The 72,089-nt window shown below is 38.0% G+C and overlaps 1 protein-coding gene across 1 annotated transcript; it reads right to left on the bottom strand.

The window, feature by feature from the left end:
* Positions 1–33,627: 33,627 nt before the first annotated feature.
* fgf13a (fibroblast growth factor 13a) lies at positions 33,628–71,834 on the bottom strand. The gene is made up of 5 exons (XM_056238722.1): positions 71,229–71,834; positions 69,480–69,590; positions 59,425–59,528; positions 40,881–41,079; positions 33,628–33,971 (listed from the first exon to the last, which is right to left on the bottom strand). The coding sequence occupies exons 1-5, from the start codon at positions 71,416–71,418 to the stop codon at positions 33,835–33,837; spliced, it is 741 nt and encodes a 246-aa protein (XP_056094697.1). The 5' UTR covers positions 71,419–71,834; the 3' UTR covers positions 33,628–33,834.
* Positions 71,835–72,089: the final 255 nt, after the last annotated feature.

Raw genomic sequence — 72,089 nt, 5'->3', positions numbered from 1 at the left:
TCATCCTTCCAGTCAGTCATCGTATTGATCTGTGTGTAAATCACCATCTGCACTGGCCTGTTTCCTGACTACTTGTTCCTTTATAATAACAACCACATTATTAATTGTTGACTCTTCAGGTTTGACACAAGGCCAGCAGTCTACTTTACATCATCGTGTCGAGCAGACTTCATTTGACCAAGAGGTGGCAGTGTAGCTCTCAGGATCCCACATGGCAAAACCTTGTGTCACTGTAAGAGATCTAAAAATCTATAACATGTCAGATCAGTTATAATTGAATTCATCTGTCTTACTGATATATTTATACATTCAGGAGCTTCTCCTTTGTGTCTCGGAGAGATTAAGCAGTTCCATTGGTAGAATGATTCGATAAGAGAAGGCTCTTAGGAGTTCAAGTAGGGTTATTTTAATCTTTGTAATGCCATATCTGGACGCGACTGTCAACATTAGCCTGCGCTTTAAATAAAGAGTGAAAAAATAGCTTTCACATCAAAGCTGGCTATTTTCAGTTATTGTGAGCTTACTGTATATACAAGTTGACTTCAATTAAATATTCATTACATAACCAAGATGTAGAGGACTATCAACTGAGTTTCTTATTCCACCTGACACATAAAAGACAGATATTGATGGCAGAGGGAGTTGATATTACAAAATAATGATAGTTTTGCTAAATATATTTCTTTTTAAGGTCTTTTCTAGATTTTATTTGAGAAGGATATATTTCAAGCTATCCTAAAATACTGTGAAGTTTTCTAATAGCTACAGAATGTTTTAGCGGTACCAGGACACTTTCATCTCTATCTAGTGTGTGGTACAGTGTTGAGCCCTCCGTGTATAATGCATCTGCCTATCAGCCCTCAGTCTGCTGGGAATGTGCCATGCGATGGCCGGTGGCAGGGCTTTCTTCTCTGCTGATGGAGTTTGTGAGCAGTTTCACATTAGCCAGTTTGCTATTGTGCACATTGTTTGGCTGTCCATGTCTTATTTTTAAAAAGCAATTATTAATCTAGGCTAATGTTGATTTATAAATATGTTATTGTTCATTGTTAATTCATGTTTGTTCATTATCTAATGTATTATTGATGTATAACTTGAACTGATGTTATAGACATAGACTATTGTTTAAATGATTTTTTTATGTTTATGAAAGTCTGTTTCAGACTATAAATATATATCTTGACAAAAATATAGTAAAACAAACATAAAAAAAATTCTTACAATTTAAAGTATATATTTTTTCTTTCTATTTTAATATATTTTAAAATGTAATTTATTCCTGTGATGGCAAAGCTGAATTTTCCACATCATTACTCCAGGCTTCAGTGTCACATGATCATTCAGAAATCATTCTAATATGATGATTTGCTGCTCAAAAAGAAACATTTCTTATTAATGTGCAAAACAGTTGTGCTGCTTTTTGTTGAAACCGTACTTTTTTCAGAATTCTTTGATGAATAGAAAGTTCAAAATAACAGCATTTATATAAAATAAAAATCTTTTGTAACATTATTGATGTCTTTACTGTCACTTTTTATCAATTTAAAGGGATAGTTCACTTTGAAATTAATTTTTGGTATGTTTTAGCTTACCTCAAGGGCATCCAAGATGTAGATGTCTTTGTTTCCGCAGTAGTTTCAATTTTGATATTTTTAGGTCAAACCGTTCTTGTCTGTCAGTCATATAACGCAGGTCTATGGTAACTTCCTCAAAGAGCATGCTCAGAGAAGTCCAAATTAAACATGATTTAATGACTCGTAAATGTAAGTAGCCTAGGCTACACATTGATGTCCTAAGACACGAAACGAGTGGTTTGTGTGAGAAAACTAACAGTATTCATATCGTTTTTACCTCTTGTAACCACACAGCCATGTCAGTGATCTGATGGCGTGGGCACTTCGGTCTGCGCAATGTAAATCTTTTACATACCAAAGATTAATTTCAAAGTGAACTATCCCTTTAATCTGTCCTTGCTGAATAACCTAGTAGCTTAGTCTTAAAAAAGTCATACTGACCACCGGTAGGCTATATAGTGTATAGTATATTAACATTAACCAACACTAATAAATGTTGTAAAACTACTGTGTTTTAAGAACTATATGTTGTTTAGATTAACTAAATTAACATAAAAAGAAAGTTAGCTTTGACTAACATGCAGTTTATAGTTGCCATCAGCTGACATATAGAGCATAAAAATGACAGTTTAATGACTCCTCTCTTTCTCTCGTGAGCCCTCACTTCTGTACTTTCCTGTTCTGCACATCACCATATAAATAAATAAAGCCAGCAGGTGATTTAGCGTGTCTGCTTATTTTCAGGAGAGCCTTTGAAGATGAAACAACTGCATTCCAAGTCCCAGTCTTCCTCCCGGGAGACATGCTTTCCAAAAGGCTACAGCCACAGAACAGAGCCAGCCTTGACATTTGCATAAATCCATCAGCGTCACCACGACAGCGCTGACTCCTAGGTCACCAGCCGCTGTTAAATTTAGAAGAAAAAAATCAAAAACTAGGCAGGACCAGGGAAAAATAACAGCAAATGTTATAAAGCTTTTGCATTGCTGTGCTGCAGATGATTACATTGACAGGTCTCAGATGAGTGTTTTTCAGGCACAAGCTGTACAAAAAACAGCTGTGGCTTTTGTTATTACCTGGAGTTTTACAACATGACATGTAAGTGTGTGTGTGTTTGTTTATGTCTGTGAGAGTGTACTGTTTGGCGGAGGAGGCAGCGCATAATATGAGTCAGTTCATCCAAGATTCACGAGTAAATGCTGTGGACAAGGCCACTGGCCTCACCTGCCAGTCGATTGTCTTAATTTCTCCGGTGTCACTTTCAATTTAGCTGGCAGTTGAGATGAGAGATAACTCTGCAGGCTGCACACACACACACACACACCACTCCAGCACCTGCTGTCTGCAGTGACTTACAACTGTACCAGATGTAGGCTAGCAGCGCTACCATGGCATGATCAAGCTGGAGTTATAAAACAAGGTCAATACAATTAGTGTCTTTTCCTTTGTGGTGCTGTGGAATTATGATTACAATGTGTTTAAGAAATACATCAGTTGTTATTTATGTCTTTGGCATTTCTTCTGTTTACTTAACCAAATACTAGCTAATTTAGCTAGCAACACCCAAGTTAACTTAGCAGCTGCCAAGTGAGCAATCGTGAGTTGCCACACCACTAAAGCTGTTCTTAGAAGCCGTGCTTGGAAATCAAAAGGAAAGATTTGTAATTGTACTGTGCTGAATCATGTTCGAACTGAAATGCTGCTGTTTTTGTTATTCAGTTCTCAAAAGGATTCAGCACTTTATGATGACTCCTGTCTGAAGTGATTGATAGATAAATAGATACAGTTCTGCTCATACGTTTATACAAACCTTATAAAATAAAAATAATTCTAATTCTAAAAGTAAATAATATTCTAAACGGGACAAGTTGTGCAAATTACAATTGAAAAAAATGTGTTGCTGTGGAGTTAAGTATTGGTTATGCAGCATTAACAGAACTGAATAAAAAAAAAATCAGTGTCTTATTTTTCACTTTGTGATGGAAATGCAAATGTATGATTCAAACTGTAGCCATATTTTTAATTTAAGAGCAGGCTTGGCCAATCTGCAAGGCTATCACCTCATTATTTTAGCTGTACAACAATAGTCCGTTATGCTGCTTGATATTTAAAAAAAAAATGTATTATTATTATTCTTATTATCATAACCATAAATACTTTTACCTTACTGCACTGTTATTCTTCTAGTTTTTAACTTTTTAAGTCTAGTTTTCTTTTTTAACTATAGCAGCAAATTAATTGGAAGTCTCACACATTCACAAGAAATAACTTGCGTTGAAAAATTGCTAGCTTGTATATATTTTCTTGAATACAAACCTTGAAAATGTATCAAATTTCTGTTTAATGGTGTTCAAGTGACTCGGTATTGCAGAGAAAATGAGCTCTGTCTGAGAAGGGATCTCCACTGATAACACTGGAACTAGCCGTTAAAGCCAGATCTCGATATGACTGAAAGCTTACTAGTGGTCCTTCTGATGATGGAGCGCAGTATCTGCAGTCTGGAACATCACGCCTCTCCTAGTTCTCATAAAAAGCAGACTCCAGTTATGTAATCTCTCCCTCTCCTCCCCCTCTCTCACTCCACTCTCTCTCAGACACTAGACAGAGCCCTGTAATGCAACTGTCAAGACCATCTATCATAAATGTGCAGCACAAATTTGATATATTAAAAATAATGGGATTCATAGATAGCCCCCCCCCACCCCACCCCACCCCACCCCACACCACACACACACACACACTAGAGTGTATTCTGTTATGGACCACATGGGAGAGATGTGGAGATGGGTTAAAGGAAGGTTTAAGGACAGGGTAAAGGGAAATCCATGGATTAAATTGCAATAATTCAGTGGAATATTTCAAAGCCATGCAGAATGAGGAGTCATTGAGACATTTATATCATATCAGGCTGGTTGGGGAAAGGAGGAGTTTTGGCCTCATACAACACACCCATGAACCGCCCACAGACCTTTTCCTGACCGTCGGATGGCAAAAGCACAAAAGCACTGAAATCACTTGTTTGAATTTGATTGGCTGGCTTAGTTTTTTTAAAGTATCAACATTCCACTATTTTACTACATTTTCTGTACAACCGTTCATGGGCCTTCTGCTCCATTATTCTTTTTTTCCATTATAAACTATTTCAGATAAATCCACCCCTAGACAGCATGTGGAAACTACAAGTGAATAAACTGTGTTTGGACAATTTACATGTTGGCCAAATGTTCTTTTACTATGTTCATTTACTGTGTTTCCTGAATATTTGTTATTAAAGATAGTTCTTGTTGAATTATCCTGCGCTGTGCAAAAACAGTTGTGCTGCTTAATATTTTTGTGGAAACCATGATACATTTTTCCAGGATTCTTTGATGAAAAGAAGAGCATTCATTTGAGAAAATCTTACTAACCCCAAACTTTAAACAGTAGTGTAATTCCACTCAGTGATTTAAATATTTCTAACGTCAAATTGATCACATGTATCTAATTATACAATATAACAATTATTAAAATATAATATTTAATACTATAATGAATTATTAAATTGTCAATTGAGAATGACAAAGGAGAATATTAACTTACTATTGCTATTTTCCCACTAACTCTCAAGAAGTGTCATGACTACTAAACAGAGCTCCGACAATTGGCCAAAGTTTTGTTCACCTGGCAGCCGTTCCAATTAGAAACCCAAAGGTCAGTCGTGTCCCTTCAGCCTGCCAATCAGAGACCACGCTGAAGAGTGTATGCCTCACTCATCCTCAGAGAAGTGTGGAAGCCAAACATGAGCAGTTAAGAGGAACAGTGTGTTCTTCCCCCCATTCTAAGCTGCCAGTTTTATAATAGTCATTTATTGTTATAAAGTTATCAGACAAACATGACAGAGGGTGAAATAAATCAGACAAAAGAAAAATAAATATTTAAAATTAGCATGGGTACAGTGTCCACATTTGATCAACTTCAGTACAAAAGAGCATTTGTGTGTGTGAGAGAACTCTCAGACTAAAGGGGCACATTAAAGTATTTATTCTTCCAAGTCAACCACATCATGTTTAAAACGAATTATATATATAAAAAAACTATAACAAAACAAATAAAGCTTTCACACAAATGGAGCTAAAATCCCATAGGAAACAGGGAGCTTTCGAGTCAGCATAATGTCATGTCAGTACTACTGTATTTCCTGCATGAATTACATGTCTGGACTTACTGATGTCACTGAAAACATTATCATTTCTTCATTCCTACTCTGTGCAACTTTGCGGGATGCTGCTGTGCTGTCTTCTCTTCAGTGTGGGGTTCTTGCAGCATCCTGTTGATGTGATCCAGCAGTGAATAAATAAATGATAAGGACCTGTGATTCACAGCCATTAAAGCTGTGACCTTATATAAGCATATGGCCTCTCTTTTTCTTTCTGTCTCACCTAATGGATCAGCATGTGGTCAACCACTTCTCAAAATGCATTTTGTGTTTTACAAAAACATGTATTTTTATTTCTAAAATGAAAGTTTACATATATATTAAAAAAAAAGTTATACTGTAACAATGTTAGGTACTGTTTTTAACCTACAAAAGTGCTTCATGTAACCTCTGATACAACATTTAAAACAAAAACAAAAATTCTTTAACATGTTTCAATCAATCTGACAACATTTTGGGTGAAATTTAAGGTAGCAACTAGACAAATTCACATTTTTTAGGACTGCTGGTAAGACTCTGGAAATGATGAAAGCTAAATGGCAACTTACATGTCCCAGGTGAGAAGGAGGGCAAATGGTAATCATAATTCAGCTTCCAGAAATCAGTGATGACACAGATGTCTTCCCCATTATGAATATTCTGGTCATTAGTGATGAGCAAAAGGCAGCTGTTAGAGGGTTGTGGCACCAAGCCTCACTCACAGAGACAGCAGTCTGTCTGGAGCCCCACAGAAATGTGGAAATTATAAGTCATCAACGTGTGCATCACACAGCTCAAGTATGCGATACTCTAAATCTCTTAAAGGGGTCATATAATGGTACATGCACTTTTACAAGTTGATTGTACTGAAATGTGTGTTGGCAGTGTCTGTACAAAACCATCATATAATGATAAAAATCCATCCAGTGGTTTTGTTTTAATCTCCTTATATGTTTTCCCCTGTCTTAAATTGAGCCGTTCGTTTTTGTGACGTAAATAAAACGGACGCCCCTCCCACGATTGTTGATTGACAGCCGCGACAGCCGCGTTTCAACACAGACCCGCCCTCGCTAGCTGTCAATCATAGTCAGCGCGGACCGGCGCGGTCATTGTTGATATGCTGGAGCACTGTCTATGAGCAGAATGGCGTCTAACGGTCTAAGCGATTGTGGTGTTCTGTTCTTGGGTGTAATAACGAACACAGCAGTCATTTTAATGTTCCTAAATCCGAACCGCTGAAGACGCAGTGGCTGAGTTTGTTTTCGAAGGGAATATTCCCCACGAGCAACATCCCAGATAGCACAAGTCTATTTGATGTTATATTTACATCTGGAAGACGTATTTTTAAGAGTGTTTGCTCATCTGCAAGACGTCTATAGGACGTTTCCTGTCAGATGTCAAATAGACGTTTAGAAGATGTCTTTAAGATGTAATGATTTAGAATGCATGTTAAACTGACATCTTCTAAACGTCTATTTGACATCTGACAGGAAACGTCCTATAGACGTCTTGCAGATGAGCAAACACTCTTAAAAATACGTCTTCCAGATGTAAATATAACATCAAAAAGACTTGTGCTATCTGGGGTCAATGCTCATGTTTGCGCGAATCATTTCTCACCAGACTGCTTTATAAACGAGGATCAGTATAAAGCTGGTTTTGCTAAGAAGCAGTTCCTGAAGAAAGGATCGGTAGCAGATATTCGTGTTCCTGCTGAACCTCCAAAAGAACTGAAGTGAGTGTAACGTTTTATTAAACTTTATATTACTATTTATATTAATCCTTGTAAATCGCTAGCTGCACGCTTCACAATGAATGCGTCTAAGGTTTACACTCAGGGTACATTACGGCATGTTTTCTATGTATGACGTTCTCAATATAATGCATAATCCCACGTTTATACCGAACAACGCGTTATGGTTATTGTGTTATTGTGTTACAAACGGTGTACGCCAGAGCCGGCTCTGGTGACGCATAGAACAGAGAGGCGGAGTCAGCAAAGCTCATGATCATTTAAAGTCATATGCACTGAAACGGCGTGCTGAAAACAGAGCTGTTTTTGACCAGGTAAAATAAGTGTTTTCTTGCAATACTAATGAGAATTTTTTATTAAAGTATATTACAAACTTTTAATTTAGACCCTAAAGAATCATATTAGCTTGTACAAAAGTGGCATTATATGACCCCTTTAAGATGTTATGCAAGGAATGTTTTAGTCGAAGTGTTACGGTAACATTTACAGTCACCAGTGCATTTGAAATAGTGGAGGAACAAGCATGAACTTATCCAAAGGTTTTCACCGGGGTCCAGTGGGGCGTAAGTGTACTCTGCGAGTTAAAATGCTAAACCTGCACTTGCACCATTTAATAATAGTGTTGTTTACAATCAGATATATTATATAATATTACTATTCATTCTTCTAATGACTAGACAAAAAAAAAGGGAAATTTGGGATTATTTTAATTTATTGACTTGATATATACAGTAGTCAACATTTTAAGTAGATCTAAACCTTTCATCAAAGTTATACATGAATTTTTGAACAACACCCATTCTTGTCTTATAGGGCATGCGGCAACTTTGATGAACTTTTTTGATCCACTTCAAATGTTTAAGTTGAAGGTAGACACACACCCACATATAAATACACACATACACATACATATTGTACATAACTATCAAAAAAAAAAAAAAAAAAATTAACAGAAAAGTAAACTACAAAATAGTCACCAGTATATAAAGAACTACTGGTGACTATTTTGTAGTTTGCTTTTCTGTTAATTGTTATTTCCCTGATAGTTATTTATATGTACGTGCATATGTTTGAGACGCCAAAGACACTCCAAGGATCATAGATGGAGAATTGCAGAGATTAGTTGAGTCTTGGGGTAAGCCTAAAATCATCAAACAACCCCTGCATCACCACATGTTGTTTGAAAGGGTTTCCAGAAAAATCCTCTGCTCTCATCCAAAAACAAACTCCAGCATATTCAGTTGTCAGACACGACTGGAACTTCAAAAGGTACCGGATTCTATGGTCAGATAAAACTAAAAAAGAGCTTTTTGGCAGCAAACCCAACAGATGGGATTGGTGCAAACAGGGATAAAAAGTACCCAATTCCCCAATTTAAATATACTGCTGGATCTGCTCTGGGCCTATTATTTTGCTGGAGGTCCTGGACATTTTGTTCAGATGGTATCATGGATTCTCGCAAATACCAAGAGATAAAAAATCAAAACCTGACTGCCTCTGCTAGAAATCTTATAATGGGGTGTGGTTGGATCTTCCCTCAGGACAAAAATCCGCAACAAACATCAAAATCAACACAAAAATGTGTGACTGAGCACAAAATGAAGCTTCTGCCATGACCATCCCAGTCCCCTGACCTGAACCCTAGAACATGAGTGTGCTGAACTGAAGAGAAGAAGCGCCAACATGGATCTAGGAATCTGATTTATCTGAGCATTTATTTCAATTTTTGAATGCAAGATCAAAAGGATTTATGCAGATTTATTTTTTACAGCCGCCTTTGATCATATTTACCAGGGGTGCCAATAATTCTGACCACAATTGTATGTATATTAGGGCTGGGCCGTTATCGGCGTTAACGTGCTGCGTTAACGTGAGACTCTTATCGGGCGATAAAAAAATATCGCCGTTAATCAAAGTTGGGTTGGGATCATAAATAGCTTTTTCGAATATCGTTATATTTTCGCGCAATTCTAATGTGTAGTATGACGCCGCGCCTACTGTCACAGATCGCGCAGTAGGGTATTTTCCTGTCAGGGACACAAGGTGTACTTTTACTTTGTTACGTTGGGCGACGTTCCTCTCGTTACTTTATTTTAATGCAATACGTTGTTAAATGAGTTTATTCCAAGCGCGCTGTGTCCTTTGTATGGGCATGAGCGATGCTCATTTACAAATGAATCACTCTTTTGAGTCGATTCTGTTCAAAGACTTGATCAAACAAGTTGTCAGATGATCTGTCTAAATCGGTTCGCGAATCAGTTGATCTGTTCAGTTCCTCGCGCACTGAATCGTCTGAAGCGCTTTCAATTCACACTCGGAGTCGAAACAGGAAGATTTAAGAGCATCAAGAGCGTTGGATGAAGTGGCCGATCTACAGTCTAGTCTAGTGAATGCAAATCTGCAAATGCATCATATTTTTGCCAGCGATGAAGATCTTTATTTGTTGAACATCTTCGTAAGCTGTCTGTGAATGAATGATTCCACAGGACGATACATTCGATTTCATTTCATTCGGGTAATACATTGTGTGTGCGCGTGTATTGCGCAGTGGCATAATCACACGAATAGTTTACATTGATTGAAACTAATTTGTTTAAAAATGAGGCTATTGCAGTAACAAGGCAGGTTCACATACAATTCTTATGCCATGATGACATTATTTTTTGATCTAACGAGCATTGGCGATGCAAAAACGGACTGTCGTGCGTATTGTTTTTTTTCTTCTTCCAATTAGCCTACTATGTTAAAAAAGGACGAAAAAATGCTACTTGTTCAATTAATAAACAGTTTGTTTGATGACAAATCGCTAAAGATGAAATTGGCCTCCCTTTCTGTCATTGCGTTTTTTTTTTTTTTTTTTTTTTTTTTTTTTAACGATATTCGACTTTTGCTCCTCGATTGTCGAATGGCATTTTTGGCAGAAATGCACATCCCTACGCGAGGCAAACTATTCTCAAAGACTTACTTTTAGTCATTATTTGGGTAGCACACATATTCTGAATGCCTTCGGGAGAATTCAAATGAGCCATTTTAATCTAGATTAATCTAGATTAATTTCAATATTAATCTAGATTAATCTAGATTAAAAAAATTAATCTATGCCCACCTAATGTATATGTATATATTTTTCCCCCTTCTTTTTCTCTCTCTAGTTTATTGGATAATTGGGGACTTAGTTGATTAATTATAGGTCAGGTGTGATAGATCATGCCGATATAAATTGTACCTTGATGTGTAATTGACGTTTTCCTGACGGAGACCTTCACGTTGAAACGTTGTATATTTTAATAAATTGATTTTTGGGAGCAGCAGTGGTGTGTGCCGATTTTTGTTTATTCTTTAGTGAAGTGCTTTATCTGATCGTGCACCTGCCTAAAATTTCTGGATGTGCGCATATTGTTATTTTGAAATCTCTAAACTGACCCATAGAACTCTGTGTACTAGTGCTCCACATTTACATGGTCCACATTCTCATACTTTTGTAAATGTAAAAGACTAATTCCATTTCTTGAGCAGGCAATGATAAACCCATTACTATTGAATTAGCATTTCAATTACCAGACAAAGTCTGTACAGAGTGGGACTAAATGTACAAATGAACAGCTTGCAGATTTATGGCAAATTTATGGCTGGCTTTGTTACAGCACCATATCCTAAGAACACCACCCAGACACAGCCCTGCTAGCCCAACAGGTCCTGTGCCTGTAGCCTCAATAAATTACAGTATGGTACATAATTTTGTCAGTAATGAACCAAAATGCCAAAACAAAAACCGTTTTGCGTTTGTCAGTCTGCGGACTGTCCTTCATGAGTGTCACCTCTCTTTCCTCATCTCCACTCCACTGAGAAGTTGACTGAACGGGACAGTTGCACTTTTGATTAAGTTGCACTTAAACACTTGGTGTTTATAAGTCATATCAATCTCTTTAAATGGTCTCTTGACTTGGCAATATGCACTGCAGGACTGTATTTGTTCTCGTGCTCATGTAATTAGATATGAGAGAATGATAGGAAGAGGCAGGTGTGCTCTGGTGTGTCAGTAAGCAAATTTAGAAGACACAGGAAGGAGGTGAACATAGAAATAAGATTGTAGTTTTACTTTTGAACTTGCAAGTGTTTTAGACCAGCTTGAAAAATGCAGTGTGTGTGTGTAAAAGAGAGATATGAGCTTAAGAAGCACAATGCATGATTCTTTTGCTTTCACATTTTGTTTTCATTTAAAGTTAATCAATCTTTCTCCATTCCTGCATTGTATGACTTGTCTTAAAGGGACTTTGGTGATATTCAACAGCTCTCATTAAACACATTTCAGTCACAATCGTCTATTTAAGACACATGGATTCTAAAGCATCTCGACTGCAAGTAAGATGGATGGGTTGTGATTCTGATTAAATGACTATATCAAAGAAAACATGCACAAGGACCAGCCCCTGATTCAGGCCTTTTCGGCTTCTCATTCAGAATATGATAAACTATGGCCCACTGGACCTTTAAAAACTCTTGTAGAAAACACTTATTTTTGGACTCTTACTATAGTTTAAAAATTATAGGATGTCTAACAGTAGAATTTTTGTAGAATTTTCTTTCAGTCACAAAAATTATCACCATATAATTTACACTATATGCATTGTCTTTAATATGATTCTGTGATGCAAATTACGGCCATAGAAATGGCAATGTAAAACATTTTTTTGTTTTTTCAGATTGCTTTGTTTTGGTAAGGCTAATTTTACAGATAACATGTTATCACAAGTAAATATATTTTCATTATTTCTGCATAATGTGACAAAAAATTTAGCTTGATTGCACACAGCACAATTAAATATCATTGTCATAATGATATTTACCTTGGCTTTTCTATATTTTCTTCAAACATCAAATGTTTCATTACAAGCATGCTCTTCACCAACACTGTTGTCTACTTAAACAAGTACACTAACTTTTGACTGTGTTTTAGGGACACGACTATTAAGCATGGTGGAATGATGCCTTAACTGTGGCTCATAATTTTTTTGAATGAAAAAAAAAAGAAGAAAAAAAAGTATGGACATATATTTGTATTTCCAGACTGTTGCCCGGCCCTATTCAGTTTTCTAAAATATAAAATTAAGAATTTCTGAAAATGTATAAAAATGTATCATGCAAGCAGAATTTTTATGACAAAAGTTTAGTGATCATTTTGTGATTGTCAAACATAAATGAATGAATTCAAGGCACACATTTTCATTACGCAAAAATACAGGTCATGCAAGTTTTAGGGTTCTTCTGATCATGTAAGCATGCAGAGGTGGACAGTAACAAAGTAGATTTACTTGAGTACTGTACTTAAGTACTCTTTTTGAGTATCTGTACTTTACATGAGTATTATTTTTTTCTGGAAACTTTTTACTTTAACTTCACTACTCTTTACTCCACTACAATTCTGTCGAGGTCCTTGAAAGTAGTAACGTCAGTCAGGGGATGATTTTGGTTGCAGGGGTTCAATTTTAGTTGGAAATGAAAGTTGGATTGAATTCAGAACCCAACGTCAGATTCACGTCAGCATCCAACGTCGGACAGATGTTGGATTTTGGTTGGAAATGAAAGTCGGGTTGACGTCAGAACCTGACTGATGTTGGTTTCTGACGTCAACCCGATTTTCATTTTCAACCACAATACAACGTCTGTCCAACATTGGAAATTAACGTCAATAAGATGTTGGATTCTGACATCAACCTGATTTTCATTTTCAATGTTGGGTTTGGTCTTCTAAATGCGAATTTTGTCATTGTTTTGGAGCACACTACCTTATAGATAACAGTAAGCCTAACATATTCATACTAAAAGCCAAAAAACTTTAAATAGGGCACTATTTGAGGGAACAGCCGTTTGGGTGTCCAAAACTATTGTGGACGTTATTGAGTGCACTTATTCAATCTCACATTCAGTCCAGTAAATGTGATATTAATATGAAGGTAGGCAGGCATAGATTCAGAGCCATAAGGTACTGTAAGTATTACATGCAACAATGCAACAATAATAAAACAATGCATTGACATTTACTTTTTACTTTTGATAGTTAAGTACTTTTAAAAACAAGTACTTCTGTACTTTTACTAAGTAAAAATTAGTAAACTTCGGTCTTTACTGTAAACGGTCTTTACAACGTTTTCCTTGTATCGGAGTAATATTTGACCAGTAGTATCTGTACTTTCACTCACGTAACGAAGTTGTGTACTTTGTCCACCTCTGTAAGCATGTTATCACTTCGAGAAAACCATATAAAAAAAACCTGAGAAAATAATATATTAATATATAATATAATAATATTTACAGATGACTGTACTATATGCCAAATATAATGCTAAAAAATAATGTTGTATGAACCATTTATGTTAAATTTGTTCTGAAAAATCTTCAGAGAGGGTTTGGAAATTTTAGTCTGGAAAGATGTGTAGGAACACGGTGTGATGGATTTTCATATTTTAAGACTGAAAGTCTTTGTTGAATGTAAAACAAATAAACTTACAAAAGACATAAAAGGCATTTGGAAAATAGCAAATAAATAAATAAATCCATTTTCAAAATGTTAATGGTTTAATTTTAATCAAAATCAAGTAGGCCTACCCAACGTAGGGGGGAAAAAACACGTAATGTTTAACCTACAAAAATTGAAAGTTTAAGTTTGCAATTTACATATGAATGCGCTGGAGATGACAGAAAAACATACAGAGAGCATCAGCTTGCATTTCTGCTCTGATATCCACAAGACCACACCGAACGCTGTGATTGCTTGTTAGAAATCAGGAATGGTGAGAGGACATTGTGCTTGGTATGTTTTTGTCTTCAAACCAAACTTGACTACGCTACGAAAGCAATCCAGTCTAATGTGTTTTCGACTACCTCTGGAAGTGGTCGAAAGTGGACCACCTCAAAACTTTTAGACCCCGTTTACACCTGTATTTACCATCGTCTACTTGTGATCCACTAACCCATCTTAACACCAGGTGTAAACAGGACCTAAGAGGAAAAGAATTGCACAGGGGTTTTCTCTGATAGTGCTGCTGCTCTGCTTTTGGAAAGACAAACTGCATTGTCGAACCAATGACTCAATTTCGGTCTCTCTCACTCTCGTCCTCTTGTAATGTTTCGAAAGAGAAATTCAAACAGGTACATAACAATAAAACTCACTGGAGAGAGCCGCTAGTAGCACACTGTAAGCATTGTTAAAGAGGTCGGCTTGTTTTTCAGAAGCTGTGCAGAATTTAGGTTCACCTCATTTGAATGCATTTGTTCAACAGCTTGAGCACAATGACTCATTCACACATCTCTCTCTGCCCATACTCCTTTCCCTTTCACACTTGTACATCCTGTATTCCTCCAATGCATTCCCTAGTGTGATCATTAAAGCAAAATCAAGAAGTGAACTGTGTGCGAGTAAGGTTACCATGGTAACTGATTGGTTGGCCATGATTTGGGCTCTATTCATATACTAGGCATTAGGAGGATTTTGCAGCCCGTTGCCTGGTTTCATTAGAGGCTAATATGGGTCGTGATGCGTCTTCTGCTGGCCAGAGAAGACTGTTGCTAGGCGGACAAGCGTGCTGTGTAGGAGTGCTATGCTGCCTTGAAACCACCAATATACAATCTCTTATCTCAGATGAATCCTTTTTTTCCCTAAAATTGAGCTCTTCTTCTGTTCTGTATGTGGTTTTACTCTGCAGCTAAAGCAGACAATGAGTTATAAGCACTGGGACCTGCCCACACTGAAGGAACACAGATTTATCTAAAGTGATCCAAACATGTAAAGAAGCTTAGAGAACAGAATGATTAATCACAATTTTGTTGATTGGATCCCGCAGCTCTCATGTGTCTGTCTTCTTAACAATCACTCCTCTGAACATCCACATCCTCCTTCGACGTCTTGAGGGCCTCATCTGTTTCTGCTGACAGAGGGAGGACGGGAAGGGTTCCGACAGTGGAATTATTCCATTAGAGGATCTCATTTACTATGGAAGGGGCAAATCAGAACGAATGATGGATATTAATATTAAGGATTCGGTAGTGCTAAAAAAAGCATCTGTTTGACAGAGACAGAAGCACCAGCTGTTAATCACATATGGAGCTCGTATCGCCTCTAGACTCTTCAAAAGGGTCACTGCTAACCTTCTACCTGCTACTGTATACAGTACATGCATGCAGTTATTCTCTCTTCAAAACATTGGCAGTTCACAGGCCATAGATGTCATATGAATGTCATGTAAATTCAAAAAGGAACAGTTTGAATAATATCTTTAGAAAGAGGTAAGCAAAAAGCACTATGCCTCTAACCATAGTGACACATTTCAAGATTTTGTGTCTTAATTGTTATTCCAAGCTATTCTAAGAAGCTCCCACTGCTTTCATCTTTTCAGTTATGTAGTTCCGTCTAGTTCATATTTTATGACTTTGCACAAATACCCCTGCTGAAAAATCTAGTATAAACCAGCATGAATTTTATGCTGGTTTATGATGGTTAGTCATGCTGTTCTCAAGCAAAACAGACCTGGTCAAGCTGTATAATAACAGGGGTTTGTTCAATAACCGGGGTTATGAGAAGAGCTCTTTCAATGGTACAGTTAATAACTTGATAATGAAAGTTCATAACTGAAAGTTGCTGTTTTGTGCTCATTTGGGAACTCACATGTGTCAAAATCTAGCTATCAGTCTCTGATTCCAAAAAGTTCTCATAGTAAAAAGTATGTCATTAGCATGAAATATTGTAGACAATAGGGATGCACTTTCAACAATTGCTGAAAGAGAATAATTTAACCAAAGTCAAGGGCCAAGTGCCCAACTAAAGGGAACACTGTATTCAAAAATACTTCAACAACCTTTGTACCCTGTACCATATGAAATAAATAAAGCCAATAATAAATGAACATGCTGTTTTTGGAGCTGCAAGCATCCTCTGGTGAGATATCAATGATTTTATTTGCACAGTTGATTTCATCTAAGTGTGTGTAGCTGTGAGTCAGTTGTAGTGGTTGTGTGTCTTCTCTTTTCTCTGCTCTTGTTGTTCCTCTTATCTTCAGTGATTCTGCATGTTAACTGCAGGTATCACTAAAGCTCAATCATCACTTGTAGAGTGAATCTACTTTATTTCACTATAACCGCATCACGGCTTAATTGTTACTTTACTCTCTGTAAATTGAGACCATAAGAAAACTGAGCAGTGTCTGTTTAACACTGAAGACTGCTTGGTACCAGTAGACATACATAACCTGCAACATGCATTTTTTTTATTATATAAATTATAAAAATGAATTGGAAATTTGTCTTGGTCTTTATTTAACAGTGAACACACACTAAGATGTAACACATATGCAAGTTTTGTTGTGGTTTTGCTGGGATCATACCAGCACCCAAAATACAACATTATGCTGGTCCAGCAACACACCAGCACCCAAGCTGGTCCCAGCATGCAAAGTGTAGGCTACCTTAAGCTGGTGACCAGCAATGCTGGATTTGTTTCATTCTACTATATTGTAACATTTTGTATAACCGAAGAGAGATTGACAGCCCTAACATTAGTGATTGACAGCAAAAAAATGTGTCTTAAAAAGCATGTGTCTTATGACATACTGTATGTATGTCATATGTATGTTCTTTTTCAGCAGCACATATCAACCACACTCACTCTAAAAATTCAGTTGAAAGTCCCAGAATCTAAGGCAGCAGTCCGTTTGGGGGCATGAGGTTGTCTGTCTCTTTTAGCAAACTGTGCATGAACAGAGCCAAATTTAACAATACAAGCAGGCCTGATAACTGTTTTGCTACTGTGTGAACAGCCATAGATGTTCTAAGTCTTTCCTTTAGACACAATTCGTTCATTTATTATTGATGGCTTCTTTCTCTCTATCTGTCATTAGATATTTCAGACTTTATCTTTATTGCATGCTACTCCTGGGGGTTTATGGTCTGGCAGAAGCATTGTGGTTTGAGAGTCATCTGATTTTGAGTCTGTGTTGTATGGGTTGAATTATTGAAGAAGTTTATGGAGGACTGGTACCCAATCAGGTGAAGAGTTCTTTAATAATATTAAAGATAAAGCAAAATGTGAATAAGTTTTGTTTCCAAATGTATGCCCCACATACACTAATATTCATAGGTTTGGGGTCAGCAAGAAATTAAAACTTTTTTTCCCCGGCAAGGACACTTTAAAATGATTATAAGTGACAGTAAAGACTTTTATAATGTTACAAAAAATAATATTTCAAGTAAACGCTGTTCTTTTGAACTTTCTAGTCGTCAAAGAATCCTGTAAAAATGTATCATGTTTCCACAAAAATATTAAATAATATTTAAATGAATTAAATATTAGAATGATATCTGAAAGATCATGTGACACTGAAGACTGGAGTAATGATGCTGAAAATTCAGCTTTACTGTGCGTTTTGTGCTTTGATAAAATAACTGCAGCCTTGGAGAGAGAACAGACCTCACGGCCCCAAACTTTTGAATGATAAGCGTACATATGAGCGTGCACGAGATTAGATTGTGAGAATGAAAGCACATGGGTGTTTAAGTGCTTGTGAGTACCCGGCTCTTAGAGTAATGAATGGTGTTGTAGGTCTCCTTTAGGAATGTAGCCGTTGTGTATGTAAGTGAGTGTTTAGGGTATGCATTAGTGTTTAAGTGCTTTAGATAAGTGCCTGCTCTCACTGTAAAAGAACAGTGATTGGTGAAGCAGCAGCGAGCCCCCTGCTGGCTCTCGATGGGGGGGATTGTAAAGGTGAGATTCTCGGGTGCGGCGGTACAATGCGGGACCCCTGGTGCGGGTAATCACCATGAGGCCAAGAGCACGCCACAATGCAACAAAGACCCCCTGTAACACACACATGTGCCCTCCTTTGTGCAGTTAACTGCACACTCGGCCCTCTCCGGGGGTCCTAAGAGCCTCGGCAGGGGGCCGATTAAGGAATTAGGCACAGGGGAAAACTAGTGGTGTTGACTAACACTAAGTGGAGGCCCATCTCCAGTCAGAAAGCAATGACTGAGGACGAGAGGCGGAGGGATACAGATAGAGTGCCGTGTGTATGTGCATGTGTTTGTGACCTCTAGGGAAACAGGCTCTCTCTCTCTTTCTCTCTCGTGCTGTGAGGAGTTCACTGCCCTCCTCCAGGGAGTCTGCGTGTACTCCTACACCTCCAGCACAGAGGCAACATGATGTCAAGACCCAATAAATAAATAATCTCACCGCTGAGCCATGCGCACACAGGGGCATTAATGCAAAACAACATGGAGCAAATAAACAGCCATTACTGTCAAAAAAATGCAAGTCCAATAAGCAAAAAAGTGATGATTATGCAGAGTGAAACTGAAGTTCGTATGATGTCAGGAACTAACTAAAGTATGGTCTGATTACAAAAAAGATTCAGAGTTAAAGACTTAAAAGATCCATTGCATATTATCAATTACTTTAGCAGAGATGTATGAAACACAGCTCACACAGAAGTCACTTTCAAACCAAGCAATTTTCTGTTGGTCAATGCGGTGAATTTGAACTTGAATACAAGAGAAATGTGTGTGGGGAAGCATGTGGATTCCTATCGAAATGACTGGATTTTGCAGTGAAGTTTTTACAGAGCAACAATAAATGGCCGTGCTTTGATGCTCAAAAAAAGCAGATTGTCTGCAAAAGCAACTTCGCAAGTGTTATGTGTGAAAGCTGTTGCGTAAGAAAACTGCTAATAAAACACAAATAGCTTGTTATGAAAGTGTTAATGCATTTATGTAAATAAAACAAGAGAATATTGCTTGTGCAGCATCTATGACAAAAGCCTAGCAAGACTTTGTTAAACTTCACCAAGAATAAAGCCAAGAAGTTTTCATGCTTTAAAACTCATATGGGTTCCCTTCAGTGCATCTTTCATAAGAGCTCATTCAGTAATAGCAGAGTGGGTAGTAGCTCCTTTACGCCGTAACCCTGAAATCCCTCACACTTACGAGATGCTCTAATGATGTTCAAACATAAGCAGGGGGAACGTTGTGCTTATCCACCTTTACACAAATCCTCCCTCTAATGAACGCTCTCTGTGTCTCCACGGCTAATGGCAGAGGAGCTGTTGTGGCAGCATATGCTGATAAATAGAGCCAGTGCTTCCTGAGGGAGTGAGGAAACACTGAAAGAGAGGTCTTACTGCTGAGGTCGTACAACACATCATCACGTAAAGGAGTGCGGCCGTCACCTTACACGCCCTGTCCTGAGGAGAGAGGTCTGCATTTACCACTGCCTTATAGTCAGAGCACATGTGTGAGAGGAAAACAGAGACACCACATGAATACAAATACACAAACATTGTTTCCGTGCACTACACAAAGCATGCTGACAGTGACAATACACTTTGAAATACAGAGGGAGGCCAGGCATTCGATTTGAAGTTGACTGTCACAGCACATTTGATTAAATACCCTCATTTCTGTGCAGTACGGAATGCAGCTATTAGCATATTAATGACTCCTGTGCATTGTATGAAGGAGAAAAAGAGAGAAAATTAGATTCTTGCTCCTGGGTTTCTTATGCTCAGTATTAGTGGTGCTCTTATCTTTGCCTTAGTTTAAAATATTTTATTCTTAATGTTTTAGCTTTCTTTTTCAATTATCCTATTTTGTCTTTTAATAGGCTAATCTATGTGCATTGTTTTGCACTGTTTTTGTTTTTGCTTTATTTCCTTTGAATGCAGCTAAGCTGCTGATGCTTTGGAAATAATGATCTGTTATGCCAATAAATCACATTAAAACTGAGAGAAATATCTTTACAGGTATAAATTGCTTTGTAAAATATCAAAGGGTTAGTTCACCCACAAATGAACAATTCTGTCATTAATTACTCACCCTCATGTCGTTCCAAACCCGTAAGACTTTGGTTCTAGCCTGGCAAGCCAGTCCTACATCAAGATGTGGAGCTCCCAATTGGCATACCTCAATCCGAGGGGCGGGATAAACGGTTGTCTTTCAAATTCCCTCTGCATGCAATAGGACAGCGCTACAACAAACCAGAGCAACGAACGGTTGTGGCTGAGTGAGTCCTGTGCGTTTTTCCACCAGCATAGCTAACTTAGTTGATATATTAAACTTTTGCCGTATGCGGTCGTCAAAACTCCGAACACATCTTCCTTTTTTAAGAATGACTTAAGTGACGTTCTCTTAACTCCAAATCATCCAGAGTCGCGGCCAAAGCCGATTCGAAAGACCGCTGTTCGCCAGCAGCATCTTCTTTGTTTTCAAGTAGCAGGGAATTCAAATCACCTATGGAAATCACGCGGGGGAACCGTCACAACTGCCGTCATTATGTTAAGCCCGCCCACCAACTCTATACACGATGTGATTGGCCTGACCAGAGTTTGGTTTTTCCAGCTCGAATGCCTACGGAGAGTTTCTAGAGACCACACTTTGCTGCAAAATACTTTTTTCTGCCGCTAAGGTGAGTCTAGATTTCTAGGCTACTTTGGTTCAGCTTCGGAACACAAATTAAGATCTTTTTTTTTTTATGAAATCTGAGATCTTTCTGTCCCTGAAAGTCTACGCAACTACCACTTTCAAGCCCCAGAAAGGTAGTAAAGACATCATTAAAGTAATCTGTGTGAGTGGTTTAAACTCAATTTTTTTAAAGCGACGAGAGTGCTTTGGTTGCACAATTTTTTTTTACCACTTTATTTACAAAATATTAATCTCCAACGTGCGTTGGAGATTAATATTTTGCAAATAAAGTTTTTAAATAAAATGTGTTTGTTTGTTGTTTTTTTAGCTGCCTATAGGCTGTCAATGGAGGGAAAGAAAGCTATCAGATTTCATCAAAAAGATCTTTGTGTTCCGAAGATGAACGAAAGTCTTACGGGTTTGGAACGACATGAGAATGTAATTAATGACATAATTTGTGGGTGAACTAACCCTTTACCATACCACTTGAACTTCTGGGGTGCATGTCCTATTACTTGGGAATCACTGAAAGAAAGCATCTTAAACTCACCATAGCTGATTGAATTTTTTATTTGGTCAAATATCAGGTCTGACTAATTCATATGATTGTAAGTTCCAGAAACCATGAGATGAATTCGTTTTAAGGAAAAAAAACATACATAATGTTAATCTCAGATATTCTTTCAACTTAATAAAAAGGAATTCTTTTCAATATTTTTTTTAATTACAATGACCATCTATTGTCTTTATGATATTACACTTTCTATCACACAGTAAGTGTTTTTTTGTACATGGCAACATATAACATAGCTGTCTTTATATTTTTGAAAGACAAGGACATCATCATATTTGAGGGTCCTTGGCATCAGCAATTTTGAAAACCGCTGTATTAGAGACTGAAAACACAAAATGTTGTAAATTCTCTAACTCAAACTTGGATAATTACATGGTGCACTGCAGCCCTGAAGGATGTACAGAGGTTAGATCTGTCTCTAACAGATGGTGAACCCCTCCTGTTTAGAATACTAATGTCGACACATCTTGCAAAATCATACAGCAGCAATCACCATGTGTTTCTGAGCTGGTCTTGCTTTACAGAGACCAATATTAGGGCTTCAGATTCCTACAGAGCCCTGACGGCTTTATCTTTTGTTGTTAATTAACAGTGTCGTGAGTCGACTCAAGTCTCCTGAGACTTTTTAATTGGGTAAAGCAGTGATGTTTGAATGTACTTTTCCAAGAAAATGACCAGGTCACAAAAACAAATGAGGCTATTCTTCAATGCTTTGAGGGCCCTTTTGCTGCCCACCTACATTTTCTTCTTGCTTAGATTGTTCTTTGCATGTAGTACAATTAGGATATTTAACCATTAAGTCTTTGCTTTTGTGAACATACTGTTTGTACCATGCACGCCATGATTTTGCAGTGTTAGACACGTTCCAAGGTCAACATATTTTGTTGATCCTGGAACAACATTTCTGTCTGAAAATGTAATCACTCCTAAACCTAACCCTACCTGTAAATGATCCCTAAAATCAGAGGGAAATGAATAACATAGAAGCACCTAACCCTGGTTGTAAGCCTAAAGTTGACATAAACTGTAAACTTCCCCCAAATCTGATTGGTTGATTGGAATGTTGTTCCAGGATCAACAAAGATGTTGATTTAACATTGTACTTGGCGAAATCAGGTTCTGCAACATATTTTTTCACACCACATGTGGCTTTTTCAATATCAGAAGTAAGTAAATAAATACAGGTTAATGCTAATACTCTCTCTGTTATTTAATTGGCAGATGTAATTCATATCCTCCAGATGGGAAGGTGCGTGTACATCAGAGTTGTTGTCAGATCCATTTCCTGGAAATCTTGAAATCTCCATCTGGCTTGGGAAGATTCAGTGTGCTGTTTCTCTCATGGCAACGAGAGCTTCACCCCCTGCATGACCCTCATCCTCCCTCTCTCGTTCTCCTGCACGCCCAGTTTGTGTTCAGCTCTAGAGGTTACTAACACAGGCATAGTTAATGAGATGAATTGATTTGTGCTTGGAACATTCAGATATCAACAAGCAGCTCTCTGAAACAGCTTAGTGTATATGTCCTTATGCACAGAAACCCAGAGCAATAGAGGCTTTATACAGTTGTAGTGGATTCAGTACTGAAACCGGAAAAAGAAAGGCTCAACCAGTGGCGTGAGTTTAGGGCGGGGGTATCTGTTGACTGACCAATGGCAGAGTAGTGTTTGGGAAACCAGTTTGAAAATTACACACTTCACCAGAGTCAGTGTTTGAAAGTTTGTTTAGTTGTTTTTAGTCTAAAGTTACAATAATGCACAGGCTACACCACCAGTGCTACTCTTACAGCCGCTTCTTTTTCACGTATTGTACAGTTGCTCATTAAAAATTAAAAATCTTCTCGCACCCTCACATCCTATCGGAGATTGTCTGTCTGCTACAGGAGAAGCTGAAGTGCATTTCTATCTCTCTTTTTAGCTCTCACAATGCTTCCATCATTTAACCTGCATCACTTTGGCGTCATATAGGTGACGCCATATGACATTTCGTCGAAATCTTACGCACATGGCATCCTTTAGCGTCAATATAACACGCACTGTTATGGGTAGGTTTAGGTCTGGGGTAGGGTACGGTTATGACGCCTTGGGATCTGCGTCTCATATTCACGCTAAACGATGCCATGTGCGTTGGATTTAGACGAGCGTCACCTGTATGACGCCTTGGGTTCTGCGTCTCATATTGATGCTAAAGGATGCCATGTGCGTAAGATTTCGACGAAATGTACAAAGCGTCACATGTATGACGCCAAAGGATGAGAACGGGCTGGACTAAACAGATCCAAATCAAGTTTTACCCACATTGCATACCGTCTGTAGAGAGAACTCAGAAATGTATTTGAAGTCTATGAGCATGATTTGTCTTTGTACAGTTAAATGAACTGAGTTTAAATGCGTGAAGATCTTTCTTACTGTACATTTCTTAATGTCTTTTTAAAGCACATGAACCCTTCAGACTGTCTAATATCCTGCATGCTCCGCCTACTAGCAAAGTACTGTAGAATTTAACTTATTTATTTACTTTGATTGCATTGTCTTCAAAACTATCCCAGACTCCCTTTAGGTCAGTTACTAAGAGTCTGTATTGATCAAAAGCATCATTTTAGTTTTTTATTACCCGTCTGTCTTCATTTCTTCAGTACGTGAGACCTTCACTCCAGGCTGTGTTGATCTCATGTCATTCACTGAGATAAAATCTCCTCATAGCATAGCATAGCAGAGTTTTCTCCTGTAGTAAATCCCATTTGTAAATGTCACAATAATGTGAATCACGGTGATTTAGATTGATTTCTGCAATGCCACGACATCCTGTAAGACATTGTGAAATGCGTTTAAAGTAATTATTGTATTGACTGCAAATTAGACAAGATTGAAAAAACCTCAAGTGTCATTAGTGAACTGATCCTTGCGGTGATAGATTGAGTTCACTAATGAATGAACAAATGCATTTATTGAATTGGCTGACCCTATAATTTAGCATTTTAGCTAACCAAATAAAGTGATCATTATTTACCAATTAAATAACTATTACATGTCTTTCCAAAGTGACACCCATTACAATCAGTTTATACAAAAGCCAATAATACACATAGTACTGCAACCTTTTAAAGAGATTCAAGATTCAAAATCTTTAGTCTATCAGCTAGTGATAGAAATGTGTCTTGTAGGCAAAAGGCTCGAAAGACACAAATAGTCCTAAAACATAGACACCTTTAAGAATAAATAAGTAAATAAATTAGAACTAATATTCAAATTTAAAACCTGGTGACTAACTATTTGGCCTTATTTAAATTAGATGGATGAAAGAATTCCCATAAGCCCTCTTTTTGTCCAAAGGAGCTCTGAACCGGCGACATGATGGAAGTAACTGAAAAGAGTGATAAAGAGGGTGAGAGGGGTCAGTGATAATGGAAGCTCCCTTCTTTTTTACTGCACAATTGTAAAGATCGGAAAGGTGAATCTGCAAGGTACCAGTAATTTTAGTTGCCTGCTTAATTTTTGCATTTTTGCCTCTCCATGCATTTACAGAGATCGAGGTAATTCTTCATATCTTTGGCATTATGCTTTTTAGAAATGGAAATGATTGTTGTCTCCTTCCAAAGAGACTATAGACCTTATGTGCTAGAGAAACAAGCGTGCAGCCATCTTTAGAATTTTGTGTTCGAACTTACAGCTCTCTATATTTCTATGGCATCGCTGTCGAAGAGTAATTAACTGATGAAGTGTATTTACATAATGTAGAGTTAACGAAAGTTATCATGAGCATTGTAATGTTTGAAGCAGATGTCATAACAAGCGTCAGGAAATCGGGAAGATTTTAAAACAAGTGGTTCCTTCATAAATCCATAATATCTTACAGTACCTTCATGCTGTGGAAATACAAACCAGAAAACAACATAACAAGAGAAGCGCTGAAAAGGGACGGGGCTACATAAGATTTATAGAGAAGAGAAAGTAAAAGAGGGTCTATTCATCCCATTGGTGAGTTCCTTGATTATCTGTGAAGTTTTTCTATGTCTATATGGGTGAATCTATCAATGGGTCCATTAGTAAAAGCTTAAAATTCATTAGTAAACTTTTCACACTGGACAATATTGATGAAGATAAATCCATGACCACTGAGATGCTACAGAACATGATAATGAGTTTATCAGAGAAGCACTTTGAAAAGCTGACAGTAAAGCCAGAGGGATCACTGGACTAGGGTTATTGATCTGCTTACAGTGAATGTTACGTCAGGAAACTCACTCATTGACAAATTCACCGATCCCCCTCATGACCTCATTACCTAATCAATAAAACTCTATCTATTAGCTAACTAACTGATAAACTTGATGGACACATCTGTGTTCATGTTAAAACAGCTCAAGCATGCACTCCGAAAAATAAAAGTTCCAAAAAGTTTTTTTATTTTTTATTTACAGTAATGCCATTAAAGAGATATTTTGGGGTCTCCAAAGAACCTATCATGCATAGTTCGGAATTATATTTTTTTTTATAACATTTTAATAATCTGCTGAACATTTTTCCATTGTGTGCAATGGATAGCTTCCATGGATGTTTAATGTTCTAAATGCAGGTGGCTTTTTAAAGGTCCCGTTCTTCGCGATTCCATTTTTCAAACTTTAATTAGTGTGTAATGTTGCTGTTAGAGCATAAATAATACCTGTAAAATTATAAAGCTCAAAGTTCAATGCCTAGCGAGATATTTTATTTAAAGGGGCTATATGCAACTTTTTCCCCAAAATAAACGTAACAATAGGCTTTTTATTTTACCATTTATGACTTAAACATCTCCTGATGCAACGCATTCTCATCCTTTGGCGTCATATAGGTGACGCCATAATATGACATTTCGTCGAAATCTTACGCACATGGCATCCTTTAGCGTCAATATAACACGCACTGTTATGGGTAGGTTTAGGTCTGGGGTAGGGTACGGTTATGACGCCTTGGGATCTGCGTCTCATATTCACGCTAAACGATGCCATGTGCGTCGGATTTAGACGAGCGTCACCTGTATGACGCCTTGGGTTCTGCGTCTCTTATTGATGCTAAAGGATGCCATGTGCGTAAGATTTCGACGAAATGTACAAAGCGTCACATGTATGACGCCAAAGGATGAGAACGGGCTGCCTGATGAGCATACTGACACCTTGTCCGCTCACATTGGGTGCACCTATAAGCCTGTATCCTATTTTTCCATATTCTCTGTCGGGTCGGATTTTTCCCGCGCTGTCTGCGGATGTGACGTCAAGCGCGTTCATGTTAAACGTTTCAGATCACTCTGCCACCACCGCTAGTCAGCAAGTAGCCTACACTCGCAAGCAGTGCAATGGATTTTGCGAATACACAGAAGAGACCCAGGACAACTCGGACACCAACAGTAACTCCACAGAAGACTAAAAAAGTTAAACCCCTGACAAGTGGCCGAAAAAGATCGAAGATTGAGAGCGACCGGCGCCGAGCAAGGACTAGAGTGAACATCGGCTTCGCATTTGAGCCTTGGAGGGAGCTCAGATCTTTGTTGGGAATACGAAGTGACCCAGAAATGGCTTTTTTTCTTCTGAAAAGGTAATGCGTGATAAAACTGTTCATTGAAATAGCACTGTGTTGTTTTCAGTTCACTTGTAAATGCTGTTAGTGAAGTGTCCACGTACGAGCGCGCACTGCGAGAGTGAGCAGAAAGGAAGAGCAGTTCTGTTTTTTGGCCACAGGTGTCAGTCGCGAGTTTAAATTTCAGAAAAACGCATATAGCCTCTTTAACAGAAGTCCCATTTCAAAGCATACAGCGAACGGCCGGTTTGAACTACATCCCTCTACTTCCTTTTTTAATGACGTAACTAGAACAGCTTTTTGACTAATCTCCGCCCACAGGAATACACAAAAAAGGGGGCGTGGTCTTGTTGCGATCCCACGGAGAAGAAGCACTTCAGCTGCGCATGGTAAGAGGCGTGACCTTTCCGGGCAACGTGCGATAAGCTGCTGTCGAATCACAACACAGGAACCGCTGGCACAATCAGAACTCGTTACGTATTTCTGAAGGAGGGACTTCATAGAACAAGGAAGTCATCGGGCCGTTTTTTGGACCGTGAAAACAGCGGTATACAGATAAGTAAATTGTGTGAAAAATACTGTTTTTTTACACGCGAAACATGAACATGTTATATTGCACACTGTAAACACAATCAAAGCTTAAAAAAAACATGAAGAACGGGACCTTTAAGAGTGTGGGTTAAAGCAGCTGAAGAATGAGGGGAAAAGTGGGGAGCGCGAGACAAGGTGTGTAAATTCTTCACGGTCAGTGCTGCTGGAGAGGCTGTTTTCCCGGCAGTGCATGGAAGTGTCAGGAATAGGAATGCAGTTTTGATGCAGAGAGCCTCATGAATAGTGCATGACCGGCAGAGAGCGGAGAGGCCTGTCTGCTCCTCTTATGTAATCCCATCGCTCCCACTGCAGCAGCACAAGCAGTCCGGGATTCCCTCCTGCACCTGCTCACACACAGCAGCCTGGGACTGGGAGAGGTGTATAATCATGAGGGTGGAAAGAAATAAGGTCAAGGAAATTATCATTCAGATCTACAGATAAAACATATGGATACTATATAAGTTATGTAACTGCAAATTCACATGCAGGTCATTTTTCATTCTGTAATTTAAAGAATTACATCATCTGTTTTCCTCACAGGGCAAAATCAAAGTGCAAATGATTAGTGTTGGATTAACCGTTCAGAGTGGATTGTGCTTTCTGCCCTGGATTATGTCTATACGTTGAACATCTCTGTGGGAATGTAGTGCTCGATATGTGATACAGCATTTGAAAGAGGCTGAGAATTATGTCATCACATCAAGAGCTTCCCTTTCTATGCGTTCATCATGTCCTTCAGTGAACTCCGAGCTGTGCATATGTTCTAGCGCTATTATCTGAGCACATATACAGCTCTTGCATAATGTCTCTCTCGCACATGAGCCTCAGATGTTCCCAATCAGTCTCATTTGCTCAAGCACTCTCTCAGAGATGAAACGACCTTCTGCGATCATCAAACCACACACATGGAGTCACAAAGAGGTTTAGGTAAGACACGTGCTGTGGCCTTCAACATTAGAGGTTATGCAAAATGTCTAATAATGTCAGCTCATGTCATATTTTACCTTGGCTTAGTTCATCCTCATTTGACTACAGCCCACTCCAGTAGACGTACTTCCTCTCCATGATCAGTAAGTGTGAGTCAGAAAGTTGACATTTTACGATCATAGATGACATGCAGCTGAATGTGATTATGGGGAATGATGACTTTGATCTGCTCATTTCATTTGAATGGATCTGGAACCATATTTCACATGGACAGATGATACATGCAGAAGCTTAACAAATACATTAAACTAAGAAACTGTACTGATAAAGGAAGATGTTATTAATCCAATTGCTCTCCACGCTGATGGAACTTTTGGAACATTCAAATAAACATAGCATGATATGTTGGTACCATATTGGTTATCAGATGATATTAGTTTTTAATGTATCAGTTGTACTAAATAAATATGTACACTGATTAAAAAAAGATTATGTGGCAAAGTAAATACAACAGAAAAAAACAAATGTAATTTCTTCACTGAATGAGTTAGTTCAGGCAATAAAGCAGGTCAATTCTATAGTAGTGCTCAGTTCAAGCTTGTAGAAATGAAAGCTTGAACTTGTAAGTATATTTTACTTGGAACTATTCTTCAAGTAAATGTCAAAGTTATAGAATTAAGTAAAACCATCTCAACTTTCTAATACTGGTGTTCCCATTATGCAATGGGGCATGAATAATTAATAAGGTTGCAAGTTTTCCAGTTGTATTAACATTGTTTTGTCACTGCATTTGTTAGAGTAGGTTTAGTGATGCTTTGCCTTTGTGACATGATCTGGAGTTCCTTTTCCACTAAAAATAATCAATTAATATTCAAAAACTATCTATTGAATGTATATTGTGTACCAAGTATTGAAGTCTCTGTGTTCAGTTGGGTACCTCATTACCTGTATCGTACAGATATATATTATACAATATTCAGATAAATGCATAATTTGGCTGGTTGAAAGTATAACAACAAATCTACTGTATTGTTTACTTGAATGTTTAAAACTTAGTTAAGTAGATTTTACTTAATTCCATGTGATATTTACATTTTTCTTTTGCACTCAGAAAGTATATTTAACGCTTTAAAAGCACATAGTTTAATACCAAATCTCAAAATAAATATACTTATACAAATATAAATATAATTTTTTTTACACCACACTGTACATTATAGTATTGTGATGCCTAAATTCACTTGTAACATTTAAAAGGAATATATTTATTTTTTATACATTTAAACAAAATAATGTAGAATCCCTTAAAATACAATTTGTTTTAGTTAGAAAAGCTTGAAAACTGTGTGGTCTGTTTAAGTTTCATTTTCTTTCTGTTCCCGTTTTGGTTACTCATTCACACTCTAGTTATTCACTGATCATTAGATTCTGTTCACCTGTGTTCATCTAGTTCCCTTTGTTTGTTCCTTGTATTTAAGCCCTGAGTTTCCCTAGTTCATTTGTCCATTATTGTTGATGTATGCGTGTTTGTTTTGTCTATTATTAGAGATGATCTTGATTTTCCATTCCTTTGTTGTGCGTTTCTCTCCAACAACGCATTACAACAAGTACATACCCGTGGCTGTATACATTAAGACCAATATATTAAACTAACCCTTAGCTTTCTGTATAAACATGGTTTGTCGATATTTCCATATGTAAAAAAGAATCTAATCAGAGTCTATTGAGAACGGTATAAGAAAGACTCTTTTCAGCAAAAGGCTCTGATGCAGACTGAATTATATGACAAATTTGCTGCTCTCACTTTTTGTTCACAACATTTGTCTATAAGGTGAGTTTTTGTGTCAAGTCTCCATACTGAAACAACTCGGTCTCTGAGGGTTCGTCTTCATTATGCTGCATGGTCTGTGGGTTGCTGTCTGTTCAGGATAAGAGCTTGTCCAGTTGGCTTACAGAAAATTGTCAGTGTTAATGAATTAGAGTGTTCTGGTTAATCAACAAGAAGAAAGGAAATAATGGAAGTGCATAAAGCAGCAGCACATGAGATGAAATGTGTCGACCTGCTGCTGTGGAACAGACTCCTCATTAGTTCATTTCAGCTTACAGAGCTAATAACATACAGAGCACTTGACTGCTGTATATACATACTGCACCACAAGAGATCCTCACTGTCTCGGGCATTGTTCCTGCTCCTTATGTTTTCTCTGTCACACACTTACATTCTCAATAGATTTACAGTCATCAGTAACATACATTTTTACAGGGATTCACTGATTTAGTCTAAATACTGTTCATTTAAAATAAAACACAAAAATCGATTGTTTTAAAAATGCTACAGGTGAATGTATGCATCACGTTATAATATACAGAATTAAACATTTATTTTAAGATATGCTAAAGGATTACATTTACAGTGTTATAAAATTAGAGTTTTAAGATAAACCTTAAGTGAGCGTTAGATGACAGTAAAGGTAATACAATGAGCATGCATCGATCTACACTACCATTTAAAAGTTTGAGGTCAGTAAGATTAAACAAATAATAATAATTCTTTAACTTTTATTCAGCAAGGACACATTAAACAAAAATGACAGTAAAGACATTTATAATGTATCAAATAAATGCTGTTCTTATGACCTTTCTATTCATCAAAAAAAAAGTTTCCAAAAAATATTAAACAGCACACCTGTTTTCAACATTGATAATAATGTTTCAAATAATGTTTCTTGAGCAGCAAATCAGTATATTAGAATAAATTCAGAAGGATCATGTGACACTGAAGACTGGCTGCTGTAAATTCAGCTTTTTGTTAAATATATAGAAACAGATTTTTTTTTAAATAGCAAGAATATTTCACAATATTACAATTCTCACAGTATTTTTAATCAAATAAATGCAACATTGGTGAGCATAAGAGACTTCTTTCAAAAATCTTACCAACCCCAAAGTTTTAAACAGCAGTGTATTTCTAATATTGACATTATATATAATGCAAATGCACCAATAAACATCCATATGGTGAGCTGTGGAGACCTATAGTTCAATAATGCGAGAATATAAACTCTTTTTTCCAACAGTGATCTCCAATGTTCACACTATATTACTCAAGGGAACACTTGGTCACAAGGCTGTCTATCATACTGATTCATTACATGAAACTGCTCCACGAGGTAGAAGCCATGCAGGAGTCTTGACTCAGGCAATTAAACAGCACTTTTTTCCAGGAGCGATTCATCTTTGTCCAGACGAAGTGGATATAGTTGGCTATATCACTGGCTCAACTACACGCCAGCACCAGCCAGGAAAGCATCAAAAACAACATCCGTTCTCCAGTGCAGTGCTATTTGTCACCTTCTTACAACATAGTGCTCTCTTAAGTGCCGTTTTACTTTTGTTCACGCTGGAAACAACACAAAAACGGTCCAACAACTGCACAGTTTGATTCCCAATGTTTTTTGTTCTCTGGTATCAATCGAATTGCTCTGTTGCTTCAGTATTTGATTATGTTGGGACAATATGACTATTTAATACCCCAATTCCAAAAGGGTAAATAGATTAAAATAAGATGTAAGAGGCCATTAAAACAAACTGAATTGGCAAAGAGAAAGATAGGATCCATTGGCCAGTATGCCAAGAGAATAATAATACAATTATGCCGATCGAAGTGAACAAATAAAGCACAGACGCAATTTAAAAGTATATCTTAATATAAACATTTTATTCAGTGCATTGTGTATGTACACAACAAATAAGAAACAACTTGAAGGTACGTGGCAGAGTGCCAGTCAGTACGTACATGTTGTTTGCCAGTTTTATCCTGGTAGTATTGAACATATGATCCAGGGAGGAGTTAATACACTTAGCCTAAATCATGCAGCTCTATTCCTGACCTCTCTGCAGTCTCCCATGCAACAGATACTGTAGAAAAACGAAACCCAGAAGGAAACAGAAGAGAGAAGAACCCCCTCTAGCATGTATGACGTTATGTTGCCCGAGGGAAATAATATATACTGTGCTGCAGCCCACAAAAAGGGTCCTTATTGTATACAACCTGATTTGTACATGCCCTGTACAAGATTTTTTTTGTCATTTTTTCACTTTTACAAATTAGACACACCCTAAAAAATGCAACCAACTTAAGTTCCACAGTATCATTTTTTTGTTTGCTCATTTATATAGAAAATTGTCACCACCATAAGTTAATTATACACAAAACGGAGTCCAGGTGGGACCAGTAACGGTGACCAGCATTGACCAAAGAAGACATGGCAAAAAAAAGGCAAAAACACAAGCACACAGACTTAAGGAACCTAGAAAAGAGATGACGGGACGCAAAAGAGACAAAAGGGGTGACATCAAACAGCCATCATTAACCACACATCCATCTCCTCGAATACTGAAACCTCTCACTAATCACTCCCATCAGAAAAAACCTATTCATCATTCCTGTCATGCGCGTATATATACATATATATGTAGCGGTGTGGTCTGGCAGCTCGAGGGGAAACTCTCACAGCTCTGTCTTTGGTGCGCTGGATCTCCAGTCGCTGTTTAAACCTCAAAAAACACTGATGTGGGGGAAGAACGAGAGGAAGAGAAAGTAAGACAAGCTCACAGCTAATTCAAACAATTAGCAAGCCAAAGCCTCTTGCTTCTGAGAGCCTCAGCTTCTCTCTTCATGTGAGCAGAACGTAGGCTTTATATTCCCATGCTAGAGAGCAAGCCCTCTGAGCGAGTGCACATGAACACAGAGTCCCCTCCCCACACACACACACACGGGGAATGGACGCTTCTCTATCGCTTCACACTCAGGAAGCATGGAGGACAAGGTTGGCACCCGTGCAGCTAAACCCTCACTTACTGCCCTGAACTCTTAACAAATGTATTATTTCATCAGGACCTGCAATGCTAGTAAATGAACCTTGACTGCTGAGAGGGACTAAAACCAAACGTCCCATTGTATGCAACGCTACAATTGTTGTTTCACATGGAAAAGGCATTAACGAGAGTGTTAAAGGAGGGGAAAAAACCCCAACAACAGTTACGAGCTAAACATAACAAAAAAACAAGCTAATTATAAAGAAGTCCAATCAAATGAAACTCTAGTTTGCAAAGTGAAGCATGGTTATGTTGTGTTTCATGTTGTCCTGAACCGCTGAGAGCTTTTTGGAGAGAAGTCTGTGTGAAGTCTCAAGCATTCAGAGGTTTTGGTGAAGGCGTACGGTAGCGGGCCGGGCTGGGTAAACCGGGCTACGTTGACTCGTTCTGACTCACAGCTTTGCCCCCGTTCAGCACAGCGGAAGCACTCCGGCTCTTAGTGGGTGTCCCGCTGCCAGAACGTGAGAACTCGGTCAGGTCGTGCAGAGAGGGTTCCCTGTACATGGCCACTGAAAAACACAAACAAAGAAAGAGTGTTTGGTTAGTAAAAGCTTCCCACATTTTATGTTAGATGCTGTGCACAGAGAAAAGGAAAATGGGGTGAAAATGTGCTTGTTTACTTCATGAAAGCCACTGATTAAGCTAAACAGACATTTTCCATCAGGTTTAGTTGACTGAATATTTGCAATATGAAAATAAACAGAAAAAAAGTCAACAATTAATGGCTGATAATTATCTAAGCCTTTTATCAAAACATTTTAAAAAACAAAAACTCCTATAACCAATAGAAACAAAATCATATAAGACCAGTGCTCGAAGTGGGGCGGTACTCACCGGTACGCAGTACCGGCACTTCTACATTTTATTCTTAAGCGTACCTGCACTTTTTCTTGCGTACCGCTACTTCTCGCATGTAGCCGGTACTCTACTGACAGAAAAAGCGTGACGGCCATTTAACCCCTTATTTACACTGCACACATCTGCGGCGCGTTACGGCTGCGAAACGGCTGCGAATGGCTGATCGTGGCCACCGCAAGCGTGAGCAGCGCGTATTTTTTCCGGCTTGCGTTAATCAATGAGTGCATTCACACCGCGAGGAGGAGCGTCGCGTGAGCAGCAGTGAAGCGGGGGTTCGCCGCCGAGTCTATTGTTGTGCTACTCACGACATTTAAAGTGAAAGCAAAGAATAAAACAAGAACTGGAGTAGGCTACGTCAGAAAAGAAAATGAAGACTCAAAAATATTTATACAAGATTTAGCCATTTAAACTTGTCTTAATTATTCAGTTTGGGTAAAACTATATGTTTTATAAAAAAATAAAACGAGCAAACAAGTCAGAATATAAGCTTTCTTTTAGTTTATGTAATAGCCTACACAGACATGCCCAAATCAAACCCGAGTTTACTTTTTTTTTTTTTTTTGCTGTCTTGTAAACATATGACTGAAAAGACACTATCAAAGCTGTTTTCTTGGTTGTTTTTGTTGTTTACCATTTACATGTAATTGTTGTATACCTCCCATCTTAACAAACTTCAAGAATCAAGTTTATTAATGACCAACTTCTAAAAAGAGAATGTTTCTTTGTAAATAAATGCGCGCACACACGCACGCACACACACGACTTGTTTAAATACATTTGTTGTTAATAAATAACAATAAATTGTTGTTGTACCAGCAATATTTCCAAGTTTTATTTTTCACTGTAGAAATTTCAAATGTCATGATTTGCCAATGCAAGAGAGTACCGGCAATTCAAAAATTGAAAATTCATATAAATTACATTTTTAAACATATTAAAACAGAAAACAGTTATTTCAAATAGTAATAATATTTCACAAATTTGCTACGTATTATTTTTTTTTTTACTGTATTTGAGCAGCCTTGGTGAGCATAAAAGACTTCAAAACTTTCAAAAACAAAAAAAAATCCTACCAACCCAACTTTGGCTATTAACGATAGCATTTATATAGCTATTATTTTAGGAATAAACTTTGGTAATTGAAGTAGCAAAATATTACGTCAAAATTGTTAAATTGTTAGAGAACCCCACTGAGTTATACACACACAGGTCAAAACCGTTGCGGTACAGTAGAGCAGAACAGACTGTGAGAAGTGATTATGGAAGTCAAGCAGAAAAGTGCTTCGGTTCTGAGATGCACCTTTTCACTCCATGTCTAACTTTTCAGCAGAAACATTTTTTTTAGAGAGCTAATATCCATGTCCCAACTCCTGCTATCTGACACACGTGTCTAACCCAAGCACTTCAGACAGCACGTTTACATCATAACTCCAAAAACCCACTAGGTAGCCAGTGTGTGCTAAAATGTGTCTGTCTGATCATCTTAACTATGGATGTGCAGTACAGGCAGCATCACAAAGACTTCCTTTAACCTCACACAAAGCTTCTTCTGCCTGCAACAGGCAATCGATACAGCACTTAAGCGGAAAGCTCTAAGAATCAATAGTTGACGTATTGGTTGTGAAACCAAGTGTGGAGCTTCTCCCTGGAGGGATGCAGGGCAGGAGTCTCGAGGCTCACGGCCAGGTCATTATTAGGGCACTCTATAGAGTTTTCTCTGGGCTTTGTCATATAACATCTCATCATTTAAGTCAAATGTTCTGCAACAATGTTCTTCAAAGTGTGACTGCATCAATATGACAATACATGGTTGAAGTGTTAAACACTTTCAAATGTATAAAACATGTTTTCTTATTATAGTAATTGAACATAAAAAGGAGGCCCCAAGCTCAGGGATTATGGATGAATATACGTCAGCCGTATGGTGTCTGGTTCTTTGGCAATGGTAATGATCTTACAGGCTGCACTCTGGACTGAGACTACAGTTCTTTGTGAGCCGAGAACTGGCAGCCGAAGCGATGTTCACAGCGAGGAGACAGTTCTTTAATTGGTCCTCTGGAAGAATACAGCTAGAAAATCTTTATAAGGCAGCGAGCAAAACTCCCAAGTCCCACTCTGTCTTTAAATGACATAACTCTCCTCTGCAACAACTAAACTCACAACTGACACAATCATCACTTTTCCACAAAAGATTATGGTAACACTTTGCAAAAAGGTTCAATTTGTTAATATTTGATAAATGTATAAGGTTAACAATGAAAATTTTTACAACATTTATTAATCTAAAGTAATGTTAATTGTTTAATATACTAATACGTTTATGTTCATTCATAATACATTATATTACTATCGTAATGGCGTCAGTAAGATTTTTTTAAAAGAAATTAATTAATACTTTATTTAGCAAGGATGCATAAAATTGATCAAAAGTGACAGCAAAGACATTTACAATGTTACAAAATAATTATATTTTAAATAAATGCTGTTCTTTTGAACTTTCTATTGATCAAAGAATCCTGAAGAAAGTATCAGTTTCCACAAAAAGTTTAAGCAGCACAACTGTTGTCAACATTGATGACAATAAATGTTTCTTGAGCATCAAATCATCATATTAGAATGATATCTGAATGATCATGTGACACTGAAGACTGGAGTAATGATGCTGAAAATTCAGCTTTGCCATGACAGGAATAAATTACATTTTAGAAAACAGTTATTTTAAATTGTATTCATATTTCACAATATTACTATATTTCCTGTATTTTTGATAAAATAAAAGCAGCCCTGGTAAGCATAATAAACTTCTTTCAAAAACATTAAAAAAATCTAACTGATTGCAAACTTTTGAATGAGAGTATATGTAGAATTTAACATTAACTTAGATTAATAAATGCTGTAAAACTATTGTTCATTGTTACTTAATTTGAACAATTCCATTAACTAATGTTAATGTATAAAACCACATTGTAAAGTGTAATCAATATTTTCCTGCATTTTAACAATTTAAAAAAACAAATCTGGCCAAATGTTGGTGAAGCATCGAGATTACTGAATGTGTGACCATCTTAGTCATATACTGCAAAAAAAAAAAATATATATATTTATCTAAAATATCTATAATGTATCAAATATCTATATATACAAATATAAATATCCCCAGTAAAATATCTAAATATCCTTAAAACAAGACAGCATTAATTGGAAAAGCAAATTTGCTTTAGGCTTTTTTTTCTCAGAGAATGTATCCTGAATAAGTGTACTTTATATTGTTATTTCACCCTTTAAGCACAAACCACACTAAATGGCTGAGATGACCTCTAAAATCAACCTTAGTAAATCATCTTCACAGTGAATGTCCTTCAAAGCCAATGCATTACTCCTAGTTTACACTCACCATCCTCTCAACACACTCCAAGCCTCTTAGAAAAAGGAAATGCATTTTCACGAGCTAAGGCTTTCTCTGAGAACAAAAATGTTTCTCAGCTGCTAAGCCTCCATTTTTAATTTCTAATCAAATAAAAGACCTTGTTTTAATTCTTTAAGCAGTGAAAAGCATTATTGATTTCTGTAAGTACTTGAATTGTGTGACATTATCAGACATAGGGCCCTATCATACAACCGGCGCAATGCAGCGCCAGCCGCCAGGCAAGTGTTTTTTGCTAGTTTCAGCCCGACGCAGTTATCATTTTCACGTCCTGCACCCTGCGTCCTGTTTAAATAGCAAATGCATTTGCGGGCATTTGTGCGCCCATGGCCGTGCTGGTTTGAAAACGAGGTGTGTTCAGGCGCATTGTTGGCGCGTTGCTATTTTGAGGCAATTGAAATAGACTGCGCCATTGACCAACTGAAACCTGGTATAAAGTCAATGCCGCAATATTTTTTTTTTTGTTATTTAAAGATCGCGTTAGTAATATGCACCTATAGGCGGGTCCACAACGCGCGTACACTTTGTCCCTTGCTTAGATGGTCGTCGCTCGCGCCATGGCGGATTCACTATTTACATGGTGGAATTTGCAAGCGCAAAAACTGAACGCTTCTCTAGCGAGGAAACGGATCTGCTCGTGCATGAGCGCAACTGGCTTTTAAAGGGAATGGGAGATGAGACTCTGATTGGTTTATTGCATGTTACGCCCAAAACACACCTATTAATCATTAACAGAATAGGGACACGCCCTAAGTGCGCTTGCACCGTGCGCTTAAGACCATGTGCTTAGATCGTTAAAATAGGGCCCATTATGTTCAAAAACTCATTTGTGTAGCATGAGCCATTTGAGAAGTTACTGTTTACATAAAAGCAAAGCGGCTCTTAGTTTAGAGATTAGTCTAATCTTCATTAAGAGAAAAATCCTAATTATGCATCTTTACTAAAAGAAGAGCAAGGCATTAAAAGTCCATCTAAAAGCAATAACACTTCATGTTTACCTTGAATTTGGCACATCTTTGATACCCAGAAACAAAAGTAATATTTATGTCTTAATGTTTTAAAATGTAAGCTTTTATAAGTTATCATGTGACACCTCCTTCATACTTTTTCTACAACAACAACACATTTTTGCTTAGAGAACACTCTCTCTGTGTCTGTTGACAAGGAAGTATGCAGACAGCAGATGAAAGTCACAAGGAACTTTCACAATCGAACAAAGCTCTGTTGTGTTCTGGTCTGAGATGGCTGCCTTGGCCTGGATGGAAGGGTACAGGTCTGTTTGCTGTCAAAAGCTGCTTTATCATTCCAGAGCCTTTATGCATAGACAATGCTTGAAACGGTCTGATTGTGCTGGCGTCCGCAGCGCTCCTTACAGACTCCACTATCCACACCTCATCACCTCAGCCAAGAGCCTGCGACCAGCGTTTCCCACAGGCGCATGGAGAGAACAAGGTGCCACACTTTACAAGGGTTGAGAGACAATGAAGGTGCAGATTGTGTGCTCACAGGTCCGGAGCCCATAGTTTAGAGAATTCAGAAGGATAGTGGGGTACGTATAATGAAATTTCATTTTGACAATGTCAAAAGATACAATATTTTTTATAAAAGTAAAGACAATAAAAGATACAAAAGATGCCTTTTGTTTTATTTCCTGTCCAGTAGATGAATCATCAGGGTTCCCACTAGGGCTGGGCGATATGGCCTAATTTTTTTATATCAGTCGATATCGATAATTATCACGATAAATGTCAAATCTTTATTTCTTTCAAGTTTAAAGGCAGATTTTTGCTCCTATGTGAAAGTTGTAGAAACCAGAGCGTTAATTGTGGTTTTAAACTACTCTTTATTGTCAGAACATATGACAAACACTTGCCAAACAGGTGAACATTTCACATCATCATTTCACGTAAAACATCATTTGTCATTTTTCCTTAACAAAATAAATATCGGAATAGAAAAATATATTTCTTAGTTTCTGCATGTGCTCATGGGGAATATTAAGTCTTGAAACATGTTTGTGTTGCCTGACTTTGATGGCACGTATCTTCAGCACAGTTTGCAGTGCAGGCTGCAATATTAATATTACATGTTTTGTCTCGAAACGCATATTTGACAGTGAGTAGACAGTAAATCTGCATCCTAACACAAGCTAATACTACTCTGTTAAATTTATGTTCATTAAAAAAACAGTAACATCTGTTAAAATTTGTATTTGGTAAAATGTAATATTCTGAGTTTTATTAAAATGAACCATTGGTCATCCAGTCTCATGCATTTAGATCATGATAACCACAGATAAAGCCAGGCATAGCCTATAGCACATCACTATCATGGCAAAATGTAACTTTATGGTTTCTATGGTATTTGTATGAAAAAAAGTAGCCTAAATACATAATTAAATACTGTAATTATATTCCATTAGTCATTTAAAACATTGTCTACATTAATAATATAATACAATTCAGTATGTATATCCCACATTTCATGGTGCAGTTAATATTAATAAACCTTACAGTAAATCCATGGTAAACGGATTCAGTATCAATTCATATTCTGACTGTATCACAGTGTTTCTCCTGTTTGTCAGCGCTGTCTCATCTGCCTTTAAACTGGTTTAAATCACTGAGACATTAGTGTTCTTCGCTGAACTCAAGCTCTTCTCACTGGGTCTCGTGAGCGAGGCCGATCAGAGTAAACGCGTCTGCTCTAGTGAGCTCGCGCTGCCGTTTGGACTTTGAGCCGAGCGGATAAACAGTCCATGAGGCGCGCGCGGTTCAAATGAGTTTCGTTCCGCTTTTGGCGCATAAACATTATCGAACATTTATCGAACTCTTGATATCGTTTTATCGAGAAAAATTATATTGCGATAATTATCGTTATCGTTTTATCGCCCAGCCCTAGTTCCCACAAATTGACCAATCACTTTTCCAGTCATTCGTGATTACTAGAAGCTTTTTAAAGAATCATTTTCTGAGACTGCACTCAAAACATTCACACTCAAGACATTTTTAGCTGATGAAATGTTTTAGAACTGGATAAGGACTTTTAAAAATCATCTTATAGAGGTAGTTCTCACAAAGAGCAGCTTAAATGAGTCAATAGCAATATATTAAAATGTGCAGAGGTGGTGACTTACCTTTCAAAGGCTTGGGGAGGAAGTGTGCAGCAGGTTTGTTCTTTTTCACATGGTTGCCCTTCATGATCTCTCCTTCCTTGTTCAGGCCCAGGTACCAGCCCCTGCCCGACTGCTGTTGTCTATAGATCATGGAGGAGTATGTCACGTAGTAGTTCTCAAACACTGACTCCTTAAACTTGCACTCTGGTGTGAAGTGTTCCTGGACAGCAAGGGACAGGAGAAAAAAGATGTAAGATGAGGATTGGCCAGAAATTAAAAAATACTTTATGTGACACAGTGGACTGTAAGAAGTAATACGGTATTATGCACATTCATAGAAAAACACAGCATCTAAAGATCTCTTCACTCTGAAAACTTACAGCAGAAGTTATTGTAAAATAATTTATATACTTAGTATACAAAGACAACTATAGCTAAGCCATGTAATAGGCTGATGTCCCTGCAAAGAATAAACAAAATATATATAACTAGGCCTATAACCAGTTTTGAGGTGGGAATATTTGTCAGTCCAACCAAAGGCAGATGAGGAGGAAAACAATTTAGTTACCTAAAACCACTGAAATAAAAGTAAATATAAAAAACCTTACACTTATTTTATTTCAGCAAGTTCGCAAGGAAACATTTCTAATTATCATTTAGTTTAACGTGATGTACTCAAATGAAAAAAACTAAAATTGAAATAAAAATGATAAAAAAAAAAAGATACAAATATTAATAAAAACTATATTTTCTCAGTGATAATAAAATAACACTGTTGAAAAAAATATATATTTTGCAATCGTTCTTGAAGTTAAAATAAAACTTCAATAAAAATATTTTAAAATCCTGAAATTTAAAATAAAAAAACGATTAAAAACTTTTGGTCCCAGTGCAATAAACTGTATTTTTCTCTTTTATCTGGTCTAGTTTTTTCTTTTCTTTTCCCCCTAATAATCCTCACTCTCTCATTAGCACTTCCAAAAGCAATCTATGTTGTAGTGTTGCATAAACATGCTAATGGAGTTTGAGGATGGATCGCTCTTCGCCTCGGTCTATGGATCGGGCCGTATTGAATGTGTTAGAGTACACCGTGTGCACTTCATTGAGTCATTATAAATGCTCGCCTCCCACTAGGCTTGATCCTGTATTGACTACGTGCTTCGTTAGGATATTGAAAACAGTGTAAGAGGGTGAAAAGATGAGAGACAGTGAATGGAGCAACATCAAATTACGTTATTCCGCATGTTATCTGGCTAACTAATTGCTTTTCAAGAGGTGTCTAACTCATTCACCAGCCCAATAGAGCATTCAAAATAAATCAATGCCTAGGCAAAGCCACAATAACACACCCACTGCTCATGGATACACACTTCCTGCTTATATATATATATTCCAGCTAGTCTCAGCTGGTTAATGCTGGTGAACCATGCAAAACTTAGCCATGCAAAGCTAAAATGCAGCATATTTCTTAAACATTATGAAGAAGTACTTGTACAATCTTTGACAAAAAATGTATTTCAGACCCATATTGGTAATAATATACACATTGGATTTATTATGCTTGATTTTTCAAAACCAAATGTTCATACAATATCCATCTCCTTAAATGCAAGAGTGAAGTAAATTCTAACAGAAACTCATTAGAAGAGGTTAGATTAATATCCACACAAGCCTTTGGGCTGCTGTTGCAGTAACTGAACGGCTCAGTTCAAATGGATTACAGCACCTCAGGGTTTTATGGCTGTAATCTTTACTGTTTGAGTGTGGCAAATGATGTGGAAATATTACAGAGAGACCTGTAAATCAAATTATGTTTTTCATCAGAGCTAAGGGAAGAAAGAAAAAAAGGTAAATAATCTGTCGCTCTGCAAATATCACTAGGGTAAAGTGTTCCTTCAGCTCTGAGAGCTTGATGCACTTAAAAGGAAAATTTACAGCAACTTCGAGATTTACACAGGAGACAGCAGATTAAGTAACAGCAAATTGTGTTATTTCATGCTGCTTCCTGCATGAATTACATAAGTGTCTTTGCACATGAATATTGTGGCTACAATTTCAATATCTGACAAACATGCATAAGCTAATCAGACATCTCTTCCACCTAATCTGAGTTTGCCAATTAAGAATTTTATCATGCAATATCAGTTCTATTTTTTTAAGTGGGTAGCTCCACCTAGAGTGAAATCTCATTGGTCTAAAATCTAATGCAGCATAACTATTAAACATGACATATATTCTGTTTGGCTGTGATTGTTTTTAAGCATGATTTGCTAAATTCATGATACAATTGTTGGTTTATAATATTTTGGGGGGGGAAAACTTGATAAACAGTTTGGAGATTTCAACTTTATATAGTTTTTTTTTTTTAAAGAGTCAGGAAGTTTTGTTTGTAATGCTCACCAAGGCTGCATTTATTTTAATCAATAATACAGTAAAAACAGTAACAGTAAAATATTATTATAATTTAAAATAAGTTTTCTTTTTGAATATATTTTAGAATGTATTTTATTGTGCTGAATTTTCAGCAGCCATTGCTCCAGTCTAGGGCTATCAGTAATTTGTAATAATCTGTCGATTATTTTGACAATTAATCGAGTAATCAGATATTTTTTTTGCGATAATAAAAAAACGGATAATTTTGAAAACAGTCTAATAATGCAGTTCATGGATTCTCGTCCGTGGAATGCACCACTTCCAGAATTTTGCCGGTTAATCGACACGGGCAAATGCAATCGAGTATATGAATTTAATCAAGGAATCGTGACAGCCCTACTCCAGGCTTCAGATGAAAACAGTTGTGCTAATATATCTGTGTATAATGTAAATGATAGATTTTTTTTATCAGGATTCTTTGATTAAAAGAGTTTCTTTGAAAATAGAAATATTTTGTAACATTATAAAAATCTTTAGTGTCACTTTTGATAATTTTAATGCATCCTTGCTGAATAAAAGTATTAATTTCTTTAAAAAATCCTACTGACCTCCAATTCTTTAACAATAGTGTATATGCGCCTATCATCTACTTGGCAAATACCTGCCCAGGGGTTTTACCAAGATGCCCAGAGAGCGAACTGACAGCCTTAAAGGGAATTAGTAATAAACATATATAGGCAGATTTTGTAGCAGCAATGCTGAGAATGTCCCTTCATCATGTGTCCATACTCAACTCTCACACATCACAGCTGAACAGGAGCACTCCAATGTTCGACGTACAGACTTGAGTCGTCCTTCTGCTCCGGGTGACTCACACAGACACTGAGCTCCCACACACACTGACAGGAACATTCCTGATGTCACAGACCAGTTGTGACATCCCACTTCCTCTGGGACAGGCTGTCGGCCCAGCACTGAGCTTCTTCCCGTAAACACCCAGGAAACAAAGTGTTTGGGGATTGAAAGGACCACTCTGACGTCAGCCCGGTCAGAAAGTTTGATCTGTGATTACGTGTGAGATCCGACGAGCAGGCACACAGGGACGGATCTGTGATCGATACTTCGCCTGTGATAAACATCACCAAAAGCCGGTTAGATGCTACTTCGGTTAGCTAAGAGCACTGAGGGAAAGACACTGTTGGGTTCACTCAGGGTGAGAACTTAAATGAAGGCAGAATCTCATCTCAACACTTCTCATCTATGCTTCCAGTCAGAAGAAATGCTCCCTCTCAGACATCCTGTATCTCTTCTCTTTAAAGAGATTACTGCTATAAAGCTATTCTGTTAATAACAGTTAATGTCTCAGCTGAAGGTCATTATAATTACAACCGAATAGAGCACAAAAGCATTATGTAGAGCGGCTCTCAATAACGACTGGATTGCACCCTACCTTATCAGGAATAATTCATCATAATTATTATAATAACATAAACGAAAACAAAAGAGTGGAGTGTTGAGAGGATGAGGTCAGGAAACAGGGATGATTGTGAGTGCCAACCACTGAATCCATAAAGCACAATAACATGATGCTTTTAAATGCCTCTCTAAATGTCCTTCCCAGCAAAAGTTCAGAAAAATAAAGGTCTTAAAATAAACCGTTTCAGGAGTCTTTGTGTTATATGGCTATGAAATTGAATAAGCAACGTGCACTTTAGCAAAATTAATTTTAAATGTTCAAGTCGGCAGCTGTAATAAAAAGAAGAAAAATATATATATAAAAAAATCATACACAGACAAAATAGTCGAGACTACTATTTTGACCAGTATAAAATTACAAATAATTTAATTTAATTTCTACAATACCATTCAAAAGTTTGGTGTCAAACTGTAATATTGTGAAATATTGTTACAATTTAAAATAACAGTTTTCTATTTGAACATATTATAAAATGTAATTTATTCATGTGTTGGCAAAGCTAATTTTTCAACATCATTTCATCTTCTGTGATCCTTCAGAAATCTAATATCATGATTTGGAGCTCAAAAAAACATTTATTATTATCATCATCAACATTGAAAACAGTTGTGCTGCTTAATAGGTTTGTGGAAACCGCAAGTAAAATATTAATTAAACTGTTATTTAAAAAAAAAAAGCGAATGTAACTAGTGTCTAATTTCACATGTGTGTTAACAGTTGCTCTTACTGCATCTTATGCCACTTCAGATCCGTTTCTCCATGTGGAGAAGAAAAAAAAAATACACTGTTTATAATTATGTTAATATATGAAAAATTATTTGTTAATTATAAATGATTATCCGGGTGAAACCAATCTTAAGCTAATATCTGGACTGTGGTACACTTATTGGAGACTGCTGCTTTAGAGAGCTGGTCCTCTGACACTGACTCAGAGAATCATCAATCATTTTCATCCGTTAATGCTGAAATTCACTTTCATGGAAATTCATCTTCCTCCTCTGTGCTTTAAGGTCCTTCTCAAAAAATTAGCATATTGTGATAAAGTTCATTATTTTCCATAATGTAAAGATAAAAATTAAACTTTCATATACTTTAGATTCATTGCACACCAATTGAAATATTTCAGGCCTTTTATTGTTTTAATACTGATGGTTTTGGCATACAGCTCATGAAAACCAAAAATTCCTGTCTCAAAAAATTAGCATATTTCATCCGACCAATAAAAGAAGTGTTTTTAATAAATAAATAAAAAGTCAACCTTCAAATAATTATGTTCAGTTATGCACTCAATAGTCAATACTTGGTCGGGAATCCTTTTGCAGAAATGACTGCTTCAATGCGGCGTGGCATGGAGGCACTGCTGAGGTGTTATGGAGGCCCAGGATGCTTCGATAGCGGCCTTTAGCTCATCCAGAGTGTTGGGTCTTGCGTCTCTCAACTTTCTCTTCACAATATCCCACAGATTCTCTATGGGGTTCAGGTCAGGAGAGTTGGCAGCCCAGTTGAGCACAGTAATACCATGGTCAGTAAACCATTTACCAGTGGTTTTGGCACTGTGAGTAGGTGCCAGGTCGTGCTGAAAAACGAAATCTTCATCTCCATAAAACTTTTCAGCAGATGGAAGCATGAAGTGCTCCAAAATCTCCTGATAGCTAGCTGCATTGACCCTGCCCTTGATAAAACACAGTGCACCAACACCAGCAGCTGACATGGCACCCCAGACCATCACTGACTGTGGGTACTTGACACTGGACTTCAGGCATTTTGGCATTTCCTTCTCCCCAGTCTTCCTCCAGACTCTGGCACCTTGATTTCCGAATGACATGCAAAACTGAGCAACAGTCCAATGCTGCTTCTCTGTAGCCCAGGTCAGGCGCTTCTGCCGCTGTTTCTGGTTCAAAAGTGGCTTGACCTGGGGAATGCGGCACCTGTAGCCCATTTCCTGCACACGCCTGTGCAAGGTGGCTCTGGATGTTTCTACTCCAGACTCAGTCCACTGCTCCCGCAGGTCCCCCAAGGTCTGGAATCGGTCCTTCTCCACAATCTTCCTCAGGGTCCGGTCACCTCATCTCGTTGTGCAGCATTTTTTGCCACACTTTTTCCTTCCTACAGACTTCCCACTGAGGTGCCTTGATACAGCACTCTGGGAACAGCCTATTTGTTCAGAAATTTCTTTCTGTCTTACCCTCTTGCTTGAGGGTGTCAATGATGGCCTTCTGGACAGCAGTCAGGTCGGCAGTCTTACCCATGATTGCGGTTTTGAGTAATGAAACAGGCTGGGAGTTTTTAAAAGCCTCAGGAATCTTTTGCAGGTGTTTAGAATTAATTAGTTGATTCAGATGATTAGGTTAATAGCTTGTTTAGAGACCCTTTTCATGATATGCTAATTTTTTGAGACAGGAATTTTGGGTTTTCATGAGCTGTATGCCAAAATCATCAGTATTAAAACAATAAAAGACCTGAAATATTTCAGTTGGTGTGCAATGAATCTAAAATATATGAAAGTTTAATTTTTATCATTACATTATGGAAAATAATGAACTATCACAATATGCTAATTTTTTGAGAAGGACCTGTAGCTGTTTGTGAAGGTAAAAGGTCTGTAACATTTTAAAGATCAAAGTGCACGACAAATAAAGTTATAAATGAGTCTCCTAAAGGAAAAATAAATTCTGAACTGCCGAAACGAGTCATCAGTAATTCCATTCTTACTTTCGTAACTTACAATCGTAACAATGTAATAAATTTCCATAAAGTCCACCTATGGTTTTCATTATCTTCCTGTGAACAAAGTCTACTTTGACTTGTACACAACACGAGGGCATGTCTAGAAGACGCTGTTTTCTGCTCTGCAAAAGCAAATTCTCTTTGTAAACTCTTCCAAAGGATGAGGATGTGAAGAGTCAGTGGTTAAAATTACCACAGTCTGTTGTTCTTACTACTTTGAGTAATGATAAAGGATGGCGCAAGATTTGTTTTAACTTTAGCGTTACATCAGTCATTCACGTTAGTGCTCGGCTAATGTATGCGCTGTTATGATACAAACCTGCATGTGCACTGGTCTACCCATGTGTATATTTCTAATATGTTGCAATCACAACAGACTGGGCAATCTGGCCAATAAGAGAAGAGCAGGCTCTCGAAAAAGGAGTTTAGAGGTTAGAGGGTTTAGAGAGACTGAATCTTCGGCCGAGTCGTTTGAGAATCATTGAAAAATGTGGTGATGTGCAATGTACATTATAAGAAAATGACCTTTGATGCACGTAAACCTGTTGTAGGAGACCTCCAAAACAAAATTAGGAACCTTTAAAATAGCATAATAGGGACACTTTAAGATAAATACATTTGCTCCTATGTTTTTTTTTTTGTTTTTTTTAGAACTTTGAGACTAGGGCTATTCATCATCGATATAGAGGAACAATGCATTGCAGTATCGATTTAATAAGCAAGACAGAGCCTCTATTTTGCCTGTAAATGTGGTATACTAGGCCCAAACGTGTGTGTGGTGGGTATAAGAATGTGCTACCGTATCCTTTCAAGAAATGGACACAGCAAGAATTAACACCAGTGTTAGACAGGAAGTGCCACGATATTAGGCACAATACAAATGTACTTGTACCTCCACGCACACAGAGGAGAAGGGCTGTTATATCTCAGAGGCATCACTACTACACACAGCTTCCAGATGGAGTGTGTTAGATGAGAGACGCACTGTGCAGAAACGGCAAACACATTTTCTTAATTGTCCATGCCATTTTATCACCAACAGTGATGAAAATTGCAGTAAGCAGTGGCATCATTTAAAAAAGGCTGGAGAACAGCTATATAACACAGCAGATATTTTTGGACACCCGCTGATGTCCTGCGGAGAACAGAGGCAGGAGGCAGTTTTATCAAATTAATGCACATATACTTGCAAACAAAGAAACAAAGATAAGAGAGAATGTGCACTGTGATGGGATGAGAGATATTAATCTCTCATTTAGCTCTTCACTATCCACCTTTTTATTTACAGTTTTTCTCGATTGTTTAAACACTATAACCAGGCTTTTGAACTAAAATTTCAAAACTATAATGCCATTTATCAAAAAGCACACCCATTTCACTGAACTATGAACACTATTCCCCTGTTTTGACACATTAGTCAGATTTGTTGACCTGTCACAGCAAAACTCTACACACAAATCCCTTCATTTCTCATTGCCTACACCACGTGGTCATTTAGAAAGCACTAGCATTCAATATTGTTCACTCAAGTCAGCACAGCTTCAGCTCAGTTAGCACACAATTACCCAGGTGAAAACACTAAGAGTCAAAATTGAACACACATCAGTCAGATCCTTCAATAGATAGATAAAAGGTTATACAATATTTTATAAAAGATAAAAATCAGTTTACTGAGTTTTGGAACAATGGATCCACAGAGAAATTAAGCAATAGGTCGAGGAGGGAGAGGAAGAGGAGGAGGAGGAGGAAGAGGAAGAGGAAGAGGAGGAAGAGGAGGAGGGAGAGGAAGAGGAGGAGGAGGAGGAAGAGGAAGAGGAGGAGGAAGAGGAGGAGGGGGAGGAGGAGGAAGGGCAAGAAGACAAGCAGTCTCAGATGAAATTCAAGCCACTTTAGTTGGCCATGTACTTGTCCATGGTATGACTATGAGGGAGGCTGGGCAAAGAGTACAGCCAAATTTGAGTCGCTTCACCGTCTCCTCCATCATCAGAACCTTCAGGAAGGTGTGGTGGCAAACAAATTTATATCACTGAATAAGAGACAAACATTTCCAATTGTCTTTGATGAGGTTTATGTTCTTGCAAGAAAAGGCCAGCAGTCGTACAGTCACACAGAGTGGCTGCAGAGTGTGACAGTGAAGGGAGGGCATTCTTTCTCCTTTATAGTCTTGACTCACAGAATGTTATCTTTCTAGGCCAATGATGGTATTTCAACCATATGTGGAACATTCTTAGACTTGTTCATCATGAGTGGAGGCATGTACCAACACTCTTTACCATTCCAATACAATTCCAGATTTGAATAAGGCTCTTTTACTGTCATATGATGCTCACACACATCTTACGTAAGAGTAGGAGAGAGTAAAAAAAAAAGATGGGGGGGGGAGGGAGGGGGGACCACAAGCAACATGACTTACCAGTTTTGGAAATGTTGTTTTGAATTTATAGCACCAGTGTGTAAGACTATGTTGTAGTGTGTGTATTTTTGAGGGCTTGTGTGTCCTGTCTGAGGGCAAAGTTTGGTTTTTCAGCAAGAGTGAATGGTTTTGAGTGTAGAGCTTCATTTTGACCTGAAAATAGGATGTTTGGGGAATTGGGTGAGACGTTATGGATTTGTGTTTACTGTTTTGAGAATACGAGGCATAGTTTCAAGAAATGTGTTTAAGCAATCGAGAAAAACTGTAATACAGGGAATATTTCATCTATCTCACCACATGGGAAAAACATTTTTATTTAGCAATTCAACGATATTTCTAAAATAAACAAATAAAATAAATGTTTGGTTTCGGCTGAAACAGTTTTGGAGGGATGAAATCATTGACTGAAACAGTTAGCGGTTCTTCAGTGATGCTAAACTTCCCTTGAACTGGTTTCTCACCTGTGAACAACTGTAACGGAGGCCAGCTAGTAGTTGCTGTGCGAGTAAACCTCACTCCTCTGATCTCAAAAGGCTCTCTAGCGACAGATGCTAGGGGCTGCAGTCTTTAGCCTCCTTGTTAGAGCGCCTGACTCTCATGCCGGAGGCCCGCACAGAGCAGGTCGAGTGGGACCCGGGTGGAGGGGTTACACAACACCCTGAACAACATGCAGACTTTAAATAACCAATTATAATTACCAAAACTTTATTTTGTGTTTCATTTTTTGGCTAAATGAAACCTTCGGTTTTGGTGTTTCAGGATTTTCATATACATTCTGTTGAAACCATGTATTATGTAGTTCAACAATCAACCAAACCACACGACCAATCCACCATCCTAACAGCTCAAATAAAAGAGCAGATATTGAGGTGTTGTAGCGCTTTGTGTTCGAGTTGATTCTATCTCAAAGTGTAATTATATCAGGAGCTGCAGTCATGCTGTTGCCAGCTCACTGATTCGTATCTAATATCTTTTCCTCTGGCAGGGGAAATCCCGCATTGCCCCTCCTTCCCTTCTCCCGAAGGGCTTCCCCCTCCCTGACAGAGAAGCATGAAGAGATGTTTGTGTGTGTTAGAAACAGATAGAGTTTCTACTTGGTCTTCATATGTGTATAGGTGCTCTATCTCCTGTCATTCGCTCAGCTCCATACTTACACCCAATGTTTTCTTTACCTTCCTCTTTTTCCCTTATTGCTTATTCCTCTTTTGATCCATCCTCCATTAGATCTTCCCCTCTGTCTTCCAATATCTTTTTCTACCACTAACCTAGTTTATTTTCGTCTCTCCAGCCATCTTCTCCATTTTTCTCTAAGATTCTTCTTTCCTTTTGGCCTCTGTATACGGGCGCTCCCTCCATTTCCTCATCATCCCTCTCTCGATCTATCTCATTACTTTGCCCACTCCAATTCCATTTATGGAAAAGAAGTAAATGGGGAAGCTGACAGAATCTATTCCAGTCAGAGGCTGATCCTCCCTGCTCCACGCTGTACACAGCTGCCAGGTAACCAGGTCTCTTCACCTGTACCTCATCATTCCCTCTGGCTCAATCACCCATCTGAAGAATTATCATTGAAGCTCAAGACAGAGCCGATCAGCCCTATACGCACACTACGCAAGTTGCTTAGGGCCCCGCAAATTACTCAACCTTGTGTCAAAGCGCGTCAATCAAATTTGACAACATCGATGAGAAAATTAAGCGGAACTATCCTTCTGGTCACGAAAAGAGAGAAAAAGACACCATGAGAGTGAATTGCGGGAACAGCAATCAGGTAGACTTGTGTTCTCTCCTCTCCAAGTTTGATCTCAGCAAAGAACAGTAAAGTTAAGTTGATGTGTATCTCTCTCTAGTCTGTCTGTCTGTCTGTCTGTCTAACCTAGCTGGGCAGTGCATCTTTTGGGCTTTCTGTGTCTTGCTTGCTAATGCCGGCCACTTCCAGGGCTGTGTTCTGTGACTTTGTGCCTGACAAAAAAAAGTGAGAGTGAAATTTATTATGTTTGATAAACGACTAAGGGAAACCAATATGGATGCACATCCCTCAGTAAATAATAACCATCAAGTATTCCTTTTATCATTTAAAACACAGTGACATGCTATGGCAAGCCATTTTAGCTTTTATTCATTCACAGGATGCATTTTTGATATCAATAATTAAATTTGTACAATTTAAAATGTGAATTCTTGATATTAAGAATGTTACTACACAAAGTACAATGTCTATTTATGAAATCAGGAATTACATTTTCATTAATACTAGTTAAAGGAGGGAGGATTGAAGTGGGAGCACTGGGGTGTCAGGTGTGACTGTGTGGCAATGGCAAATGGTTTACATGGCTCATGGGTCAGGAGGGCCCCTTAACAGAATTTAGCTTAGGGCCCCAGGGAGGTCAGGATCGGCTCTTGCTCAAGATGCCACACTGCTGATGGCACTAACTTTAATTGAGTGGACTACCACAGAACTGCGGTTTTCCTTTCTATATTTCTTTCAGCGTCTATGTGAATTGCTGTTTACATCTGTAATTTGACATATTTCAAAGTGATACAAGCAGGGCAGAGAGGTTGATTATATAAAATCAGCTTTTGTATATAACGGTGGGCGTTATATACCAGAATGGCACCAGACTGAATGTGAGTTGCCAGAACAATGCCTAAATATACGTCCATGAAAAAAAGGAAAGTCGTTTCATCTCACAATTCACTGTAATTTAAAGGGAAGATTTTCTATGGTATTTGCAGTTTGTTAATAATATTAGATAACTATGAAACAGTTTGTATTAGTTCTTAAAACAAAAGATATGGAATTTGCACCCTAAATGTTTTTTTGTTGTTGTTTCAGTTATGGGACACCAAAATGTACTGTAATGGTAGAAAGTGCCCTGTACGGTCTGAATTCTCCCCTTGCAGAATAGTTTATGGCCACTATAGAAGGACACAGTGTCTGTGCTCTCTCTGTAGTCTGTGGGCTTCTAATATTGATGTGCCTGTCTCTGCTGTTCCAAATGACCCAACACTAAACTGATTTTCGACTTCAAATGCGGCCGCAGAGCAGCTCACAGGGCAGCCAATGTGCATCAACTCAACTGTCATCTGATTAACTGTTCATTTGTAATATGTTGTGATGAAATCATTTATATTTGCAATGTTTTAATATTTGATGTGCCCACTGATTAAACAGCAGGTATTATCATTAAACAACTTAGCATTGTATAATGTGGTTCTGTATAATAAATGCAAAGAGAAAATGTGCAGAGAACAGAAAATATGTTTAATTGATTTCCTCTCTCCCTCATGTCAAGCTGATGGATGAATACATTTGCACTCAGATATACAGACTCACTCATGCATTAATTCTCTTTCTATTATTTTCGGCCTTCTTATCACAAACACACAGATTGCAAAAACACACACAATGTTTTAACGTGTTGCTATGGGGATGCTACGGTGTTCTGGGTGGTCTGGTCACTTACCAAACATAAATTCAGATTCATATTGTAATATTAGTGTGCATTTAAACCTGGTTAGAGTGCTCAATATGAGGGAACCTTAGAAAACGATTAAAACTTTACAACAACATGCCATGGGTCAGCAGAGGTTACACACCATCGCTATGCTTTCAAGTGATAAAAAAAAAAATTTAATTCATGGACTGCCAAATTAATCTTTGGTTAAGTTCACACAATAAAATGTCATTGTGCATCTTTTCTTCAATCTGACTAATTATGTGCTGATGATCGACTGTGTTGTAGTAAATGCGCACCATTCATTTCACTGAATTGCAGAATATTGCTTTATGACATGTTATGGTTGATTTGGCTTCTAATAGGCCACAACATGCAATGCCAAAGACAATCAATGTGGCTATTTTCCATGCATTTTTGCCTGAGATGTAATTATTACTGTGTGTGCACCCATGTTGTGTTTGTCAACTATTGATGGGTTCTTTATTTTAAGATGTGACTGGGCGATAGTTTGATTAACTTTCATGAATCGGTCCAAATATTCTGCTTTAATTAATCAATTCAAAACCACGTCAAACCATTAAAAGATTAGTTTGCCATATCAGTCAAAATGATCATGGAAATCTCAGTGTGGCATTTTCATAAAGATTTATGAAGATAAATAAAGTTGGTTATGAATATCTATTGCTATGTTTGTATAAATGTGAATTATTAAATATTCATCCTTCAGTAAATAAATAGTGTGGAAAATATGTATTTTAAATATTACATTTTAAAATACTTTTTTTTTTAAATCTGCTTGACTGCAAACGGGTGAGGCAAATTTCAGAGCAAATGATAAATATCAAGATAAAGTATATTAAATTGCCCCAAATATCTAAAAAAAAAACTACAGAAATACGTCACCATTCAAAGGTTTGGGGTTACTACATTAAAAAAAAAAAGTTTTTGAAAGTAGTATCTTATGCTCACCAAGGCTGCATTTATTTGATCAAAAATACAGTAATACTTTTACAATTTAATAAACACTTTTCTATTTTTATTTATTTAAAAAAATTTATTCCTGTGATGGCAAAGCTGAATTTTCAGTGTCACATGATCCTTCAGAAATCATTCTAATATGCTGATTTAGTGCTCAAAAAAGATTTCCTATTATTATTATTATCATTAATGTTGAAATTAGTTGTGCTGCTGAATATTTTTGTGGAAACTGTGATACGTTTTTTCAGGATTCTTTTATTAATAAAAAATGTAAAAGAACAACAATCATTTGAAACATAAATGTCTTTACTGTTACCTCCGATTAGTTTTATACATCCATGCTGAATACAAGTAATTTCTTTAAAATCATACTGATCCCAAACTTTTGAACGGTAGTGTAGATAAAGTCAAACTATTAAAACAGAAAACAGATGAGGAAAAACTATAGAAAAGGGAGAAGCAGCAGCACAAGAGCAGCTTCAAACGTCTCATTCATCACTCACTATACTCTTCATTGATTGGGGATTTCCTGGGGATCACTGGCGTGTGATTGGCTGGCTGTGGAGCTCAGGCTGCATGTGGCTCCATAGCAGCAAACACAAAGAGTGAGGGGCATCAAAGAGCACAGAAGCACCCATTCACATTACAAAAAACAGAGAGACTTCAGAATTACAGCATACCAAATCATTAAAATACCTTATAATACTGTTTAGAATGCAGTAATGCCACACACTCAGTATCCACTTATGCCAGATGAAAGCTCTCCACGACTGTAAGCGCTGGATTACTTCACAGAGCTACTGTATACTCCATAAGATCAGCACAGTCTGCTTTCATAAAAAAAAAAAAAAAAAAAATCAACAAAATTGAAAAGGTAGATCCAATATTAGACAATTACAATGGATTTGATTCACAATGGAGAGGACGCAACTGCAGGAAAAGCTTTTAAAAGGGAAATGAATACAGGGAGTAAATGAAGATGAATGTTCAAAGACTTATGCAAATTAACACTCTCCAGGATTAACGGTTCCAGCTGGAATAAAATATTAACACCTACAGAACCTTGCTGTGCTGTCACTCAGAGAAACTGTTAAATATAGCCTCCATCCTTCTGCCTTCGACCAGGATGCCACACGGCAAACGCAACGTTGTGCAGAACAGAGCTTTAATTTAATGAGCACTCTGGCACATATGTTTTAATTACAGACGCTGAGGCATACATCATTAAAGTCACTGAGCGGGAACAGAGAACCTCCATGAGTGAGTGTGCTTGTGTTCGGGATGTGCAGTAGCTCTATGTGTACGTGTGTGTGTTTAGATCCCGCTGCTTCCCTATATAATCAGGATATGTCACGGCTGCATCACACCAAACGTTATGATCAGATTACATGCTTTTGTCAGACTTCATGCGAGAGTCTCTTGTCTGCTGCCTTGTTTGTCTATCTCCTGCCTGCTGTGAGCGAGTCCAGCCCGAAGCTTCCTGGAAACAGCATCACACAGGACAGATTAGATGGCAACAGGTATGCAGTGAGGATGAGCGAGCTGAAAACACTGCTCCTGGACTAGGTATGTTAACAAATTCATATTTTCTAAATTGACCAGTTGGTGGGTTGCTTAAATGACTAGTCAACTAAACGATCTTAGGAAAGTCTTCCATAATTAGGGGCTTGAGGCTCACCTGATGTGTTTCTTAAGGGGTGTTTACATAATACACAATTAAAAACAGATAGACAGATGCAGTGGGACAGCAACATCTTTACGCAATTTTTAAAGTATTACTTGACATATCCAATAAATCAGTAATACATCATCCAACAATTGGTCAATATTAGTGAGGTTCATGTTTAATTTTTTACATTTGTTACTTTGAATTAAATTAATTAAATTGATCAAAAGTGATAGTAAAGACAATTGCAAAAGATTTATATTTCAAATAAATGTTGTTCTTTTGAATTTTCTCCATTTTTTCTCCACATTTTGGGTCCCCATGAGTTTATAAATCATGCTAATTGATGTTTTTTGAAAATGTACAAATGCAGAAAGTTTAGGGGCATAGAATATTCAGTTTGTACAGTATAAAAATCAGTGTTTATGGAAAGTCCCCATAAAACACGGAAACCCAATGTGTGCGTGTTTGTGTGCGTGTGTGTAAAATCTAGATAAATCAGTCGAACTTTGTCAAGTTGGTCATTTGAAGTCAATTAGTTGACCCATTCCTATCCTGGGCCAGGCCAGCTTTCTCAGGCAACGTCTGCTTCCTGCGTTCTGATAAGTTTCCTCAATGATCCTTTACTGTCCCATCATTCCACTGTTATTCATAATATGGAGGATTTCTGTCAGCCTCGAGATTGAGGTTGAGTGAGAGAGTGTGCTGTGTTGTAGAGACTGTATTCGTTTGCACCCACTCTCTCTTGTCAGACAACACAAGCTCCAGTAATGCCAACCACATAGTGAAATTCTGACATTTGTCTTGGAGCAGAAGATTGGCAGGTAGGTTCTTGCATTATTCATGTCTTCGTGCAGGCAATTAATGTTGGGCTGCAGGCTGCCTGTTCAGCACATTTCCACGAGTTTCTAAACGTTTTGATATTAGTCATCTTTGTAATTTAAAGCATGCTACTCAATTCATGCACTTGGAAAACTCTTAGAACCTCTCCGCAAGGGACTTAATCATCTGGACAAACAACTATGACTCAATAATGGTAACTATTCACAATTATTGCACCAGTCAAAAAACAAATAATCTTGAATGTACTTTTAAACATTTAGAGCAATTACAAACAGTCCCCCATTCAACATACTATATTGTTCCAATTACAGATGAGTTCACGTGTGCTGGAGGATATTATGAAAGCACTGGGTCTCATCCATCTTTTGCTGAAGCCGAATAAAATGATAGGGACTGGTGTACATTCACACAACCCACATACTGCCTTGCCTGCATCACCATAGTAACCAAGACGAATGCCAGAGTGCCGACATTTCGCCTGGTACAGGCAGGCGTGAGGTCAGGACTGAGAGGGGGTGAAAGGGGCAAAAGGGCAGCCCAACCACAGCCAGTAAACAAACATTTCTAAGCCATCTACCCTGTAATCACGCCACTTAGTGTGCGGGCTGTGCATAATCTAAACTATGAGTGTGGAGCTGAGGTTATGAAAACATCTTGAGATATTTGTCACAGCTGTAACTTAACTCATTTTCGTACAGCATGCCATATGGAGAGAGGGTGTGAGAATAGCGCACAATGGAGGCATCATCTGTTTATATGGATAAATCTGTGAAATACTGTGCAGTGTTCTTGAGAGTGACAGTTTTTTCAGTACAGTAAAGGCCCTTGCACACTGAGTCAGAAATTTCCGTATGCGTTTTTTAGTATTCGTGATTCGGTGGCTCTGAATTGTCAAAACTCCATTCAAACTGCTTGCTACAGATGCAAAAAAACCAGAAAATCGAACCCGATCCGTTTTTTTTTTTATGACGGACGAAAGTTTCAGAGGCGGTGTGCAAGTGCGATTGACATAACGTGAGGTCGTATTTATTTTTTAACGTGCGAAAATTTCAGACGCGAATTTCGGACTCAGTGTGCAAGGGCCTTAAGGGGGGTTAAGGAGCAAGTATGCATCTTAAAGGCTATGTGACCATTTGATCTTGGGTCACATGGAGGTCTATTTATCCGGAGTGTCTGATATCAGGATTTGGCAGTAGATGAGTGGTGTGTGTGTGGTAATGGAGACAGTGTTGATTGACTAGAGCTCAGGTGTTGGTCTGTGATGAAGCAGCTTGGTGTGATTTCCCCCTCTTGTTTTAAAGGGGTCATGAACTGAGAAATCAAATTTTCCTTGAGGTTTTTACATATAAGAGGTCATCATATTATAAGAATATCCTGAAAGTTTCAGAACTGAAAACTTCCTTGTTAGTCCAAAATCAGCTTTTATTGTTACCAGGCCCAGCGAACGACTCGTCCTGGAATGTGCCTTTCTATGACATAATAAGGTAGTGTAAGACCGCCTCTGCAGAAGAAAATCAACTGGCCCACTGGAGTTAGTAAGATGAGGAAGAGAGAAGAGCACAGGGTCACTCACTGGACTAAAAATAACATTACCTTCCAAAGGATCCTAATGCTAGGAATATGGATATTTATTTTCAACAATGTGAATGTCTCAGTTGAACATTATTTATTCCTATTTGGTACAATTCACTGGATTCTTTGGTAAATCAATCCGCAAACTCGGCGCAGACTTTTATGATATGGACGCGACGGTATTGCCACAACATGTAAGTATACCTGTTAATGCCCGACCTGTGACCAGTGATTTCTGATGTAATGATTCATGTAGTCAGATGTTCTTTGTCCTGTCAGTAAATCAAACCAGTGACCAACTTCACATTGTTTTTCTTAGTATGGTGTAAATAATATGTTATTTAAACAGATTGAATTATATATAGAAAGTGGTCAAAGAACGCTGTTTACAATAGCTGTAGCTGTCAATCAAACTGTGCGCGCTAGAGCTGTCAATCAATCAGCGACTGAGTTCTGGACTCTCGCCAAATCTCCCGTTAGAATCAACTAATCTCTTATTTATATGTTTGCACTGTTAGTTATGATAAAAGCATTCGTTAAGTGTGCAGAAATGATGCAATGACGATATCGCTGCATTCACGCGCTCAACATGTCTGTGATCGGCTACAATGCTCACCAGTCATCACTGCAACCTTTCATGCCACGATCTTAATAGTGCCATAGATCTGACTGTAATGTTAATTATTACTTTACACGATTAGTTAACCTTGAGAGCTTTAATAGTAAAAGTGTGCTAAAAGTTGAGAGTTCCACATGTAATACTAGCTATTTCATATGCAAAGCTGTTAGCCAATCACAGCAGTGGCCGTTTACACTGAAGTCTCACAGCACACGGCCCTTCAACCAGAGGGTTCAAACCAGAGGGCTAAAATCAGGGCTAAAAAAATGCCTTTTATTTCTAAATTATGACCATTTTTGAAGTAAAAATCATACTAACATTATAAGTGCAGCCCAGGAAACATTATGAAACAATAAAACAATGCAGTTCATGACCCCTTTAAAACAGCCGAAGTATAGCACACAAACAAACTTCTATATAGGAACTTGCAGTTACTTACTGATGTATACAGGTAGCCCTCACTGTTCATGGCCAGATAGAGTTTGGTCTGAACTCCCTGGATGGCCACCACTCGCAAGCCCACCGGGATGAGATTGAACATGGCTGTATAGGAAACAAGAAACGACACAATTATATTTTCAAACATTTATGCCGAGTACAGCTAATTAATTAGGATATCACTATCATGTGTTTTATATAGTAACCTATAACTCTATTTCTTAACCGATAGGTCGCAAGACCGTTTTAAGTGGGTCGCAGAATTTCTCAAATACGTAATTCTAAATGTTTTACTGAGACTTTTATTCTGAAAGGCATTCGTGAAATGCAGTTTAAGTAAAGAATGCCTGAGGAAAACGTGTCGTTCTGATTCAGTATCTGCTGTCAGATGAGTTGTTGTGAGGCTATATGTCAGTCATTATTCTAATTTCGAACATTATTTTCGTTATTCACTTTATAAATGAGATGGTCTGAGTTCATTTGAAGTGTTCACATGCATTGCAAAATTCTTGCATAGCCCCCAGAAACTAATAAAGTGCCACTGACTGAGAGGTGGACATACCACCAAAATGTAAGCAGAATGAGTCTGAGAATGCAGATACGCATCATCATCATCATCATCATCATCATCATCATCATCATCATTCTGGCCACTCACATATACTTCAACACAGCATCAAACTCACCAGAATCAGCAGACAACTAAAGCTGCACAGATAGAAACACTCTTAAAAAGCTTTAGCAACTTTCTAGAAAACCTTAGAAAAACCCTAGCAACCAGCCAGAACATCTTAGAACCACCCACAACAACCTAGCAACCGTTTTGCAATGTTCTAGGAACCACCTATCTGATGGTAACGGCCTATTTGTTTTGTTAGTAGAAAAATTGCTTCAGAGACAAAAAAAAAGAAAAAGTTATTAGGTACAGAAAAAAGGATTTTGAAACCTTTTTTTTTTTTTGGAATGATGCTTTGTTCTGGTGAAATTTAGTGTTTGAAAGATATTTTTTAAATATTATATTTAACATTACAACATTTACTTAACATTACATTGTTATTGTTAACTACAACTATTAACAACCTTTATCATTATCTTAAAAGCTGAAATAACATAAAATATACACTACCGTTCAAAAGTTTGGGGTCAGTGAGAATTTTATTTTTATTTTTTGGAGGAAAGAAATCAATACTTTTATTTATCAAGGACAGTAAAGACATTTATAATGTTACAAAAGATTCTATTTCAAACAAATGCTGTTCTTTTGAACTTCCTATTCATCAAAGAATCCTAAAAAAAAAAAAAAAAAAAAAAAAAACACTGTACAACTGACAGACCAACAACTGTTTCAACATTGATAATAATAATAAATGTTTCTTGAGCATCAAATCCTCATATTATACTGATTTGTGAAGGATCATTTGACACTGAAGACACTGACACTGGGGATGCTGAAAATTCAGCTTTGATCACAGGAATAAATTACACTTTACTATATATTCACACAGAAAACAGCTGATTTACACTGGAATAATATTTAATACTATAACTGATTTTTGTTGTATTTTTAATCAAATAAGCGCAGCCATGGTTAGCAGAAGAGAATTCTTTTAAAAGTATTTAAAATCGTACCGACCCCAAACTTTTGAACGGTAGTGTATATACCGGTATTAGATGATAAACGTAAACTTTTCTCTGAACTGCCGCCTCTTTAACATACTTCCTCGTTTTCCCTTTCACACACGCTCTCTCTCACTCTCTGTCTGTCTTGTTTCACACTCTTCCCTCTGTCTCTTTCACACATTCTCTCTCTTTTGAGCAGAGTTAGTGAGCTGCGCGGGGCTCGGGCTTCAGGGTACCACTGGCTGTGCCAACTCTCCTCACACCTTTGTCCCCCCCGTCACCATGTAAGCCATAAAGCTGACAATCTCTCCCATCCACACAGCCTCTTTCTGCCAGTGGGAAGAGTGAAGCAGCCAGCCAGCCAGCCACCCCTGACACTGGGAGTATCTGAGGAACATAAGCTTGGGAAGAAAACAGCACAAGCTTTTTGAAAGAAAAAAAATGTGTGAGCCATTTCACTGGTTATGTAACCTATCTTGATTAAAAAAAATCAAGAAGGAAACAAACATGTAAAGTCAAAGGCTGCTTTTTTTAAAGAGAGAGAGAGAGAGTAATTTTCACACATTGTGTGTGTGTGTGTGTGTGTGTGTGTGTGTGTGTGTGTGTGTGTGGCCTGGTAAACCCTACGTTATGGGGACAAAATGTCCCCACAAGGATGGCAATATCCAAAATCCTTGTTCGTGTGGGGACATTTTTTGGTCCCCATGAGTAAATCAGCTTATAAATCATACTAAGTGATGTTGTTTGAAAATGTAAAAATGCAGAATGTTTCCTGTGATGGGTAGGTTTAGGGATAGGGTTAGTGTAAGGGAATAGAATATACAGTCGGTACAGTATAAAAATCATTATGTCTATGGAAAGTCCCCATAAAACATGAAAACACAACATGTGTGTGTGTGTGTGTGTGTGTGTGTGTGTGTGTAAAGAAATCAATGCACACTGATCTAGGTTACCAAATGTATACTACTGTCTTGATATGGCAATCACACAAGATATTAAAGTACAATATTTCGAGTTAAGAATATATACTTGCATCATCTAACATCTATTCTTCATCTCTTAAATTTTTAGGTCACTATAAAAGGTCACTATAAAATGAACATTTTGTCATGTACTCAGACTCATGCAATTTAAAAGACTGGTCAACAAAAAAGCTAATTATTATGTAATTTTTTTTTTTTTAAAGAGTTTTCTTATCAACTACTCACCCTTCTGTCACTGAACCCATAAGACTTTTGTTCAAAACGCACATAAAGATATTTTTAATGAAACCTGACTGTTTTCTATCCCTCCATTGAAAGTCTATTAGAAAAAGCTATCATATAAAGAGATCATTTCACAAAACAGGGCTTAGATTAGGACAGGATTAGGCCTTAGTTCAACTAGGGCATTTAAGTAACTTTTCTAAACGTGCCTTAGAAAAAAACAATACTGGTGGTGGGAATCTTGAGACAAAATGGCACTGACTTATTTTAAAATATGTCAGTGCAAGGTGCTTTCAGTTAAAACAGCTCAAACATGTATTTTAGTCTGGGACTAGAATCAGGTGGCTTAATCCAGGTCTACTGAAGAGATACAATAGCTTTATATTTATAACGATTTAGAGTACATCAAATAAAGTAAAAGGAATCTCAAATGTTCATGCTTGAAGATGAATGAAAGTTGTTTAGAACTAAAAGTGATGGCAGAATTTAGATTTTTGAGTGAAGTATCCCTTTAAAAGAAAAATGTCCGCCAAAAAAAACATTTCTGTCAATATTTACACTCTCTTATCTAATTTAAAATCTGTCTGAATGAACAACTTTAACTCAACCCATATTCCTGCTTCCTCATTCTCCAGAGAGAACATAAACAGTAACCCCTTCTGCCTTTCATCGTAAACATGAAAGCTCTTGATTAATATTTTTTCTTTTCTGCAGAGCTCAATCGATGGCCATGTTGCTATTTTATACAACAGTCCGGAGATTTCTCCATCCCCTCTAATCCAACATCAAGGTCCTTCCTCTTCTGTCTGAACCCCTCTGACACCAGCCAGGTCCACCTGTAGAGATCAGCCCTTTTCCTGCTCTGTGCTTTACAGCCACTGAGTTCATATGAAGAGTTTTTAGATGCCAAATGCAGATGATTTAATGAGGTGTTGATTATATTAGTACTATAGGAAGATAATACTATTTTAACATCTGTATCTTTTTTATTTGTGGGATACACACATGGGCGGCACACATAACCACAGGGTTACGGCAGACTTCATTTCAGAGGGATTAGCAGAGCTTGGTCGCTGGGGGTTGTGGAGAAAAGACTCAATTACTAACACCTAATAGAGCACCTGAGCACAGAGATTTGGGAAGATCAAGAGGGCACAACAATCTTCTCTGCAAAAACACCAATATAACAACCATCAGAATTCAAAAAAGCACCTCTCCTACAGCACTGAAAACATGGGTGAAAAACCTTCATGTTCACATATAACATTACTGCCTGGTTTCACAGACATGCCTAGGTCCAGACTAAAATGCATGTTTGAGCTGTCTTAACACAAAGCAACTTGCACTGAAATATCTTAAGATGCACACCAGGAATGTTTATAGATTTTTTTCTAAGGCCTAATCCTGGCTTAATCTAAGCCTTGTTTGTGAAACCAGGCTATAAAGGATTAATTCAAAGTACTCCATACTCATGCACTTTTTTCTTCTAAAGTTATATGATAGCCCACAATTTTACAGACTGATCAAAAATAGTTTTTTTTATTTTTTAATTTTTATTATGATAAATGTTAAAATATTATGTAATCTATTTTTTTAAAGGGGTTAGTCCACCCTAAAATGAACATTCTGTCATTTACTCACCTAATTTAAAAGTAATTTTAAATCAATATATTGTTTTATGTGGAATTGTGGATGAGTGAGCAGGATGATTTTCACACCGTTTTGAAGCAAAAATTCTAGCCTACGTGATCTAGTTTTCAAAAGTCTTGTGAACAAATATTCAGTATGGGTTTTATGTTGAAGTTTGTGCTGAATACAGTGTAATAAAACTTTAGCTATGAAAATGTTATAAGTAACAGAAATAAGCACAAATGTCAGTGCATGTTAAAGTCCATGTAAAGGCAATTTAAAAAAAAAATTCTAAACACATTATAAATGTTAGAAATGTATTGCTAAAACATATTACAAAGACTGTGAACCGTGAAGTACTGAATTGTGGAGTTAGATCGTTAAACAGTTTTTCACCATTGCTATTTTCCGGATTTTCTGGGCGGGGCTAAAACAGGGCTCGATGACGCACTGGAGCCCTTGAGCTCCTGGACCCGCCCCTACTTGATGACGCACTGGAGCCCCTGAGGCTGGCCGCTCCTAACAATATTATAGAGCACATTCACATCAGTTTGCCGCTCAATCGCGAGTTACTGTCAGTACTATTATTAGTAACACAGCCTACAGATTGCTAGCTACTAGCTATGCCTTCGTCACGGAAATGCGTACTACCTGGATGCGATCACCGGATCACGTACAAAACAGATCGGTGTCCTTGTTTAAATTTCCGAAAAACGATTACATCAAGAAGAAGTGGATTAATTTTGTGAAGAGCCAACCTTGATGGAGAGCTGAGGATCACCGCCAAAACCCGCCTCTGTAAGTGATCATTTTACACGGGATAGTTTTATAAACTTTCGTCGGAGACAACTGAGACATTCACTGATAATCCGCTGTTACTGGTGAATGGGGCCGAACCGACTCCCGCCTCAGCCTTCATCCTCCCGTCGCGCGGACAACTGGTGCCATTCGGCAGTGCGTGCCCACCGTGCGAGCATACATTCCGGCTGTAGAGTTGAGTGTGGCGAGTCGACGACGGCAGCTTTCCCGCGAGTGGGCGTGGTTTCAGCGCAGCCAGCGGACACGCCCCCAGCGTTTGAGAGCAGAGATTACTGCTCATTTTTTCAAGATTTTGATAGCTTATTTTATGTACTTGCTGGCTTTTTTTATCATTCAAATTTGGCTGGGTGGCTAATAACACATTTTTCTGTGGTGTGACAAACTCAAAACACATACTTAATTTTGACTTTACAGGGACTTTAAAACCATAGACTGTAAAAAAATATGGACGTAGTGTCCGTGACGTCACCCGTAGGTTTCTGAAGAGCATTTTTGAAGCCAAAAGTGGGCAGAGCCGGCCTTCGCCATCTTGGCAGCGTGTCACTCCCAGATAACAGAAAATGGGAAAGAGGCGGGACGTGGATGGAGCTGAGGTGCCTGGTTGCTGAAACCACGCCCGCCTAGCTCGATGTGATCAAGTTAGCTCAGGCTAAGGAGCTAATGCTATATGCTACTGGCAGTACCATCGCAAGGGCAATGCCAAGTGTGCGACCGCATAGGGCCTCGCGCTAAAGTGACAGCTGACTTGATGATGTAAAGCCAATAGTTAAAGTTCACCTTTTGCCCTTCGAAATACTATAATAGTTAAAAGACATAGCTAAAAGTGAGACTATGTGTGTCGTGATGCTTTATTATTCTGCTAGTTAGAAATGTATTATGCAATAACTTACAATATTGCTCGGAGCATGTGTGTGTGACAGTGATTCATGCGCATACACATCAGTCAGCGCGGCATAGCACATCAAGTTCGTAGAGAGCTTTAGGGTATGTTTACACGGAAACGATCTGAAGAGAAAACGCAAAAGTGGCGTTGCATTATCACTTTTTATTCTGCGTTTAGACGAGTGTTATGGTTGGGAAATCCGCGTGCATATGGTGACGCAAAAGTGTGTGAAATTCGATGTAGTATGCACTCCAGGCAGCTAGGTGGCAATGTGAAGCACTGCCACACAACAACACCAATATCTTAGAATATTTTGTGCAACTGCTGAAAAGACTCTTGTATGTTTTTCAGAGCTGCTAGGGAAATTTGAAGGTCCGACGTATGGAAATAATCTGACATGTTGGTTGTTATTTTCCTGTACTGGCGCATGCATGTGACGTAAACGCGTACGCGACGAGAGCCACCGTGAGCAGATTTGCGTTTTTACCGTTTAGACGGGAACACGACGGTGGAGCGTTTTTAAGATTTCCACTCTGGAGGGTGGTTTCACTTTTTTGCGTTAAGCCCCCAAAACGCCGTTGCCGTGTAAACGAAAGGCACATCCGATAAAATATTTGTACGTTTTCACCCGGAATCTTTCTCGTGTAAACGGGGCCTTATTTAGTCCATTTCAAATTCTGATTTTGGCCGCCTCTCAAATGGGTCAAACCAAATATATTACCAAAGAGGTTCAAGTAAATACGCTAGAAACCTTCGCTCATTCAAGGATGTGCATTTATTGCATGGACAGAGAAAGCACTGACACCTGCAGGATTTCACTACGTGCACAAGGATTTCTTTTTTTTACACTAAAGCTAAATAAGCATATATAGTCTATCTTAGGGTGACCAGACGTCCCGTTTTTCCCGGGACAGTCCCGTATTTCAACTCTAATTTTAGTGTCCCGACTTATTATGAAAAAATCATGTTTTTTTATATATTATAGGTTTCGTTTTCGAAAGGCTACGTGAATATGTATGTATGTTATGTTCAAAACCGTGTAGCGCGCGCATGACAGAGAGGGAGAGAGCGAGAGACCTTGCGTGTGTGTGCCCGTGTAGCGCGCGAACGATAGAGAGGGAGAGAGCGAGAGACCTTGCGTGTGTGTGCTATAGTACGCATTAATACGCATGCGTCTTCATCAAGAGAGAGACACGGAAGGTTGCCGCTCGGTTAAAACATCTCAGATACCAGAGGGTTAATGCCAGAGAATAAGTGAGGTTTGTCCTTTGCATATCAAGCAAGTATTGTTGAGCTGCCATGGTTGATCTCTCAAGTTCCATTAAAAATTTCTTTATTTTTGAAGATGAACAAAGTCACACAGGATAGGAACAACATGATAGTAAATGAACGATGAGATAATTTTCTATTTTGTGAGAACCTTTTGAATTTTATTACGAAAGGATCTTGGATGTGTTAATTTTGGTGGTTTATCTGGATGCCTGGATAAACCTCTAAAAAGTAAATCTGAGTAAACTTTTATTGCTCGTTTAGAGAAGCATTTTGGCATTTCATTCAGATGTTAGATTTCAGTTTATTATATTTGGAGATAAATCAGACTGATTAGAATACGACTGTGACTGACTGAAAAACACATCAGCCTACTCTATAGACGGAAGACGAGTTAGCAGAGATAAAAACTAATGTTGACGGAGAGAAAGGCCTCCTGCCACGGCACATTGATTAGGAATTGAATTAAGCTCTAAAACTCTGCACAGAGACATAATCCAATATAGCAGCCATACCTGACATTTACTGCCCAGAATGAGCTTTTGTCTTGTTCCTCCAAAGAGCTCATCAGAGTCAGACTTGAGAGATGGAAAGGCTGATTTTCAATAAGATCTTTATGTCCACTTTCCAACCCCCTGACTAGCCCAATTTCATATAATAAAATCAAATATGATCCACCGTTAGCAAATGGGAATGGGAGCTTCTCATTCTCGCTGTCATTTCTCACGCAGTTAGAAAAACTTTTATTTTTTATTTTTTTATGTAAAAGGATTTCCCAACCCCCATTTTTTATAGCATGACTTCAGGGCAAAAATAATTAGTATTTGGCTGAGATCTGCTGTAAACACACTTAAAACATGGCACTTATGTGATATTTAAGTGATTTAAGTGAAGCAATGACATAACTTGGCACTTCTCTGAAGTGCAAAGAACAACAGTCAAAGAGATATGGTAAGAGGCATACATCAAGAGAGTAAAGACAGCATTGGAGCAGACCCTCATCCCTATCACACACACACCAAGAGAAGAGCCAAGAGGACTGCACTGCGTCGCTATGGAGACAAGGGCACCAAGCTCCTAACAATTCTATTTTTGTAGTGTGAGAGATAGAAGCTCCCTGTTTTCCCACTTCTCCTCTCCAGCGACAGCTTTTCATTCTCTCCACAAAATAAGGGAGTGTGGTGGGAAAAGCAGGTCAGCTTCTATTATCTAATCTCACCCCTATATAACTCATTTTACCTTACAGTCAATCACACAGGGGAAGAATACAGACAAGAAAATAAATGAGCATGCAATGAAAGAGGAGTGGCCAATTGCACCAGTGCAACTCAAGGGTGAATAAAACATGTATACTTGAGTCAAGCAACCTCTATTTAAATTCAGGAAGGGGGTGTTATTACAATTAGCATGGCTCTTCATGTTAAACATTGTTTACAAATTTGTGTTAATCTAGATGAGCTTGATGGATGAGAGGATTTGGAGCCTTGAGTTATCACAGTTCCAAATGACTCCGATCACCACAAACTCATTTGCTCAATATGAGCATCATCTTCACCCAGTGACTAATTGAATAGAGTCAAGCTAATTTACAGGCCCCAGAATGCCACAGACACTTAGCGTCAGTGAGATATAGCACATATTAAATTAGAGCCCTGCCAACCAGCCAGCCGGCTCCTATACGCAGTATAGCTCAAACACTGACTGGGCACTTGCCTACGGACTAAATAATTCACACTTGCAGGTGCCCAGTAAGATGACTTCAAATGGCACAAAACAATTTGTGGATGAAAGGGGAGAAAAAGTTGTTTCTCAGGCATTATGGACATCTGCCTAAAATGTTTCTCTTGTACTTGGGCTTTCCAGCTACATTAACTGTGCTCTCAGAATAATTGTTTTCTGAAGAATGGTAGTTTTATGCGACTGCTCCTGCTGAATTTTCCATTTCAGGTCAGGATAATACAGAACTGAGCCTCTTGACTCTTCTGACCAATACAGGAACTGAAAAGGTATTCAAAATTGAAAAGCAAAGCTGAAGCTGTCTATAAGTGTAGGTATAAGGCAGAAATTAAGTCTGAAGGAAGAGTGTGCAGGAATAAATAACAACAGCAGCTGTCATTGAAATACAATACCAGGCACACAGAGGCCCAAAGAAAATAAAAATTGGACACTTAAGTCACACTTCCAAATGTCTGGATGTTATCGCATTAGATGCAATATCTCAAACCAAGTGGCATCTGCAAATAAATGATGCAAGACCAGAACCAAGAGCCATTTCTGTAATTACTTTTAACCAACTGGTCTAAGGAAGTATGAAGTCAGTGTACTAGCTGAGTAACTATGGACAAATGCTTTTTTATTATTTATTCTAAACAGTAGGCTATATTTGTTTTGCTGTATCATTTGAAACCCAAAAAACATTTGCTTGAAAAGTCTCTATATTTCTTTTAAAATGAAATGCCATTTGGTTTGACGCAAAAACATTCATAAATCAAAGTGTCCAAATACTTTTTTGGGGGCCACTGTATCAACCTATTAATCTGGTACTTCCTTGTTTCCAACACTGAACCTCAAGCTGTGCCTGGATAGGTGAAAATCTGAAAACATATTCTGACAAGATGCCAGCTGACTTACTGAAACCACTGTCCTCCTCTTTAGTGCCGTCAATGGTTCCATCTGCTTGGAGTTGCAAATGAAAGCCCTGTCGACTGTACAGCTTTGTTACGATCCCCTTCAGCTGGGGCTCTGCAAAGAGACAGAAGGTAGAGAGAGAGAGAGAGAGAGAGAGAGAGAGAGAGAGAGAGAGAGAGAGAGAGAGAGAGAGAGAGAGAGAGAGAGAGAGAGAGAGAGAGAGAGAGAGAGAGAGAGAGAGAGAGAGAGAGAGAGAGAGAGAGAGAGAGAGAGAGAATGAGAAAGAAGACAGGGTTAAACAGGCATTGCCACAGTGACAGTGTTAGGGGCTTCAAAGCTTCTGGCTCAGCAAGAGCATTCCACAGATTTGAGCCTGCATGCATTACAAACAACAGTCCACACTGACAACAGCAACAAAAAATAAAGATTTCAACGTTGTTATAGCTAGTCACCTGAGTCACCACACAGAAAATTGGTAAGAGCTGCAATTTGCAAAGAAACTGCAGTCTTCTGGCCATGACAAGTATTCATGTGAATATGTAGATGAACAGAGAAATATCATTTTAAATGGATCTGATCTGCATCACTAGAACTAATAAACATATATAGGACACAGCTCTCCTGCGCAAAATACCAGATTGCAATTGCATTAGCAGATATGTAGTTAATCAGGGTTAGTAAGTTGGTGGATCATGCTCTTAACACTGATTAACTTTCATTTATCATAGGAGATTAAAACATGTGTGGATATTAGGTTACATCTAATAATGCAAACTATAACACATACCCTACATTTTAGTCAAGAAAACACAGAGAATCTGAATATTTCAAATAAGCCTATTAAATACCAATTCAGAATAAACCAAAATAAACTACCATACAGATGCTATAATATGGTACAGTATAGATACAATACAAATGGCTCAATAAGGGTGTGAAAGAGTATAGATTTGCAGACTCCTCAACATATCAAACGTCATGTGTATATGAAAACATGTTTAAGTTCACATAAAGAAGCACATTCATGTGAGTGTTAGTCCATGTGTATGTGAACACGATTGTTAAGCATGAGACTGTTTAATGAAGACCGAATCACTGCTGTAAACAGCTGCTACTCTACACAGTACACACACAAACGTCCACACTTCTGCTAAGGTGTCACATAAGGGTTATGTAAGATGCTGTCTGGGGAGGACAGCAAGGTAATTGAGACTATGACAAGCTTGTAAGTAAACAGTTGTGCTGAATGTGTGTTTTAGATAGATAGATAGATAGATAGATAGATAGATAGATAGATAGATAGATAGATAGATAGATAGATAGATAGATAGAGTCCATGTCAGGCAATAACCTGCTTAGTTTGCTTTCTATTGTCCCTCTGTATCTGAAGGGATTAAAAACTCTAGAAAGCTGACACTGAATCAGCATCAACATCATTGCAACACAATGTCTGCAGAGTAACAAAAAGTTATATACAATAATGTCTTTTTTTTTCTCAGACAAATGATCTGGTCAAAATGCCTGACAAGTTCTGTAAGGTCATATAACGGAGTTTGAATGAGCTCTCACAATGAAGTGCAAGCACATGCTGGCTAAATTTTAAAACTTGCAGTCTGACTTAAGCATAGCAAGCACTTCGTTTTAAAATCCAAATGTTTTGAAAAGTACAGACACAAAGGCATTGATAATGATGGCAATTCTGTTATACAATGGCCGTATTAAGATAGGACATTAACAAAGGTAACATCAGACCTGGTCGTCGTCGTCTGCGCTTTTTGGAGCCGAACAACTTGACCCTGGAGAAAACACTGAGTCGACTGGGTTTCTCGCATGTTCCTTTGGTTTTGTTCGGACTGCTCACGCAGCGGCAGGCGTTGGATTTCTCACGCTCCCTTGCCTGCCTCTTCTGCCGAATCAGGGAGCTGGCGATCGCCGCAGCCATGGCCAGTTTGACGGTGCGACAACCAAAACTTTCAGAGGACACTATCCTTTTCCCCACTTACTCCACAGCACGATTTCTTAAGGGGAATCTTTAACTTAACAGCTCACATCCAAGTCTTCATACACCAGAGACCACCATCGTGACAGATCGTCAGAAAAGAGTTTAAAACGGCTTTAACACAAAACAAAATTATGCAGGTGACGGCGCATCTCTTCAACGCTCATTGTTTTCTTCGGAGATAAAGTCCTTAGACGGCTCTACATTCAGTTGCCTGAGGTCTTACCGCATCTGTCTCTTGATAATGTCACTACCTTGCCATTTCGACTAACAACGGAGATGTTCCTCCAGACACTGAACACGTTTCGCAGCATCCCACGACGAAGCAGTCAGTCACAGCCTCAGCACAGAACCATGTGAAAGAAACACCTGTTAGCGAGCGCGATTCAGCGCTCTTGTGTGCGCGCGCTTTGAATGTGTGGGCGTGTGAGCGAGAGTTTGTTTTCAGTTAATCATCTGAATCCGTTTGTAATGTAGACCCAGACAACTACAACGAGAGCGAAAAGTTTCTAGCAAGTCTTAATAGTATATGAATCATGGCAAATGCGGGAAAATAAATCACTCAATGAGAGGACAAAAACAGTTGTTCAGTTTTTTTTTTTGTGGTATGTGAT

This window comes from Rhinichthys klamathensis, unplaced genomic scaffold, assembly GCF_029890125.1.
Source record: "Rhinichthys klamathensis goyatoka isolate OS25496 unplaced genomic scaffold, OSU_Roscu_1.1 h1tg000532l_1, whole genome shotgun sequence".
Taxonomy (NCBI): domain Eukaryota; kingdom Metazoa; phylum Chordata; class Actinopteri; order Cypriniformes; family Leuciscidae; genus Rhinichthys; species Rhinichthys klamathensis.
This window is presented reverse-complemented; position numbering and strand designations above follow the sequence as displayed.

What these genes read in the sequence shown, in the direction of transcription:
- fgf13a (XM_056238722.1), bottom strand. Translation starts at nt 71,418, where the DNA reads ATGGCTGCGGCGATCGCCAGCTCCCTGATTCGGCAGAAGAGGCAGGCA. An exon ending in AGGGCTACCTGTATACATCA is followed by an intron (nt 41,080 to 59,424) that starts GTAAGTAACTGC and finishes CTTGCTGTCCAG; the next exon opens with GAACACTTCACACCAGAGTG. An exon ending in CCTCCCCAAGCCTTTGAAAG is followed by an intron (nt 33,972 to 40,880) that starts GTAAGTCACCAC and finishes TGTGTTTTTCAG; the next exon opens with TGGCCATGTACAGGGAACCC.